This window comes from Leucopleurus acutus, assembly GCF_964270905.1.
Source record: "Leucopleurus acutus genome assembly, chromosome: 3".
Lineage (NCBI taxonomy): Eukaryota > Metazoa > Chordata > Mammalia > Artiodactyla > Delphinidae > Leucopleurus > Leucopleurus acutus.
In genome coordinates this window covers 98533933-98606021 of record NC_139145.1, presented here as the reverse complement: position 1 = coordinate 98606021, position 72089 = coordinate 98533933, and the positions used below count along the sequence as shown (strand labels likewise).

The 72089-nt window shown below is 40.0% G+C and overlaps 1 protein-coding gene across 2 annotated transcripts; it reads right to left on the bottom strand.

Moving 5' to 3' along the window:
- Positions 1 to 25559: 25559 nt before the first annotated feature.
- On the bottom strand, positions 25560 to 65607 carry PCSK1 (proprotein convertase subtilisin/kexin type 1; the record flags this gene model as incomplete). Of its 2 annotated transcripts, none has more annotated exons than XM_082837357.1 (14): positions 25560 to 25931; positions 28038 to 28205; positions 29783 to 29916; positions 31306 to 31463; positions 34568 to 34801; positions 42962 to 43062; positions 45550 to 45762; positions 46780 to 46952; positions 49593 to 49681; positions 55287 to 55363; positions 56673 to 56819; positions 58765 to 58875; positions 62164 to 62268; positions 65428 to 65607. In XM_082837357.1, 14 exons carry the CDS (start codon positions 65605 to 65607, stop codon positions 25560 to 25562), a joined length of 2262 nt encoding a protein of 753 aa, XP_082693483.1. The 2 variants fall into 2 exon arrangements, with proteins under 2 accessions (XP_082693483.1, XP_082693482.1); XM_082837356.1 differs by having other exon boundaries at positions 25560 to 25937; positions 28044 to 28205.
- Positions 65608 to 72089: the final 6482 nt, after the last annotated feature.

The window sequence follows — 72089 nt, the reverse complement described above, 5'->3', positions numbered from 1 at the left end:
GAGAAATGTTATGGCAGTGACACACATATCCTTTCCTGGTGGAAGTTTAAGAACCGGTGCATTTTTGTAGTGCTGCCTTTCTCCTCTGCCTTGGCAACCGGCAGTTATAGCCAGTGGTTCCTTCTCTGGCTGGATCACTGGGTAAGGACAAAGTGATGTGGAGCAGAGCCCCCAGCTAGCATAGAAGGGAAATGTATTATGAGTAAGAAATAAACCTTTTTAACTTTAAGCCACTGAGATTTGGAGTTGTTTGTTACCACAACATAATCAACCTAACTTGACTGATAAAGAGTGTATATTTCTACTGCACACCTCTATTATATTATCTGGAGTCATTTTTATAAGAAAGAAACATTGGGGGGAAAAGGTAGTGTGGGTGTAACAAGAAAAAATTGGTAGAAAATAGTCTTTAAACTGTCACTACAAATTGGTGAAAATAACCTACTTGTTCTTTCATGTTTAACTATATACTGCTGTAAAAATGATCAAATATTTTGTTTTAAGTGCTTAGGGGTAGGGAAGGAGGTGGAGGAGTTGGGACTTCAAAATACTAAATGTACAAAGTAATGGAAAGTTCTCCAGATTTTCTAAAAGGATCAAAGAAAAGTGAACTAATAGAAATACCTCTAACTACAGAGACAAAAAAAAAAAACCCTGTTGGCTGGGTGTTTTTCTAACTCCTCATCTAGGATTAGCCTGTGGGTGTTACCCCACTCTGCTGATCACATTTTAGAGGATCAATCCAATGCTTGGAATATTGGAGAAATCTATCAGATCTGCCTACCACCCATGAGGTAGGCAAAGTATGACGGCCAAAAACTAGTTAGAACTAAAGAAAAGTCCCCAGAGAGCCTTTCTCCAAGTTGCTGAAGACTTTATCAGGTTGATATATGTTTTCTTGGTTAGAAAGGATTTCTTTATGTCTCTTAGAGTGTTCCTCAAATTGAAATGTGAATTGAAAAGTCTGATGAGATACATTTATGTATTGCAATATGATTACCACCATAGCGTTAGCTAACACCTCTATTATATCACATAATTATTTCTTTTTTTGTGGTGAGAATTAAGATCTAATCTCTTAGTAACTCTGAAGTTTATAGTATGGTATTATTGACTACAATCATATATGAATGTATCAAATCAAAATGTTGTACGTGTCAGTTATATCCCCCCAAAAAGTTTGATGAGATGATAAAATCAGGGCCTGACTTTAGTGTTCTTTGAAGAAAGTAAGCACGAGTTGCTTCATCTGACTTGAATGTATCGACAGTTATCTTTAATTGCTTTGCAGGGTATGTATGTGTGTGGAGGGAGCTCCAAGAAATTAGACATGATGTAATTGACCAGTCAGCTGTTTTCAAGGGTTTCCAGCGGTTACTTGAGAAATGTGGCATCAGTGCAATAAGGAGACCAGGTTTTAGATTCTTCTCCAAGCAGGACATATCTGCTTCCACAAACAGGGTTTATAGCATCCCTTTAAACACAATACCTGGAATAGAATGAATTCTGCCTAAAAGAACCAAAGTGTAAGTAAAAAATGCTTAGGTTTACTGGACATGTATGCAGTCTTACTTGGCCATGATATACATTTGCTGACAATGCTATAGAGAAGGAAACACTTGCAAATATCAATTGATTAAAAAAAAACAACTTCTCTTTGAGTAAGTGCATAAACAAAACCTACGGCTTAGTTTACTGCTATCTATAAAAGCAAGCACAAAATTTCCATACTGTTTAAAGCGGGGAGGTAGGAAAATGAAGAAACAAACCCAAATTTTATCTTCAGTGTATCTAGAACAGAGCTACAGAGCTCCAGATTTATGTAGTCTGCCTGCTAGCCACGTCCACTTAAGTGTCTAACAGGCATCCAAACTTCTGTGTCTCGGCTGCACTCTTGATATCTCCCTCCTTTAACCTGCTTTCCCTGCAATCTTTCCCATCTCAGGAAATTGAAACTTCATTTCTCCAGCTGCTCAGGCCAAAAACTTTGGAGTTACGTTTGACTCTCCTCTTTCCTTCACACTGAATGCATCGGTAGATTTGGTCTGCTTAATTTTAAATATATATCCTGAATCTGACTACTTATCACCATCTCCCTTGTTCTCAATCTAGTCCAAACCATCACCAGTTACCTTCTGGACTAAGCAAGAGCCCCTACTCATCTCCTTGTTCCCAGTCTTGTCCTCTCAGAGACACTTCTCACCAAAGCAGCCAACAGGAATTTTTTTAACATTTATTTTTTAAAATAACGTATACATATACATAATTTAAAGAGTCAAATAATTTCAAAAGTTTGTTACTTAAACAGCAGTCCCTTACCTCCACCCTCCCCCCTTTTACTGCTTCCCAGAGGCAACCACTTTGAACTCCTTTATCTGATTCTTTTGATATTGACCACATTTCATTCAGTCACAAGTGCCTGTGATTATATGATGCTACAAAAGCTGCCAGTTACACCACGGTATGCCATGGGTTGAGACATATCCTGATTATGGGCATGCTGAAATGTGAAAAAATGTCTCAGAATTGAAGAAATATGGTACTTTCATTTCTTTGAATAATATGGTTTTATATATGTGTATATATATATTCTTGATTCTTGGGTTTAGCCATTAAACATTGACCTCCCACTACGGAAGATGAAGCTCCATTATGCTTTTATATCCTCTCCCCTACTGTCATACCCCTCATCCACATATAATGCAATATGATTGTATTAATATCCAACATCTTCGCAGTATGACTATATAAACATAGTCACAGCTGGACCATATAATCTTTAATTATCTTGTCTCTTTCTTTCCCATTCCTTTCTGTTTTCCCCTGGAATTATTGTCTTTTAAAAAGTTTGCTTACATTTCTATACAATTATTCTCAAATTCACTCTCCTGTGTATAAATCTCAGAAACTTTCAGTTCTTTGTCCCAGAGTCTTCTGAGCCCTCTAGCCAGGAGTGTGACGGCAGAGCCTGCTGCAGGGCTGTGAGCTCGGCATTTCTTTTCACCAATCACCCTGGGATTCTTGTTCCCTCTCTCAACAAACCCTTGTTCCTTGGATCCCGCATAGTCTTTCTTGGTTTGCTCCTTTGTATAGAGTGTCTATCATATTACTTTCCTGAGAAAGTTTCAAAGTAATGTTTTGAAACCTTGCATGTCTAAAAATAATTTTATTCTACCCCTGCATTTAATTGCCTGGGTATGAAATTTCAAGCTGGAAAGAATTTCCCCCAGTATTTAGAAGGTGTTGCTCCATTTTTTTCCCTGTAATCCAGTATTGCTGTTATGTGAAACCTGTCTTCTCCCCTTTTTTGAAAGTGCTCCTTTCTTTGTGACCAGGGTTCTGAAACTTCACAGTGGTTTGTCAGTAACTCCTTGAATCATGAGGGGATTCAAGGATATTCAAGGGGATGATTTCATCCCCTCCTCCCCAATATTCTCTTCTCTGTATTTTAAAACTTTCATTATTTGGATATTGACCTTGTGGATCATTGTCTTTTTACCTATATATTTTTTTCTATTTTTGATTTTTCATCTTTGTTTACATTCCTCTATTTTCTATATTTTTTAGTTATTTTCTGGGCGGTTTTCATTCAATCCTCTCACTGTTTTTTCCTTTATTTCCAGTATATATTTTTTGTTTCTTAGAATTATTTTATTCTCCAGATTTGTCTTTAAACATTTAAGAATCCATTTCCTCTCTTCTCAGTCTGAACACATCAACATTTTTTGAACTTTTCTTCTTATGAAGATTTTGTTTCTTCTAAGTTATTATTTTTGTATGTTGGCTTTGTCTTCTGACCTTAAGATGAGTAGCTATCCTCAAACATCTGTCAGTCCTGGATGCCTGTTCAAATTTAAGTATTAGACACCAAAAAGCTCTTTTGGAAGCTGTGTGGCTGGGTTTCACTCCAACATTGGTGAAATGTTGAGCCATTTTGTTAACAAGCACCCAATATTAGTATCTTCGGATATTTTCTTTTGGGATAATCATATTCCTCAGAGAACAGTCTCCCTTAATCGCCTTTCTGATGTCTAATCACCTCCCTGCCAGAGAACTGGAACCAAGTAAGGGAAGACAGCTGAGAGTCTCAACATTCAGTAGGTAAACTTCACTCAATCTCCCTCTTTTCAATATGTACGCCTGCTCTCAAGTGATTCTCTGTCTCTTTATCCTGCTCTATTTTCCTTCTTAGTGCCCTTCACTGCATGATCCATTATATATTCATCTGTTTGTTTATTCTTTGTCTTCTCCAATTAGAATGTAAGGTCAGTGAAAACAGGGCTTTATCTCTTTTTTGTTCACTGCTGTATCCCCAATATCTGACAACAACGTGTTGCACATAGGATGTGCTTAATAAAAATTTATGTAATGGGATAAGTTAAATCGTATGAAATTTCTGCTATTCAACTATATGCAAATTCATATAGTTCAAGCTAAATAAAAGAGCATCCTAGTGGCTAAGGATTAATAGCTTTTTCTTAGTGATAGGGAAGTGATTATAGGAGGTATTGAATATCTTTTATAGTTTATTGTATGAAAGTAATCTAATAAATAGTGAGTGAGGAAACTCAAGCCCAGAGAAGTTAAATGACTTGCTCAGGGTAAGACTATGTTAGGCAGTAGTAGAACCAGGACCAAAATCTTATATGTACCAGGCACTATTAGAGGCTCTGGGGATGAACCAGTAACTGAAGTAGACATGGCCTCTGCTGGGGATTTCTGGAAGTGAGAGAGAGAAAAGCCAAGCAAACAAGTATAATAGGGCATTGAATGGAATTGTTCTTATTATCTTGCAAATTCAGCCAAAGGCCCCAAACATAGGCAATATGAACCCTCATAAACTAAAGAGAGCAATGTGGAGCTGTCAAATACCCCTCCAGGGCCAGACTGGTCCTTCAAATCTCACCCCAACAACTGTACCCAGCCTGTTCACTCAGAATATGGAAGTTCATAGAGAAAGGGGCACTGATTCACAGTAAAGGGTAGTCTTAGGAATTGAGAGCACTGTGGCTTTATCTGCGCTGCCTCTGTATTCAGACTGGGGATATGGTAAAGAGACTGGATTGTAAGTGCCCAGCCTGAATGCTTCTACTACTTGGTGCAACTATGATTCCAGAGAGATTTAATGTGAAATTATGAGAGTATGTAAATATTAAATGTTCAAGCAAAATGACAAAAGAAAGCACATATCATTCCTGTTTCTCCCAGAGAAGATCAACGAGAAAGCTTGAGGCGCTGAGTTACAGATTCCCCTGTTCATGATGTAAATCAAATTGGAGGGCTCTCTAACCACGTAGGCCTAAAAGAAGCAAAGTTGATATCCATCATACACTCACTCACACTTCCAGTTCTTGGTATCCATCTTCATGTTGAAAGGAAATGAGAAACACTCATTGAGCAGATGGTAGTCTACATCAGGGCCCATGAAGTACACCTGTGTCTCGCAGGCCACAGCTACAGTGCAAACAGCTGTTGACCTGGACGCATGTGTTAGTTTTCCATTAGCTCACTGTGTTCACCAGGCCATCTGTAGTTCAGAGCTAAGTAAATGGAGTCATTTTTTCATGGTTGGCTCATTTCCATAGGTTGTTATGTAGAAAAACTGATAAAACATGATTGCTTCAAAGGGGGACCCCCCCCCCCTCAGAGTTTCTGGCAAAGTTTCCAGGAAGGTCATCATTAACAAGGCTATTCAATAAACTCTTACCCCCAGGTCATCATTAACAAGGCTATTCAATAAACTCTTACTGCCTGTAGGTACTTTACTAATTCTATGGCAGCCTGTGGACGGGAAGTCTACTTGGATTGCTGTCAAATGTAGTGTGGGGCAGAGGCTTAGCATATCCACATTTATGTTATTTTTCAATGGCACATTTCCTCCTCTCTCTCCCTTTCTTTTCCCTTCCTTCTTTCAGGAACATTTTTGCCAGTGATATTGCGATGAAGTGTTTTATAAGGTGAATGAGCTCTCAAGGTGTGAAATAGCACTTTTCTTCATTTATATTACAGCAGGAATCTCTGTTTCTTTCACCTGTTGAAATACACTTTCCAGGAAGGAAGGAACCATTCTGAGTATTGGGTCCTCATTACCTACCATAGCATCTAGCACATATTAGGTGCTCAATAATACCCATTGGCTGCAAGTATGAATAAATTGTATACATATACTGGGAGGAATTTTGGTCATGAGCCTAGATGGTCAATCTGTATTAGTCTTTAAATAGCACACTAGAGATATAGGCTGAAAATAGAATAAAAAATGAAGACAAGCAGGAAAACCCCCTAAACACAGCAGTATTTATAATTAATATAGAGGTAAATGGCACTTTATAATCTAATACTGAGGCAGTATACCTGGCTGCCTTTATTATCACTGATAGAAGTTCCCTAGCTCACTTTCTGATTTTTTCTTCTAATAAATTGCCCTTGATTAAAATTTTCTTTAATAAATAAAAAATTCACATTTATTAATTATAGATACTGTGCAGAGATGTTTTATTGATGTTTTCACCTGCAAATTACAGGAAGCAGAGACCATCACTATTTTGGAGATGAAGAAATTGAAGGCTCTGAGAGTTTAATTTTCCCACAAGTAGTAAATAGAATGGCTAAGACTTGAACACAGGTTTACTTGACTGCTACATCACACTGTCTGTTAAACATCAGATGGCTCCTTCAGTGCTCCCTGGATATACCTCATCCCCTTGAACTCTATTTAGATTAGAATTTCCTGAGAGCTTTGTTCTTCAATGCTTCAGTTTTTTCTTTTGCCCATAAATTTGATGACACTGAAGTTGCACCCATGACCTTTAGAACACGACTAGACCTGGGGCAGCGTCCGCTCTTATAGCCAATGAACACTGTGGTAGCTGCCCTCAGAAGCCATGAGAACCTGCAGGAGGAGGACTTGGGGAGGATGAACCCCACTTGCTCAAGAACACAGCTGAATACCCCCAGAGAGACCAGAACTTACCAGGGAGTGCAACATTGGCCACAGATGTGGATATCATGGACTTGGATAGAAGATGAACAAGTCAGATGCCAAGGTGAAGGGTAACTGGGAGGTCCTATTTCCGGATTTAAATGTCCTTGTCCCTACTAAAGCAACAAACCCTGCTGGGGCTTCCTTCACACCTTCTGGGCTGAAATCTTCCAGATTTCTGCCTTTCCTCAGGATACACCTTGGGAACCACTCTCTTATTTCCTTTATCTTCTGTGATCTTTCTTCCTTGTTTTTGTATAGCCTCAGCCTGAGACCCCATCAGTGCACTCTGAAGAGAGCACCTTCATCATCATCTTAGAAAATTAGCTTGTAGTTGCCTTTTTCATCAATTTATACTCAACCCGATGAAGCAGGTTCCCTGACTTCCTGACAATCTGTGTCTCTGTCCAGCGTTTGGAACAGGAGTGCAGCCACTCCCGACACTTCCCGTAAGCTCACAATTACTGTCTGTTCCTTATATCACTGAAACCTCACTTTCAGCCCATCCTTCTCTTTATTCTTCATGGTCAGGCCCCCAAGCTGAACTGCAGCAGTTCTTTTCTCAGTGGCTTTGGCGTTTCATTTGGAATTTATTTAGTGCAGTGTCCAGGCACATCTAGGAAAGGAAATTGTTTGCTAATTAGGACGTACAACCCTCTCTCTTTTGATCTGATCCTCCATTTTCTTTGCTTTCTTCCTTATGAGAGAATCTTTAGCATCTGCTTGAATGCAGGCACGCATATCTTTCCGCTGTAATCCTTTCTCTCCATTTGACAGGCAGGCTTGTCTTACAAGGAAAAGCTGAACACTCTGACAGCTGATTACGTTACATGCCTTTTAAAATTTTGCTCCTTAAAGAGCATTGGATGACAGTGATGATGACCTATGAAAAGCAGTTAAGGCTTCAGGATCATTTCTACCTGTGAGCTGGGAATGAGATGGCAGGGAGCACCAAGGGACTCTTTATGATGGATAATAGCTTCTTTGGGTAAGGCACAAGGTAGGACATGAAATACTGTATCTTAGCTTCTGTAACAATGAGTTGTTTTTTTCTACTAAAATAGGTAAACAAATGCAATAGAATTCTCGAATGCTGGTAGATCAACTTAATCGTCTCTGTTTTTGCCAAAATATTCCACAGAGAGTGTAGCCATTTTTCTTTTTCAGGAACACCAGGCTTTCCTCTCTCACTAAGGTGTAGGGCTTTCAGAAAATTGCTTAATATCCTAGAAGATTTGCAGCCCTGTAGAAATTTTCATAGGGAATGAAAGCGGCTACTCCCTTGAAGCCGGTCTCGTGAATAACTTCACATCTAAGGGTGAAATTGTAATGCTCAGAGGCGCAGGATGAGCAGTTTTATTATCGGTGAGGCTCATTTTGCTGGGTATGGAGCATGTAATTTCCTGTTGATAGAATCTGAGTTGTTGGAGCAATGGAAAGTCTTGTTGTTCTTTGAGTCACCGGCAGAAGCACCTTGACAGAGTATTGTCCTATTGGATTGGTAGGAAGAAGCCTGATTGAGAAATCTCAGTCTACCAGGATTCTAAAAATCTTTGGCCTTGCATGCTATCTTCTTAAACTGGCTGTTTTTGCTGAAGAGAGTTGATATTTTGCCTCTTCTGAGTGTGGGCAGTAGCATTTGCTGTTCCATTTAGCATATGAAGTTTATATAAAATGTGTAAAAACATTAAGATGGGGCACTTTATGTAGAGAACCTCTTCTGTGCCACTCAAAACTGGATAATTGCCAGCTATTCAAATATACTTGGTGGAGAAAATATGAGTTTCCATGGCACCAAAGCAATGTCTGCCTGAACCATATGTTTTCCAATCCAAATACAAGGGTTTTTTTAAAAAACTCAGAATGTTCTCCCTCTTTATCAGATTTTTGCTATCATGACAAGCAAGAAAACAGCAGGAAATACTTAGGACCTTATAACACAGATCCATTTCCAGAAAACAAGCCAGTCCTTTAGAAAAGGACATTCCAGAAAAAATCGCTTACATGTCCATGTTAAGTATTTAATCTATTCTGAAACTTTTGACATAGAAAAGGTGTAATAGAAAGCATTGTGGACTGAAATAATTTGATTTCCATTCTCTAGGCTCGGGATGAGGGAGGAGGGAATGCTACACAACGAGAACACCATCCCAAGCCTTCTTTGTGGCTCAGCAAAGTATCAACTTCAATCTGAATCATGCATGTGCCCGTGGGTACAGTAAGCACCTATGGCTGCTTAACATCTTTTGAAAACACTCTCTTATGTCTTGATCATGTCCCCATTTTGAGTCCTGCCTGGTTGAGATATGATGCAAAAGACTGCCCCAGAATCCCTCGCTGCTTAAGGTACAAAAGCACACAACCTAGATTCTCCCATTTGGATGCACCTGTGCAAGAGATGGATGAGGACGTGAACAATGCTAGGATGTGGTCCCACACAGACCTGGCCAGCGTGGTGGCAGAGGGCTTCTTGTTCTTCTGGGTTTGCAGTGGTGGCACATCTGACACCCAGTCCCAGGTACTCTCAGTGCCAAGCAGTGGCAGTGGCAGCTGTGGTGTTTCCCCACAGGTGGTTAGGTGTTGTTCTTGGGCACTTTATTATTCACTAGTCAGCAGTGCAAGTCTAATTCTCTGACTCTGCTTGAGATTCTGGAAACAAAACATGGCAACAGAGAAGTAGTTTCACTTCAGCAGAAATAGGTAAGAAGGGCTTTGGAAATGGAAGATTCAGAGTGTCCACAGAATAAAAGAATCTGATAGATTTTGAAGGCCCTCAAATTGAATGTTCTTTTTTTTGATTAAATATGAGATTTTTCCCTTTAACTTTCCCCATAGCTGTACAAGGAACGACACTAGGGAAAAGTTCTTGAGTATATTCAAGGGCTTGTAAAATAGAATGAAGGAAATAAAAATTGTCCCAAATCATCATTTGGGATAAGTTATTATTAGCTTTTTTCACTCCAGGTTTATTGAGATATAATTAACATACGACATTGTGTAAGTTTAAGGTATACAATGTGATGATTTGATATGTGTATGAATTGTGAAATGATTCCCACAATAAGGTTAGTTAACACATCCATCACTTCACATAATTATTTTTGTGTGTGTGTGTGTTTATGTACAGTGAGAACTTTTAAGATCTACTGTCTTAGCAACTTTCAAGTATAAAAATACAGTATTGCTAACTGTAGTCACCATGTTGTACATTAGATCCTCAGAACTTATTCATCTTATAACTGGAAGTTTGTACCTTTTGACCACTTTTACCCACCCCCCCCCCGCCAGCCCCCTGCCTCTATCTAACTTATTTCACTTAGCATAGTGCCCTCAAAGTTCATTCATATTGTCACAAATGGCAGGATTTCCTTCTTTCTATGGGTGAATAATATGCCATTGTTTATCCATCTATCTCACCTTTTCTCTATTTGCCAAGGGACACTTAGGTTATTCCTATGCCTTGGTTATTGTAAATAATGCTGCAGTGAACGTGAGGGTACATATATCTCTTTGAGATAGTGTTTTCATTTCCTTCACATATATACCCAGCAGTAGACTTACCAGATTATATGATAGCTCTATTTTTATTTTTTTTTAGGAACCTCCATACTGTTTTCCATAGTGGCTTCATCAATTCACATTCCCACCAACAATGCACAAGGGTTTTCTTTTCTCCACATCCTCACCAGCACTTGTTATTGCTTATCTTTCTGATAATAGCCCTTGCCGTTCTAATAGGAACGAGGTGATATCTAACAGTGGCATTGACTTGCATTTCCCTGATGATTAGTGATGTCCAGCACCTTATCATGGACCTGTTGGCAATTTGTATATCTTCTTTGGAAAAATATCTATTCAGTTCATTTGTCCAATCCTTAACTGGATTATTTGGTTGGTTTTTTCTTTTGTTTTTGCTACTGAGTTGTGTGAATTTCTTATATATTGGGTTGGCCAAAACGTTCGTTTGGGTTTTTCCATAAACATTTTACTGAAAAAACCCGAGCGAACTTTTTGGCCAATCCAATATTTTGGATGTGAACCTCTTGTCAGATATAGGATTTGTAAATATTTTCTCCCTTTCCATAGGTTGCCTTTTCATTCTGTTGGTCACTCTTTTGCTGCGCAGAAGCTTTTAGTTTGACATAGTCCCACTGGAGTTTTTCTCCTGTTGCTCATGCTTTTGGTGTCATATCGAAAAATTCATTGGCAAGACCAATGTCAAGGAGATTTTTCCCTATGTTTCCTTGGGAGTTTCAAGTCTTACATTTAAGTCTTTAATCCATTTTGATTTAATTTTTGTGAGTGGTGTAATATAGGAGACCAGTTTCATTCTGTTGCATGTGAACATTCCTTTTCCAGCATCATTTATTGAAGACACAACCTTTTCCCCATAGAGTATTCTTGGTCCCCTTGTCAAATATTAGTTGACTGTATATGTGTGGGTTTATTTCTGAGCTCTCGATTCTGTTCTGTTGGTCTATGTAAATGATTTGATGCCAGTACCATTACTGTTTTGATAGATCTTTCTATCTATTAATGTAATGTTTCATATTTATTGATTTGCAATGTTTAACCACCTCAATAATATTGAGTGTAAACTGGACTTGATTCCCCCCCCAAAAATTATTTATTTATTTATTTACTTATTTATGACTGTGTTGGGTCTTCGTTTCTGTGCGAGGGCTTTCTCTAGTTGCGGCAAGCGGGGGCCACTCTTCATCGCGGCGTGTGGGCCTCTCACTATCGCGGCCTCTCTTGTTGAGAGCACAGGCTCCAGACACGCAGGCTCAGTAGTTGTGGCTCGGGGGCCTAGTTGCTCTGTGGCATGTGGGATCTTCCCAGACCATGGCTCAAACCCATGTCCCCTGCATTGGCAGGCAGATTCTCAACCACTGCGCCACCAGGGAAGCCCCCTCAAAAAAATTTTAAATGCTACCCTAATAAATTAGTTTTGAGGAATTTTGCATTTCAATATCATGAGGCTATACCAAGCAAGTTAATATATTCAGCAATAGATTAGGATGACCTCCCAATGTGAATGTAAAAGTGGGAATAATGATCAATAACAGTCACAGAGAAGTCAGAAAGAAAAGCAGTTTAAAAAGCCTCTTTGACACTTTGTTCACATGCACCGAAGACTACTGAACTTGGTTACTGGCACAAGATGGTGAACGCAGCTCTTGGTCTCCTAGGGAAGCTGTTTGCTTTGCCATGTCACATACACACTTTTTTGATCTCAGATACTATTCTTCTGTCTGGTTTCCTTGTGTTTAATACTTCTGACATTTGGCTTGTTTCTCTACCTTTTATTATGTCGTTTCATTGGGGGTACTTTGAAATCAGTATAAGGAATAATCAGCAGACTACAATTCTGTCTTAAGTACATTTCCTTATCAAAATACATAGAATTATATGGCATTCTTAGGATTTAGTGCTTTTACTGATGACATATAATGTAGAGCTGAGTAAAACTATACAGCCTGAGATAGTTATTACCTGATATAGAACATAAAAACGGAAGAGGGAAAGCAGCTGGATGAAAACAGCCAGAGAAAGAAAAGAAAGATGTTTTCCTGCTGTCAGTATTTCTTTCTGAGCTTTGAATTTATCTCATTTCCTCTCTCCTTGGGACTCTGTATTTTCAGCTAGTTTGATATAACTTAAGCGTACTGTCAGTACAGTGAAGTCACCTGTGCTCAAATGCATCTTCACCACTTATTAGCTATGTGACCTTGATCAAGTGACTTCAGCTGTCTGTGCTCTAATTCCCTTTCTATGTAATGGGTATAATAATAAGTGAACCTACATCATTGAATGAAGATTAAGTGAAACAATTCATGTACCATGTTCAGCATCCTGCCTGCCACCAAGTGAGTCCTCCATGGATATCAGCCATGACTATTCCGCCCTACTTTTACTCATTGGCACTTTTATCTCAACTGTACTTTAAATGAGTAGGAAAAATAAAGAACTATATTAGATACTTCAGCAAGTACATATTAAACTATTATATACCAGACATTGTGCTAGAGTTGGGGATACAAAATGAATACAAACAGTGTCTAGAAGGACAGATGCTTTGTCCATGTAGCACATTCCTCTATTTCTAGCCTCTATCAAAGTGTCTGACATATAGTAGATGTTTTAGAAATATGTGCTGAAAAGCAAATAATCAACCTATGAGGTAAGCATAATTACTCTCACCGTTTTACGGATGAAGAAACTAAAACTTAGGAAGATCCATTTATTCTGTGTCCATTCAGATCCATTTATTCATTTATTCAATAACTCAACTTCGTTTCTTTTTATGGCTGAGTAATATTCCATTGTATATATGTGCCACATCTTCTTTATCAACTCATCTGTCAATGGACACTTAGGTTGCTTCCATGTCCCAGCTATTGTAAATAGAGCTGCAGTGAACATTTTGGTACATGACTCTTTTTGAATTATGGTTTTCTCAGGGTATATGCCCAGTAGTGGGATTGCTGGGTCATACTGTAGTTCTATTTGTAGATTTCTAAGGACCTCCATACTGTTCTCCACAGTGGCTGTATCAATTTACATTCCCACCAACAGTGCAAGCGGGTTCCCTTTCTGCACACCCTCTGCAGCATTTATTGTTTCTAGATTTTTTGATGATGGCCATTCTGACTGGTGTGAGATGATATCTCATTGTAGTTTTGATTTGCATTTCTCTAATGATTAGTGATGTTGAGTATTCTTTCATGTGTTTGTTGGCAGTCTGTATATCTTCTTTGGAGAAATGTCTATTTAGAGCTTCTGCCCATTTTTGCATTGGGTTGTTTGTTTTTTTGATATTGAGTTGCATGAGCTGTTTGTAAATTTCGCAGGTGAATCCTTTGTCAGTTGCTTCATTTGCAAATATTTTCTCCCATTCTGAGGGTTGTCTTTTCATCTTGTTTATGGTTTCCTTTGCTGTGCAAAAGCTTTGAAGTTTCATTAGGTCCCATTTGTTTATTTTTGTTTTTATTTCCATTTCTCTAGGAGGTGGGTCAAAAAGGATCTTGCTGTGATTTATGTCATAGAGTGTTCTGCCTATGTTTTCCTCTAAGAGTTGGATAGTATCTGGCCTTACATTTAGGTCTTTAATCCATTTTGAGCTTATTTTTGTGTATGGTGTTAGGGAGTGATCTAATCTCATACTTTTACATGTACCTGTCCAGTTTTCTTCAATAAGCACCACTTATTGAAGAGACTGTCCTTTCTCCACTGTACATTCCTGCCTCCTTTATCAAAGATAAGGTGACCATATGTGTGTGGGTTTATCTCTGGGCTTTCTATCCTGTTCCATTGATCTATCTTTCTGTTTTTGTGCCAGTACCATACTGTCTTGATTACTGTAGCTTTGTAGTATAGTCTGAAGTCAGGGAGCCTGATTCCTCCAGCTCCTTTTTTCGTTCTCAAGATTGCTTTGGCTATTCGGGGTCTTTTGTGTTCCCATACAAATTGTGAAATTCTTTGTTCTAGTTCTGTGAAAAATGCCAGTGGTAGTTTGATAGGAATTGCATTGAATCTGTAGATTGCTTTGGGTTGTAGAGTCATTTTCACAATGTTGATTCTTCCACTCCAAGAACATGGTATATCTCTCCATCTATTTGTATCATCTTTAATTTCTTTCATCAGTGTCTTATAATTTTCTGCATACAGGTCTTTTGTCTCCTTAGGTAGGTTTATTCCTAGATATTTTATTCTTTTTGTTGCAATTGTAAATGGGAGTGTTTTCTTAATTTCACTTTCAGATTTTTCATCATTAATGTATAGGAATGACAGAGATGTCTGTGCATTAATTTTGTATCCTGCTACTTTTCCAAATTCATTGATTAGCTCTAGTAGTTTTCTGGTAGCACCTTTAGGATTCTCTATGTATAGTATCATGTCATCTGCAAACAGTGACAGCTTTACTTCTTCTTTTCTGATTTGGATTCCTTTTATTTCCATTTCTTCTCTGATTGCTGTGGCTAAAACTTCCAAAACTATGTTGAATAAGAGTGGTGAGAGTGGGCAACCTTGTCTTGCTTCCTGATCTTAGTGGAAATGCTTTCAGTTTTTCACCATTGAGGATGATGTTGGCTGTGTGTTTGTCATATATGGCTTTTATTATGTTGAGGTAAGTTCCCTCTATGCCTACTTTCTGGAGGGTTTTTATCATAAATGGGTGTTGAATTTTGTCAAAAGCTTTCTCTGCATCTATTGAGATGATCATATGGTTTTTCTCCTTCAATTTGTTAATATGGTGTATCACGTTGATTGATTTACGTATATTGAAGAATTCTTCAATTCCTGGGATAAACCCCACTTGATCATGGTGTATGATCCTTTTAATGTGCTGTTGGATTCTGTTTGCTAGTATTTTGTTGCAGTTTTTGCATCTATGTTCATCAGTGATATTGGCCTGTAGTTTTCTTTCTTTGTGACATCCTTGTCTGGTTTTGGTATCAGGGTGATGGTGGCCTCGTAGAATGAGTTTGGGAGTTTTCCTCCCTCTGCTATATTTTGGAAGAGTTTGAGAAGGATAGGTGTTAGCTCTTCTCTAAATGTTTGATAGAATTCGCCTGTGATACCATCTGGTCCTCGGCTTTTGCTAGTTTGAAGATTTTTAATCACAGTTTCAATTTCAGTGCTTGTGATTGGTCTGTGCATATTTTCTATTTCTTCCTGATCCAGTCTTGGCAAGTTGTGCATTTCTAAGAATTTGTCCATTTCTTCCAGGTTGTCCATTTTATTGGCATAGAGTTGCTTGTAGTAATCTCTCATGATCTTTTGTATTTCTGCAGTGTCAGTTGTTACTTCTCCTTTTTCATTTCTACTTCTATTGATTTGAGTCTTCTCCCTTTTTTTCTTGATGAGTTTGGTTAATGGTTTATCAATTTTGTTTATCTTCCAAAGAACCAGCTTTTAGATTTATTGATCTTTGCTATCATTGCCTTCATTTCTTTTTCATTTATTTCTGATCTGACCTTTATGATTTCTTTCCTTCTGCTAACTTTGGGGGTTTTTTGTTCTTCTTTCTCTAATTGCTTTAGGCACAAGCTTAGGTTTCTTAAGGTAGGATTTTATTGCTATAAACTTCCCTCTTAGAACTGCCTTTGCTGCATCCCATAGGTTTTGGGTCATCGTGTCTCCACTGTCATTTGTTTCTAGGTACTTTTTGATTTCCTCTTTGATTTCTCCAGTGATCACTTCGTTATTAGGTAGTGTATTGTTCAGCCTCCATGTGTTTGTATTTGTTACAGATCTTTTCCTGTAATTGATATCTAGTCTCATAGTATTGTGGTTGGAAAAGATACTTGTTACAATTTCAATTTTCTTAAATTTTACCAAGGCTTGATTTGTGAGCCAAGATATGATCTATCCTGGAAAATGTTCCATGAGCACTTGAGAAAAATGTGTATTCTGTTGTTGTTGGATGGAATGTCCTATAAATATCAATAAAGTCCATCTTGTTTAATAGATCATTTAAAGCTTGTGTTTCCTTATTTATTTTCATTTTGGATGATCTGACCATTGGTGAAAGTGGGGTGTTAAAGTTCCCTACTATGAATGTGTTACTGTCAATTTCCCCTTTTATGGCTGCTTGTATTTGCCTTATGTATTGAGGTGCTCCTATGTTGGGTGCATAGAAATTTACAATTGTTATATCTTCTTCTTGGATCGATCCCTTGATCATTATGTAGTGTCCTTGTCTCTTGTAATACTCTTTATTTTCGTCTATGCTGTCTTATATGAGAATTGCTACTCCAGCTTTCTTTTGGTTTCCATTTGCATGGAATATCTTTTCCATCCCCTCACTTTCCGTCTGTATGTGTCCCTAGGTCTGAAGTGGGTCTCTTGTAGACAGCATATATATGGGCCTTGTTTTTGTATCCATTCAGCCAGTCTGTGTCTTTTTGTGGGAGCATTGAATCCATTTACATTTAAGGTAATTATCGATTTGTATGTTACTATTCCCATTTTCTTAATTGTTTTGGGTTCGTTATTGTAGGTCTTTTCCTTCTCTTGTGTTTCTTGCCTAGAGAAGTTCCTTTAGCATTTGTTGTAACACTGGTTTGGTGGTGCTGAACTCTCTCAGCTTTTGCTTGTCTGTAAAGGTTTTAATTTCTCCATCAAATCTGAATGAGATCCTTGCTGGGTAGAGTAATCTTGGTTTTAGTTGTTTCTCCTTCATCACTTTAAATATGTCGTGCCAATCCCTTCTGGTTTGCAGAGTTTCTGCTGCAGGATCAGCTGCTAACCTTATGGGGATTCCCTTGTGTGTTATTTGTTGTCTTTCCCTTGCTGCTTTTAATATGTTTTCTTTGTATTTAATTTTTGACAGTTTGATTAACATGTGTCTTGGCATGTTTCTCCTTGGATTTATCCTGTATGGGACTCTCTGTGCTTCCTGGACTTGATTAACTATTTCCTTTCCCATATTAGGGAAGTTTTTAACTATAATCTCTTCAAATAGTTTCTCAGTCTCTTTCTTTTTCTCTTCCCCTTCTGGGACCACTATAATTCGAATGTCGGTGTGTTTAATGTTGTCCCAGAGGTCTCTGAGACTGTCCTCAGTTCTTTTCATTCTTTTGTCTTTATTCTGCTCTGCAGTAGTTATTTCCACTGTTTTATCTTCCAGGTCACTTACCCGTTCTTCTGCCTCAGTTATTCTGCTATTGATCCCTTCTAGAGTATTTTTAATTTCATTTATTGTGTTGTTCATCGTTGCTTGTTTCCTCTTTAGTTCTTCTAGGTCCTTGTTAAATGTTTCTTGCATTTTGTCTATTCTATTTCCAAGATTTTGGATCATCTTTACTATCATTATTCTGAATTCTTTTTCAGGTAGACTGCCTATTTCCTCTTCATTTGTTAGGTCTGGTGGGTTTTTAGTCTTGCTCCTTCATCTGCTGTGTGTTTTTCTGTCTTCTCATTTTGCTTATCTTACTGTGTTTGGGGTCTCATTTTTTTAGGCTGCAGGTTCGTAGTTCCCATTGTTTTTGGTGTCTATCCCCAGTGGCTAAAGCTGGTTCAGTAGGTTGTGTAGGCTTCCTGGTGGAGGGGACCAGTGCCTGTGTTCTGGTGGATGAGGCTGGATCTTGTGTTTCTGGTGGGCAGGTCCACGTCTGGTGGTGTGTTTGGCATGTCTGTGGACTTATTATGATTTTAGGCAACCTCTCTGCTAATGGGTAGTGTTGTGTTCCTGTCTTGCTAGTTGTTTGGCATAGGGTGTCCAGCACTGTAGCTTACTGGTCATTGAGTGGAGCTGGGTGTTCATGTTGAGATGTAGGTCTCTGGGATATTTTTGCCGTTTGATATTTCATAGAGCTGGGAGGTCTCTTGTGGACCAGTGTCCTGAAGTTGGCTCTCCCACGTCAGAGGCACAGCACTGACTCCTGGCTGCAGTACCAAGAGCCTTTCATCCACATGGCTCAGAATAAAAGGGAGAAAAAGTAGAAAGAAAAAAGAAAGAGGATAAAATAAAATAAAGTAAGATAAAATAAAAGTTATTAAAATAATTTTTAAGAAAAAAATTTTTTTTAAGTAAATAAAAAAATCGGACGGACAGAACCCTAGGACAAATGGTGAAAGCAAAGCTATACAGACAAAATCTCACACAGAAGCATATACATACATACTCAAAAAGAGGAAAAGGGGAAAAAGTCATAAATCTTGCTCTCAAAGTCCACCTCCTCAATTTGGGATGATTCATTGTCTATTCAGGTATTCCACAGGTTCAGGGTACATCAAGTTGATTGTGGAGCTTTAATCCCTGCTTCTGAGGTTGCTGGGAGAGATTGCCCTTTCCCTTCTTTGTTCTCACAGCTCCCTGAGTTCAGCTTTGGATTTGGACCCGCCTCTGCATGTAGGTCGCCTGAGGGCGTCTGTTCTTCGCTCTGACAGGACGGGGTTAAAGGAGCAGCTGATTAGGGGACTCTGGCTCACTGAGGCTGAGGGGAGGGAGGGGTGCGGATGCGGGGCGGGCCTGCAGAGGCAGAGGCCAGCGTGACGTTGCACCAGCCTGAGGCGTGCCGTGCGTTCTCCCGGGGAAGTTGTCCCTGGATCCCGAGACCCTGGCAGCGGCGGGCTGCACAGGCTCCCGGGAGGGGAGGTGTGTATAGTGACCTGTGCTTGCACACAGGCTTCTTGGTGGCGGCAGCAGCAGCCTTAGCGTCTCACGCCCGTCTCTGGGGTCTGCCCTGTTAGCCGCGGCTCCTGCCCATCTCAGGAGCTCCTTTAAGCAGGGCTCTTAATCCCCTCTCCTCGCGCACCAGGAAACAAAGAGGGAAGAAAAAGTCTCTTGCCTCTTCGGCAGGTCCAGACTTTTCCCCGGACTCCCTCCTGGCTAGCCGTGGTGCACTAACCCCCTGCAGGCTGTGTTCACGCCACCAACCCCAGTCCTCTCCCAGCGCTCTGACCGAAGCCTGAGACTCAGCTCCCAGCCCCACCTGCCCGGCGAGTGAGCAGACAAGCCTCTCGGGCTGGTGAGTGCTGGTCGGCATCGATCCTCTGTGCGGGAATCTCCCCGCTTTGCCCTCTGCATCCCTGTTGCTGCGCTCTCCTCTGTGACTCCGAAGCTTTCTCCCTCCGCCACCCGTAGTCTCTGCCCGCGATGGGGCTTCTTAGTGTGTGGAAACCTTTCCTCCTTCACAGTTCCCTCCCACTGGTGCAGGTCCCGTCCCTATCCTTTCGTCTCTATTTATTCTTTTTTCTTTTGCCCTACCCAGGTAGGTTGGGGGGGGTGGTTCTTGCCTTTTGGGAGGTCTGATGTCTTCTGCCAGCATCAGTGGGTGTTCTGTAGGAGTTGTTCCACGTGTAGATGTATTTCTGATGTATCTGTGGGGAGGAAGGTGATCTCTGCGTCTTACTCTTCCGCCATCTTCCCCCTCTAGCCCATCTTCTTGATTGATTGTAATTTTTTCTCCTTTCTTGAATTTGTAGGTAAGAGCTGCATATTGAAATCTATTTGGCTTTAATGTCCATTTTGTTTTCACAGCACCATAGTAATAATAAGAGTAACAGTCTCACTAATTATAAAAACTAAAATTTATTGAATATTTATTAGGTCAAGAACCATACTGAATTATTTATCTCCATTATCTTATTTAATTCTAACAGTGAACCTATGAGCAGTAGACTTCATTGTCATACATGAAGAAACAAGACCCAGAGAGGTGAAGTAACCTTCTCAAGGGCACACAGCTGGGACATTGTAGAGCCAGAATTCAAATTCACTTGTGGCTGACTCAAGAACCTATACCTTTAGCTGTTGCTGTTGCATTTTCAGACTTTTCTTGCCCTTTAATAATGATGATGCCAGTAGTAACTCTAAAGGATTTAAGGCAGAACCAGATATAGAGGCTACTCTCCTCACATCAAAGCAGCATCTAGAGTTATAAACCATCTGCTGTTAGGGCTACTAGGGCCAGGGATAAAGGAACTGACGATGGAAGGGAATAGTCATGACAGCCCTGCAGGAGCAGACCTGAGAATGTTTCCCCCTACCTTCTCCTATGAAGAAGACCCTTTTTGAGACTGTGGCCCCTTCCCCAGGTAAATATTCAGTGAAAATACCTACAATATGGGCTTCTATGGAGGTGGAGGGTATGTGGGTGTGGACGAAAGTGAATGTCCTTTATGGAGTTCCAGACAAGTTGTCTGGAAGGAGCACATATGATAGAGGTCCCATATAGAAAGTGATTTTTGCCTCCCTTGCACATGCCCTGAGAACGGTGGACACATAATGACCATAGTCACCTCTTTGCCCATACACTGATGATAGATTAGTGCTTACCTAATATCTATATGTAGCAATATACAGGCAACACAAATTGTACAGATGTACAAATTGCAAGCCAAAACCCAAGTGAGCAAAAGTTACTTCATTTTTTTTTTTGTAACAGAACTTTGTTTATGTTGAAAGTTGCGTTTCTAATAAGTGGTGTCAACTTGATCTCAGCCAATCAAGTTTTCTTCCCTTATTCTGGGGTTGCTTCTGAGAGCGGCTGGTGGACCATGAAGGCATTGAATGGGGTAGGGATGGGGGAGAGAGTGGAGCATAGGTGTCTGCTCTGAGCTACCTTCTACCAATGCCACTGTCAGCTGAAACGTCCATTCTAGTCTTTGGGAAGTCTTGTGCTGATCAATGTTACTCCATGCTCCTTGAGAGTTATGTGAGAGTCATTTTTGCTCTTGGCTATTACCTCCTAAATGACTACCTGTATGCAGTTGTTTATTATCTGAGGCTCTGCTTCCAGGTGGAACTAAGCTTGGGCAGGGTTTTTGTTTATTGGATCAGCATTAAGAGGTGCATGGTTTAATACTGGTTCTTTTTTTGTACTCTAGGCTCAAGAAGGCACAATTTGAAAGGGATGGTATTGGTAGTGGAGTGAACAAATGGAACTTTTATTAGTTTTGTTGATATAGTAAGGCTGTGTAATCAACTACCTGAAGACTCAGTTGCTTACAACAAGCATTTATTCTCAATTCAACTTGCCAAGGTGATGAGTTCAGTTTATTTAGGCTGCACTCATCTGGACAGCTCTGGTTCATGCTGTGAGATGGCTGGGGTTTGTTCCAGAATGTGGATCTGCTCCATATATATCTGTTCCGGAAACAGGCTGAAGGGGCAATAGCTCCCAGGAACATACTCTTCTCATAGCACAGAACCACCGAAAAGTAAGCGCCAAGCCAAACTGCGAGCAGATTTAGGGCCCTTATTTGCACCACGTTCACTAATATTTCGTTGACCAAAGCAGATCAAGCTTAGCATCCGTAGGCCAGGAAAGTACACTCTGTCCACTGGGGCAGAAGGAGTAGAGTGAATAATCATCATCATCGTGTGTATTAGTGCTACATAGCCTTGTAAAATTATGAGGCAGTTAGGAAAACATTGCTCTTCCTGCTTATGGGCTTAAATTTATATTTAAGAATTAATGTCTGTCCTTGAGTCATGTGTGTGTATTTGTGTTTGTACTCACAACCTGTACATGGTTAGTCCAATAGTTACCAAATGGGCATTCAAAAGAAAACAGAGATATATCTTCAACCCTCCTGGTGGGAAGACTTTGAAGGTGGCTGGATAGGGAGGACAAAAGCCAGTTGAACAATCCTCTGGAATTCTTGAAAAATTATTTTAATTTTACTGAGTATTTATAACTTAGGGGGAAGGAATGGGGTCTGGGGGAAAACCAACACTGCCCCTCCCACCCCCCAGCAGGAAGAGGTCAGATTCTGAAATGGTGGGTGGAAATTCCTGGAATGAAGGTTTGAAGCAGGAGAGAAAAATGGGCCTGAGAATAGGAGATCAGAGTTAGGAATTGGGGGCTTCTAATGAGGGGCCCTCTGGGAGGGAGTTAATGCTTAGTTGCTGTAATCTGGCCTATAAACAATGTCATGATTAGTGAACTGTTGCAAATGACTTCTCTCACATGCAGTCCCTGTAGTTCGGGTTTTTTGTTTTCTGTTTTTCCCTCAACACTTTAGTTAACGCTCAATCATACAACTCACACAGTGAAAGACAGGGCTATAAAGGAAAATGAAATATACCTATTTAAGCAGATTCTTAAATTACCTTCAAGAAAGCCCATTTAGGGACTTCCCTGGTGGTCTAGTGGTTGAGACTCTATGCTTCCACTGCAGGGGGCTTGGGTTCAATCCCTGGTCGGGGAACTAAGATCCCACATGCCCTGTGGTGAAGCCAAAAAATAAAGAAGAATAATTAATAAAAAAGGAAAGAAAGCCCATTTAACTTCTTAATGTAAACCTTCACCTTTTCCTTTTTACGGTTCATTTGGGAAATATTATAAGTAAGAGAAGGAGGTCCTGTTTTTGTTGGAAACATAAGCTTTTTTTTTTTGACTTTGTGAGAAACCATTTATTCTTTTGATTTATAAGCATATTGTACATATTCTAGTTAATACATCAAGTATATAATGTGGGAGTTCCTTCAAAAATGCTAAGACCATACATGTTAAACTCAGCTACACATTGTATTAGGCTACTAGACAAATGTCATTTTTAATACCACAACACATATATATTACACTTTTTTTTTTCACTGACAGAGGAACATGCCTTTCAAAAATATTTTATTGGATGAAACTCTCTTATTCTCAGGAAAATTTTGGTTTTTGATATAATTTATTATGCCTTTTAAAATTCTGTTTGATAAAAGCATTTGGTAAAGCATTATAAATACCTGTAAAGAAAATATAGTTTAAAATTCTGAGGGAAATATTATATAAGTTTCCTTTTCTACATTTTCACAAAAATCCACACAGGCACTAAGAAAGACTGACAAAAATATTTTATGTCTGAACAGTATGTTCCAGGTTGGAAACATTCAAACATGACTTTATTTAAACATTAAAGCTTCTCTTGATTGAACCTTTGGCTACAATCCAATGGTTGGTTGGGGTTTTAACCAGGAAAAGATACTGTCAGAAGAATGAAAAAGAAAGCTTCATACAATTAGCACTAGGTTAGGAATGGGGATAGGATGAGTTTTCATTTTTTACTGTTTATTGGCCTCTCTGGGCCTTAGCTTTATTTTTTTAGTTGAAAATTGATCTAACAACTCTCTGGTACTTTTCAGCTTTATTTAATACTTTTTGTTGTGCAGAAATTTTCAAAATTCTATCTAACACTATGTATCAAACACGTGATACTTCCAAGGACAGAGTGATACTGCAATTCTTTCAGGAGAACATCCTAGATGCATCATGGGTATTGCTCTGGAAATACCCTCATTCTGCACAAATTCAAATGGTAGAATTGGGGGTGAAAGTTTGTCTTACCAAACACACTTTAAAGCAAGTGACAGACTCTAGGGTTCTTTTCCTGATCTAGTTCAATGTAGTTCTCTTCCTGGTCCAGTGCATGTGTGGCCTTACGAAGTTCAGACTTCATAGAAGAATTGCAAATAGCAAACTCAGTGGGAGAATGCCAGTATTGTAGGCGACTGGAACCTTTGTGAGCATATAGGGAGTGGGAAGTGAGGGGATTGGCAGTTAATGAGTTAGTATAAATGAGCATCTGGGTAAGGTGAGATTAAACACATAAGTCAAACAGGATTTCAGAGCTACTTTCAGGGGTCTCAAATACCATTTTTTTTTTTTGGCCTATAAATTAGATCATGACAGATTCTTATAATTATGGATTATCATACAGAAAGAAGTTGGGGATATTTCTTTCCTAATGCATTTACACTTTGTACATGTTCATTAGTGCAGGAAAGGGTAAAATCAAATGCCTATTGAATGCTGGCCTGTAAGGTGCCCGTGATAAGCAGCACGGAACAGGGTATCATGGGGGCATGTGTTCGAGTCTAGCTGGGCAGCTGCTACTCAGCTCCAGCCAACTGTTGAGATGAGGGAAGATGGGTCTGAGAATTAGGTTTTATGTGAAATCTCATATTTTCAATAATCACTCACATATTTAAAACATTTAACAGGCCAAACAAAATCTAGCCTTTGGGCTGCCAGCTTGTGTCCTCTGAGTTGAAGCTTGGAAACAGTTTGGTGAGAATTTGGATACTATCATCTATAAGACTGGAGAAGGGCCTTTAGTGTCAAGGAATAAACACTCAGTTTCAAAGATCCAGAAAAATCTGCTCTAATGAACATAATTTAAAAAGCAAATGAAACCTCCCACTGGCTCTCCTTATTATGAATATTTTCCTGTTATTGGTTTTCCATGTTATGAGTGGTTTCCTATTATGACTATTAAAAATATTATGATTAGGAATTTGCCAAGTCCCGAGTATAAGTTTGTTCTAAGAAAGTGGTATCAGTAGCTCTCTCAGTATTTAGTTTGTGGCTGAGAAAGGAGAAGGTAATGAGGAAGAGAGGAAGGCCAGAGCTCACAGCATGAGTCACAGTCACCTTTATATCCATGGAGGCCTCTCCATGGTACACCAAGCCAAGCAAAGAAAAATGCTCTAAAACTGCTCAAACCAGAAAATGCAGGGTTTGAGGCCTGTTTCTGGATCTAAATAACCCAGCCTTTCCCCAGGACGATCTAATGGCCACTTCCTGAATGAGCAGTACTTTGGAGTAGAAAGACCTAGTGTGAGTCTGGGTGTGAGTCTGATTGTGAACTCCTTCATTAGAGACTTTCCAAACCCTTCTTTGGCATCAAAATTTGAATCACCACATGGCAAAGACAGAGGACAAGCTGTTAAGAATAGTTTTCCTTCCTCTCATTTTTTGCAGATTACTTTTTCAAATTAACTGTTGCCCAGGTGATGCCTTTTCTTTTCAGACATGAAATGGGAGGCTTGAGGAGGCATTCTCATGTGGTATGAGGACCACGTCTGAACCGTGGCTCTAGAAAGAACAAAACATTTGACTTGTGCAGGCAGGGAAGATGTGTTTTGAAAGAGCTATAATCAATTCAGGAAGTTGGATTTACTGCTTGAGCTCATAGCTTTCAACTATCCAGGTTGGGGAGAAAAAGAAAAAGTACCGCAAAGGATATTACAAGCAGAAGAATCAATGACAAAACAACCACTTCAGACACAGGCAATATCTAACGGGAAGGAAAAAGCATGACTATTTCCAACTTAGGACCACCACTCATTTTAATTTTCCTTCCTCAGAATGTCCACCAGAGCTTGCAGCAGCCGGTCATCCCTGTGCTTATAAGGTTTCGTGTTATAGAAAACATCAACATAGTCATTATACAGACTATCCTCAGAGTCTTTAAGCTGGGAAGGTTTGTTCAGCCTTTCCAGGGCTTCATAGAAATTTTCGTAAGGGATGTTGAGCTTTGCACTTGGAGACTTCTTTGGTGATTGCTTTGGGGGTGAGTTTTTGCTGAAAGCGCTTTGTAGGAGTCGTAGCATGGCCTCAGAAGGGGCTCCCTCTGCCAGCTCATCCCTTCTGCCCCCCACACCGCTGCTGCTGGGGCTTTTGGATGCCAGAGGGTTCTCATTCAGGTTCTCTTGTGTGGGCTGCTCCTGAAACACAGAAAGCCACCGGCAAAGGGGAGAAGGCTCATTATTCAGGAGCAGGCAAGCCAGCTGCAGCACACGCCCACTGCCTGCCCCTCGAGAGGCAGTCTGGGGAGCAGAGAGAGCACAAGGCTTGGAATCACACTATCTCGGAGTTCAATCCTCATTTTCTCATTTACTGAGGCACCTTTGGCACCTTTTTAAACTCCGTGAACTTCTCCTGTAAGATGGCAATAAGAATCCCTCCATTTCTGGTGGTTTTGAAGACTGAACCAGATGATGTATGTAAGCGCTCATACCTATCGGTCTCCTTCACTTGTCAGCCTGCTGTAGTAGAATTCATGTTAGGGAATTTAACAATATTGAATTCATTAATTTTAATGTCTGAATTCTGGATGAAAAAATAAATTTTAAAAGATAGTAGGGGGCTTCCCTGGTGGCACAGTGGTTGAGAATCCGCCTGCCGATGCGGGGGACACGGGTTCGTGCCCCGGTCCGGGAAGATCCCACATGCCGCGGAGCGGCTGGGCCCGTGAGCCGTGGCCGCTGAGCCTGCGCGTCCGGAGCCTGTGCTCCACAACAGGAGAGACCACAACAGTGAGAGGCCCGCGTACCGCAAAAAAAAGATAGTAGGGTTTCATCCTATGGAAAAGAAGCAGTTTACCACTCCCACTCCCTTTCCTCCCACCCATGTTTTGGGAAGGAGCTGATAATAAAGTAGGTAATAACTCGTACAGAGGCGCCAACAGTGCTGTCATGTGGGAATAGCTTTCTAGAGGCCTCTTGCTCTGTCAGGAGCTGCACTTTCAGCCTCCGAGTTGTCAGAAGGGGCCTGGGAAGAGATTGGGGTGGTGGGCGGGGAAGGGGGGAACTGGAGAAATCAGAGAAGCGGCTCTTTGTCAACGTTGTGGAAGCATTTCAGTATTTTAACAGCCAAATGGTCCTGTTAATACCCCTTAAGGAATCTTGGAGGAAGAAATACCCACAAGGTCCACCTGCCTCCAGAATTGGGAAAAGGAGGCCTCCAAGGTGGAGTCCCAGAGGAAAGCTATTCTACAGAATGTAAATGGGGCCATAATATGAGCTGAGGCCTTCTCACAGCTAGTTTATAAATTTCTTGAATAAATAATGTCTTTGTACCTTCCAAAACACCTGTCACAGAGCCAGACCTATTCAGGAAAGGACATTCTGGGAATTCTGATAACCTACCTACTACATCTGAGGCACCGTGCTAGAGGCCTGGGGGATACAGAGATAAAGAAAATGTTTTCTGCCCACCATCTGATAAGGGAGAAGCCAGCAGCCTCAGTAGGCTGAGACCTAGGAATGTAACTGACTGACTTTAGCTTTCCTTGGCAACTTTCTGAGAGAAACTGTGATTCTATAGCTCCCCTTGGAGTTGCCAAGAAGTGTCAGTTAAGGAATTAGTAAAGAGAAGCCTGCATTATTTGATCAGTTGAGCCTTGGTCTTCTTTCTGTAAAATGGATATATTGAGGTCTGTCCTTTCTAGGTTACAAGGATTATACGTTAAATGAGACAATGTGAAAAATGCTTACAAACTAGGTGCAATACAAATGTTAGCTATACGTGATCATACAAAAAGACAGCTCTCTTTAAAATTTGATATTGTTATAAATGGAGAAAATTCATGTTAGAGAACTGAATAATTTTGAATTCATTAATTTTAATTTCTAACTTTCAGATAAAAGAATAAATGAATGAAACAATTTCCTATGGAAAATAAACAGTTTACTCCTACTCCCTTTCCTCCCAACCCATGTTTTTTTTTTTTTTTTTTTTTTTTTGCGGTGCGCGGGCCTCTCACTGCTGTGGCCTCTCCCGTTGCGGAGCACAGACTCCGGACGCGCAGGCTCAGCGGCCATGGCTCATGGGCCCAGCCGCTCCGCGGCATGTGGGATCTTCCCAGAGCGGGGCACGAACCCGTGTCCCCTGCATCGGCCGGCGGACTCTCAACCACTGCGCCACCAGGGAAGCCCTGCCAACCCATGTTTGATTCACTTCCTGCCTAAAAGTTAGGGGCAGCTTCACCCACTACACTGTCTACTACAGTTCACAAAAGAACATGCCAGTAAGAACAGAGCCACACAGACCTCCCCCGAATCCACCATCTTCTCCACCCCTCTTCGGTCATTCTGAACGGTGTTGTAGGACGTGTACACTCGGGGCTGTTTCATGTGTTCTGGTTGAGAAGAGGTCCCATGCAGAATTAGCTTCCAGTTCACGATTCTTCCTTCATTTTGCATTCTTCCAGACTAATGAGTAAGCATACATAATTTTAGTGTATGTTCTGAGCAGTATAAACTCCTTCAAAATAGCTAAATTTTATAGTTTAATTTTAAAATTCTGTGCATTTCATGTGTAGAGCTCTGGGTACAAAGACAAAAATCACTGGCCTCACTCTTCCTATGAAAATAGTTAGTTGACAGGTTCAAAGATTTAAAAACTGATTAATTGCCTTCAATTAAAAAAGGAGAACTCTCTACGTGAACCTTCTTTTCTATACTGGGTGTGTCCTTGAAAAGTTGACTGTATCTTATATAATGAGAATTATATTTATCAATTATCAACTTGTAGAAACATTCCATTGGGGAAAAAAAAAGTCTGCAGAGTAATATAAATAGCCCTCAGCATTAAGCAGTCCTTAAGAGCTGTATATTTATGGGAAGAGTAATAATTTTCACAGGCTCAACAATTATGTTAAAAATAATGCTGAAATCTAAAATATCTTTTAAAAAAATCTAAAATATCTTTTTAAAAAATCTAAAATATCTTTTAAAATAATCTAAAATTATAGAATCAGATTTTGCAGACTTGGTATAAAATAGTCCCATCTTGGTAAACAGATTTTCTTAGTTTCCTTATGGTGAAACTGAGTTAAAGAATGGAAGCCAAGGTCAGGAACAGGACCATAAACTAAGAATGTTTTCTTGTTCTCCCTATGAGAGCAGAAATTTTTACAACTTCCATTGCTAAATCACAATTTTAGCAGTCTTTAGATGAAAGCTATTCTCAGAGAAAAAAAAGTAACAATGACTGTAGAATTTTTATTAACTTAAGTAACATCTCCAGGAATTTAAAATCATTTATTTTAAAAAAGTTATCTAGACATTGAATCTGGTGCTACTGGTACTTATAACACTGCTATCTCAGAATAAGTTGGACCTGAAAAACCATTCATTTATATGCTCACCTATAGAAAATGCTGGAGAAATGATATAAAAATAAATAATTCAAATGTATTTGGCTTTTTGCTCAGACACTTTATTTTTGGGACTGTGTGTTACAATTATAGAAGAAAATCAGTGTTAGCAAACAGAAAGAAAACTGAGAAATGCTTTTGTTTCACAACTGAAACAAAACCAAAAAAGTCATATTAAATAAGATATGTTATCTAACAAGTAAGCTACTTTTAAATAGCCACTGCAGTAAATATTGGTAAGAGTTCTGTCATATGACCCCAGCAGAGTGTCATAGCAAAGTTGGTGTAGCATTTAACTATGGTTGTAAATACAGCTGATTCTGGTGGCTGAGTAGGTCATGTGGCTGGCTGTGTTTTGACATGACATGGGTATACTTGGATTTGCCCCACAGTCTGTCACATTGTGTATCAAAATATCTTTTCTTCCTTCTTATATGGCTGGTGCCTAATTTTTTTAAATTTATTTTCTATATAGCCAAGTGGGGAGAGCTTGAAACACTAAACTTTCTCCTTACCTCTATAAGGAGTGATCAAATTTCCTTTGGGCCCTTTCTTATGCACTAACTTTAAAAGAGCTTCAGAGTGTTTAAAAGTGAGCATGTGGTTCTGTATCCTTTCATTCATACTTACAATGTCTGTAATTCCCAAAGTCCAAGTGCCTATGGGATTCTCTCCCCATGTGTGAACAGACATGAAGTCCCAATTCTTAAAGCCATTAGGAGATGTATCCCGCTCTCTTTCAGCCAACAGTACGGTGCTGGTTCCTGTTTTCATGCAAGCATCACAAATTAACAAGTGTGCTAACAGATCTGATAGTAGGGCACACTTTAGCATTTGATAACTGAAAATGGAAGCCAGGTAAAACTAGCCCTCTTAATTTTCCCTTTGAGTATAATACTAGGATGGAGACATTCTCAGGAAATAAAAAAGTTTTTATTCACAGTACTTAGTGCATTGCCTGACATATAATAAGCTGTCAGTAAATATTGTAGAAAAATAAATAATGGATGAATATATTGAGTAAGGTTTATCTGAATAAGGAGAATTCAGAGAACTATGTTTATGAACTACATTAAAGAAGAGCATCAAAGACCTAACATACATATTAATGGAACTATCATTTTGAAATTTAAGAGGAAGTTTTGAAAATTTAATAGGTGCCTGAGTCTATAATGTAGCATAGACATAATAAAATAAAGCCATATATAATTTAATCTCTTGTCATATAAAAGCTACTAGTAAAAGTAGTTTACTAGTAAGAGTAGTTACTCTAAATTTTCAAATCCAAGTTCTCTATAGATCAATAAATAATATTTTTAAGAGAAAGTGTCAAATGAACTATAGGGCCATTAATGAAAAAGCATTCTGCCAATATTTCAGGCCAATTCCAAGGTATTAAGGAAGCATAATTCCAGAATTAACAGAACTTACTCCAAACCTCTAGGAAGTTCATATCCTGGAAGGGCATTATAGAGATAGTTCATCTTTCTCATACATCACTTATGGGAATTAAATTTAGTCAGTTGAACCCTACTAAAACATGAAAAAGGATTAGGACAGCTTCTCCTGGTTGGATCGTGGTTTATGTTTCACAAGCTCTTTACCATCTATGATCTTGTCTGACTTAGTAACCTTTCAGGAAAGGACAAATTGTCCGTATATCGTATCATATGCCTTAATCATATAATTGTGGAAAATTTGTTAGTCTCCTCAACTCTCTTTCATGGATCAGAATTCTCAGTTTTTCCACTTAATTCCTTGGATGAGACTGATATATCTGTCAGCTTAATTATTAGAGTAATTTTCACTAATGTGTTACCTGAGAGAAATGAATGATAGATCAGTGACCTGGGATAATAAGCACAGTTTGAAAATGCATAACTCAGAAGGGTTTATTAATTGGTATTATTTGAATAGGCCTCATTCTTTGCTTATCTAAGGATCAGTTTGAATGAGCAGAGCAGGGTTCTGATGCAAAAAAACCCCAAACAAACCTATTTTTTAAGACCTGAAAGTGTCTATGGGAAGACTTAGGTCTATATATAAACAAAAATCAATCATTGATTTGAAATCATTTAATTTATACTGAAAAATTTAAACACATAATTTAGAAGAAATTGAATTTTGTTTTGTTTTGTTTTGTTGAAATTTACCAGCAGCAGAAGTGAGGGTGACATGAAGGTCTCCTCTGCGGGAATATTCAATTGTTGCTTCAAATTGCACATGTTCCAGTGACTTGATAGCATTTTCTTGTCCTTCACAAGCTCTTGTTGGAATTTCTATGATAACTTCTCCATTAGCTTTCAGGGCTCTAAATACATTAAAGAATCATCACTGAACAAAGTGTATCTCTTCTTCCTTGCATTTTATGGAAATACGTACACAACACTCTTAAGGAGATACTCAGCTAGGCTTGTTGTCTGTCTCTATTATGAGTAGAAACCAATTCAGGATTAGGTATAAAGTAATTTTAATGCACAAGAAAATGATAAGGTTTTTCTGGAAATAGAAAAAACAATTCTACAATTTATATGGAACCACAAAAGACTATAAATAGCCAAATCAACCCCAAGAAAGAAGATCAAAGCTGGAGGAATCACACTTCCTAATTTCAAAATATAATACAAAGCTACAGCAATCAAAACAGTATGGTACTGAAGGAAAAAAAGCACTAATTCGAAAGGATACATGCACCCCAGTATTCATAGCACCATTATTTATAATTGCCAAGATATGGAAGCAGCTTAAGTGTCTATCAACAGATAAATGGATAAAGGCGATGTGATACACACACACACACATACGATGGAATACTAACCAGCCATAAAAAAAAATGAAATTTTGCCATTTGCAACAACATGGCTGGACTTGGTGAGTACTATGCTAAGTGAAATAAGTCAGAGAAAGACAAATGGCTGTATGATATCACTTATATGTGGAATCTAAAATACACAACAAACTAGTAAATATAACAAAAAAGAAACAGACTCACAGATATAGAGAACAAACTAGTGGTTACCAGTGTGGAGAGGGAAGTGGAGGGGCAATACAGGGGTAGGGGATTAAGAGGTATAAACTCTTAGGTATAAAATAAGCTATAAGGTATATTGTACAACACAGGGAATATAACCAATATTTTATAATAATTATAAATGGAGTATAAACTTTAAAAATTGTAAATCACTATATTTTACATCTGCAACTTATATAATATTGTACATCAACTATACTTCAAAAGAAAAAAAGTATAGTACTGGCATAAAGACAGAAATACAAGCCAACAGAACAGAATAGAGATCCCAGAAATAAACCCACCCATTAGACCTGAAACTGTAAAACTCCTAGAAGAAAACAGGGAAAAAGCTTCATGACATTGGTCTTGGCACTGATTTAATGGATATGACATTAAAAGCACGGGCAGCACACACACACAAAATAAACGAGTAGGACTACATCAAACTAAAAAGCCTCTGCACAGCAAAGGAAACAATCAAACTGAAATGGCAACCTGCAGAATGGTAGACAATATCTGATAAAGGGTTAATCTCTAAAATATATAAGAACTCCTACAACTCAATAGCAAAAAAACCAACAACCTGATTCAAAAATGAACTAAGGACCTAAATCAACATTTCTCCAAAGAGGACATACAAATGACCAATAGGTATGTGAAAAAAAAATGTTTACCATCATTAATCATCAGGGAAATGCAAAGCAAAACCCACATCAAAACACCTGTCAAGGGGCTTCCCTGGTGGCGCAGTGGTTGAGATTCCGCCTGCTGATGCAGGGGACATGGGTTCCATGCCCCGGTCTGGGAAGATCCCACATGCCGCGGAGCGGCTGGGCCCGTGAGCCATGGCCGCTGAGCCTGCGCGTCCGGAGTCTGTGCTCCGCAACGGGAGAGGCCACAGCAGTGAGAGGCCCGCGCACCGCAAAAAAAAAAAAAAAACACCTGTTAAGAGTCAGATGACTATTACTAAAAAAAAAGAAAAAAGACAAGTGTTGATGAGCATGTGGAGAAATTGGAGCCCTTGCACAATTGGTGGGAGTGCAAAATGGTACAGCCGCTATGGAAAACAGTATGAAGTTTCCTAAAAAAAAATAAAACTGCCGTATGATACAGCAGTCTCACTACTGGATATTTATCACAAGAATTGAAACCAGGATCTCAAAGAGATATTAGCACTCCCATGTTCATTGCAGTATTAGTCACAGTAGCCAAGATGTGGAAACAACCTAGATATTCATCAACAGATGAATGGATAAAGAATATGTAATATTCCATACACACAATGGAATATTAGCTTTATAAAAGAAGGAAATTCTGCTTTGTGTGACAATATGGATACAACTTGAAGACATTGTGCTGAGTGAATAAACCAGTCACAGGTAGATAAATATTGCATGATTCTACTTATATGAGGTATCTAAAATACTCATAGAATCAAAGAGTGGAATGTTGGTTGCCTGAGGCTTGTGGGGGGAACGGAGAGTTCCTAATCACTGGGCATAAACTTTAAGCAAGATAAATAAGTTCTAGAGATCAGTTGTACATTGTACCTATAGTTAACAATTATGTATTGTACACTTAAAATTTAAGAGGGTAGATCTCATGTTAAGACTTCTTAACACAATAAAATAAAAAGGGAAAAAAGGAAAAAGAATGTTAAGGAAGACACAGATACTTAAATACAATGCTATTTGCCATGGCATTGAATTCAAGCAGATTTGCCTTATAGCCATCAAAAAGTGGTCCAATACTGAAATATACCCTCTTAAGAAATGATTTTTCTCTCCTTAATGCAGGCCCTCCAAGCCTCCCACCCTTGGGTATTTTGTGTGAGTGGGTCTTCAGTATAATTGCAGTTGCCTTGATACGAGATTCTGCTTCCGTAGCTAGATGTAGTGGGAGAGGTGTAGTCTAATTGAAAGCCATATGATAAAAGGTCCTTCACGGAAGGAAAGTCATGAATCACAAAGCACTGTGGCATGAAGCGAGGTTCTTTTGGAAGTAGGTTTGGGGTAACACTGGTTGGCAAGTACTGCATTTCATCATTTCTAAGATGCATTAAAAAAAACTTTAACATCTTTGAATTTGGAATGAATATTAAAGAACTGATGGTTGGTAATAGTTTAATTGGCAATGATTTTTCTTAGTGATATATAAAACAATTGTGCACATTAACTTACTGCTATCTGGTTGGTAGGCTATGAGAGGAAAATACAAATATGTTAACATGATTTGCAAATCTTTGATCTCTGTGATTCCTCATGGACACACAGGGAACACTGACAAATGCCATCTCCATCTACTTCAGAAGGGTAGGTGAGAAAAATTAGGCAGAGTGACAAATGTCATACTCAAATAGTGCCATGGGCACACATTTGTTTAAAATTCCTGGAGACACTTACCTGGGCTCAAAGTCATTGTCCTTTACAACACATTCCTTCTTCTCAGGCACACTGCTCCAGGTCCTGGGATCAGCTAAATCCACCAGAGCTTTGGCATTTAGCAACCCGAATCCAAATCGACTATTCACCATCAAGCCTGCTCCATTCTTTTTCCATCCAGGGTTATTGGCCAGTGGGTCATACTCAGAGGTCCAGACAACCAAGTGCTGCATATCTCGCCAGGTGAGATTTGGACTGGAGAGGAAGTGACCCAAAGTATCTTTAAGGGACAAAAAGAAGTTTCCTTGCAAAAGCAAGTGCTAAAAACAATCATCTCCATTCAGAGATGATGAGGTATCTTTTGCAACTGTGCTTATGTAAATTATGTGTGTATCACTATTGTTATGTCTTTCATTCATAATTTAAAATACAGTCTTGAAAACGTCTCCTCATACCACATAAGTTACAATCTTAGCATGAGTAAAATTGGTTTTCAGCATTGTAGAAAAGTAGAACTTGGCCCCTGATTCCTATGTACTTACATTTAACTGGAGCAAAAATTTAAAATGACAGCACTTCCTTTGTGCCCTCCAATCTTCTGCGGTTCATTAACAGCCTTAGTATTTTCAGCATTATGAACCCACAGTTGAGCTTTTCACTTCCTTCTTAGGAAGACTCAGATTTAGACATGGGCTGGCTACCTACTCTTAAATATATATATATATATATATATTTTTTTTTTTTTTTTTAATTTTTCTTTATTTGCGGTACGCAGGCCTCTCACTGTCGTGGCCTCTCCCGATGCGGAGCACAGGCTCCGGACGTGCAGGCTCGGCGGCCATGGCTCACGGGCCCAGCCGCTCCGCGGCATGTGGGATCCTCCTGGACCAGAGCACGGACCTGTGTCCCCTGCATCGGCAGGCGGACTCTCAACCACTGCACCACCAGGGAAGCCCAACTCTTAAATATTTTTTATCTCTTTTCTTTATATAGCAAAAGTGTCAAGAAGCTCTTAGCTACTTGAGATCATTCTTACAAGACACCATGCTGAATAGTGTGGGGATATTCAAGGAGGTACTTCATGTTTTTAAGAAGTGTACAATCAAGTAAATGAACTAAGTCTTTCAATAACTATAATATATCTGTTGAATCCTGTATTCATAGCATAATGTATTGTAGAACTTTGAAGAGAAAGAATTCTTTTGGGATGGAAAGATCTAGGATGGCTTTTCTAGGAGGAAATATTTGAGTTGATTTTTAAAGGGTGGGTAGAATGTCAAAAAGTTGAAAGAGAGAGAACAGGGGATGAGGCAATGGGTCAAAATCTCTGACAGGGGAAGGATAGGATGTGGCCAGAGTACAGTGAATAGTCTAGTTTACTGAAGCAAGGAAGAGGTGAGCTGGAGTACTGAGCCGGATGGTGAGGGCCTTGAATGCCAGGAAAAGGAGCTTATACTTTATCGTTTGGGTAAAAGGGAGCCGTTGAGGATTTTTAAGCAAGGGAATGGTATAATGAGGAGTCTTGGCAAAATTAATTTAGCAGCAATATAAAGATAAATCAGAGATGCATGGGATTGTCAGGTCTGTTATAATGAATATGAAACCTTCCCTGATCACCCTATTTAAGACTTCAATTCTCCCCAAATACTCCTGAGCTCTCTTACCTTGCTATACTTTTTTTTTCTTTCATAGTGCTTATCATCTTCTAACATACTGAGCAACTCATTTGTTTTGTGTATTATTAATGTCTGTCTCCCCTGCTAGAATCAGCTGGGAGAAGGGCTGAGATTTTTATCCATCTTGTTCTCTGATGTGTACCAAGTACTCAGAAGAATGCCAGGCGCAGGGTATATATGCTGGGTAAATATCGGTTGGTTGGATGATTGAGTGTGTGCAAGTGTTTAACTAGCCTTAAATACAATTTTAAAACTTACTGCTATTAGTCATTAGAGTCTTTCATGATCTCAAGCTTTTCCTTAGCTTTGAGACTTGCATTGTTTCTATCAAGCCAATCAAGCATTATTTATTAAATAATAAATGCCTAAGTGTTGAGTCTTCAAGGTTTCTATCTTACCACTAGGTTGTGAAACAACCATCAGGGGAATCTGTCTCAACTTGCTATTTTCTCCCCAGAGCCCATCATGGACTGGTTTAACAATCCCCTGGTGACAAGCAAGAGGCAATACACATTCCTAAACACTGAGGAGTCTGTTGCTGGCTAAGATCTAAGTCCTCATCATGAGCGCTGCAAAGGCTCTATCTGGTGGGCCTCATGGGGAAGCTGTCCTCTCCACCCCAGTTTGAGTGCACAGCCCGTGCATCACCATCTCTGAAGGGAGCTGCAGTCAAGGACTCAGGCCTTCCTCCCCCATCAAGCTCTTCCCATATTTACATTCCTAGGCCCTGCGCCTTCGTTCCTAGGTCTTCTTATCTGAGGCCTTGGGCAAAGCTCTTCTTCAGGCCCTCAGCCAAGGCCTCCTAATGGGGGGAGGAGAAGGAACCTTGAAGATACTTCTCCCCACTCTGACTCAGTACCCAGCACTTCTCCACTCCGAGCCTTCCCCCTCACCCCGCCCCACCCCAGAGTCCATAAAACTACCAGAGCCTTCTGTTGGGGCTTCCTCAACAGTGAGACAACCCCCATGTCCATGCTTTCACCTGACCATCAGCTGGTGCACCTTTCCATGGGAGAAAATGGAATAGGGAGAGTCAGTGTTTTCTCTGGTTTTAGACTCTGGCCTTTACCATAACAGTAAGTGATGAAAGGCTTAACTCTTTCATTTTTGGTCTGTTGCTTTAAAGCTACCCTGACCCCTGGCAGCTCGATATGCTTTCTCTCTGCTCAGCTGAGCTCCTGACAAACAGCACAGAGAGTGACTGATAAAGGCCTGAACCTACTGAATCAAAATATCTGAGGGCAGGGCATGATTTTCTATGTATATTGGAAAAAAACTGTCTAGGCAGTTTTATGTTATACCTAAAATAATAGGAGCTGGAAGAAAGAATACAAGCATATAACTAATTAAGACAATTAGGGGTCAGAATAGGGAGTAATAGAAGGCACATTAAATTATATTCTACTGCCAAAGACCTGTGTGATCTTAAGCAAAGCACTTCATCTCCCTGGGCCTGAGTGGACTCATCTATAAGATGAGTGGTTGAGTATGACAATCTTGAAAATTCCATATTATTCAGAGCTCCAATCTGCCCAATACCATACATACTTCATTGTAGATCTTGTTTCCACATTGGCCATCCCACATGGAGGAATAATTAACTAGCTGAGCAGAAGTGGCTTATTTTCTGAATGTGGAAACTAGTTCTGGCCTATATGGCACTTTATTGAAATTCTTGCTTCCAGTCTTTTAAAGGGAGTTTTAGGTAAAAGCCTCTTATCAAGGGGGTCTCTGGGCAACACACCAATTTCCCACTTGGACTCTCAGTGCGGGCAGGGGTGTGTGTGTGTGTGTGTGTGTGTGTGTGTGTGTGTGTGTGTGTGTGTGTGTGTGTGTGTGTGTGTGTGTGTGTGTGTGTGTGTGTGTGTAGGTTGGGATGAGGATATGTAGTAAGGAGGCATGGTCTTGATAATCATGATAATCAAACACAAAGCAGATTTTCTACATTTCTACAGTTAGAGAATTGTTTTTTATTTAGTTGCAGATTTTGTTTTTTAATTTTCTTTTACCTATTGCAAAATATTCAAAGAGGCTTCATTGTCATGCAATTAGGAAAATTAAGCCTATTTTTCATTTGAGTGAGTGCATTTGGTAAATGAAAAGGAGCTTCTAACAATAGTGCATCTCATTCCTGACAGTCTTCCTCTGTTAATTAGCAGCTCACTCCTCAGTGGCATCCAGAATAATTAAATTTTTTAAAAATTACATTGGGTTGCTAATCAAGGCTGTGTTTATAGAAAATAAGGGCTTTGGAATTAAACACTGAAATTAAGCATTGCTTCTAATTAGAAGAGTGTAGGTAAAGTAATCTGGAGACAAAACTCTAAGGGGAAAAATCTTAAAGGCTACGTGGGTTAGCCTCTAATCACAATTAGATAAGCCTAGATGTTGAAGATTTTCTAACCTAGAGACTTTCCAACATTTCACAATCCACTGAGTCAAGGATTTCTTTGATGTGATTTATCCAAAGGTTTCACGCAACTTTGAAAGTCCTTTTCCCATCCTCTAACCTTTAATGAAAACAGAAGATTGGTTCATCTGTTTGTTTAATACCTCCAAATATGTGAAGGGATTCAATGTTTCACTTTTTGTTCTTTATTAAAAATTATTCTGATTCTTTGCTCTCCCCTCAAAAGACAGGTTACTGTCTGCCATCTTTCTTAAGTATAATAGTACCACAGGCATTTATCCAAGGAATTCCTGTCTCTCTTAGTGTGTGTGTGTGTGTGTGTGTGTGTGTGCGCGTGTGTGTATTATTTATAATATATATATATATATTTCCAGGATATGCCTATTAAGTATCCTAATGGGCATCTTCACAGTCACAGCCCAGTGAGATTGTAGGAAAATACAGTTGTAAGGTAACCCTTCATAACAGCTGTTTCTCAAATTTTGGCTAAGGTAACTACCAGCATAAACATTGCCTGGAATATCAGAAACTTCTGAATCTGAGTCACTGGCCGCTGGACCCGGGAATCTGCAAACTAAATAAACACCCAAGGTGATGACTGTATGCTGGTGTTTGAGAAACACTCTTCTAGGGAAGGAAAGTATTCCTCTATACATTTGACCCAGAAACTATTCTTTGAGCCAGAAATCATTCTTTCTCCTTCCCTCTCCTCTTCCCTTTCCCCAGAGTCCCATATTTAATGCAGCATAGTAAGTAATATGCATGACAGGAGCCTTTTATTCAGAACTCATAAATATGAGTTAAGATGTTTCTTTATCAGTCTCAATCTTCTTAACTCCTCTTTCTTTGAGGGGATGAACTTTCCCCTCCCTCACAGGACTATAAGAGGCAGTGTCCTGTAGCTGCTGGTAGTACAGGCTTTGGGGTCAGACAGACCTAAGTTTGAATCTTTTGTGGGAACTTGGTTACATTTCTCAACCTCTCTAAGTCTCAGTTTCTTCCTTAGTAAAATGCAATTAATAATTTCTGTGTCACAAGACTGTTGTAAGGATTAGAGTTGGTCTTGTATATAAAGAGGTTAGCACACTGTCTGGCCATGGTAAGAGGCTGATAAATACTGAATGTTATTATCCTTGATAAATTTAGCCCAGAGTTGTTCTTCAGTCTCCATAGTTGTTCCTTGAGGAGAAGCACATGGTTAAATGATTCTTCCAATCTTGATTGTCTAGGGACTCTTCTAGAAATTCTGGCATTCAGATTTTCTGAAATAGTCATTTGGGTATAGACAATTGAATGGAGCTAAGAAAACTGCCCAGTTGAGAACAGACATCCCAATAATCTGTATGTACTTTGGCAGGAAGTTTATAAATGTTAACATAGATTATGGCCATCTTACTGATGATTGAATCAAAACGAAAAGAATTAAATTCTTATTACATGCACCAGGGAGATCATAGACTCTTAATGTCTCTTAAATCATGAGCAGTGTGAGAATCTGATGGAACCTACAAACCATTCCCCCCAAAATGCCAGACACGCACTCCCAAACATTTCTGCATCTAGTTTCAAAGAAGTTCATGGACCCCACGTATTTCATAACAATCCATGGAGCCCCTGCTTTATACATAGTCCATTAGGAATTAACTGAGATTAATAAGGCTAGATCATTCTTAATCACTTTCTCCTTATACAGAAATAGAAGGTTTGAAATTTTAGATGTCAGAGATTACACTTTTAAAATTTCAGTTCTTGGTCAAAATAACGTTACATCTGTTCAGCTAGATGGGTGTTTCTACTATTCTGGTCACTAGACAAGGATGGGCTAGGTCTGGCTAGTTACATTTGCATGCATCTGATAGGTGTTGGGTGGGGAAGACAAGATTTTAAGGATGGTTTTCTTTTAAAAGCTCCCTGGAGCTAAAAGCTTGTATCCTAAAATCATAAATATCATGATCTTGTTTCACTACGTGTGTATAACTACTTGCCTTTATAGGACCTTATTTCTTTCACTCTGGACCTCTTACCACCAACCTCAGCAATTCATGTTAGATGATCTATATATGCTGATACCTTCAGTTTCAAGCTGGAGGATTTTGTAAAGGGAAAAGGTTCGAAAATAAATGATCTGATCTGACCCTTCCATTCTATAGATGATAAACTGAGCCCTCTTAATTTGCCTAAGGTCACATAGCTAGTGATACGCCTAGAACTTGAAGCCAGGTGTTCCTTGCACTTTTCACTGCTTAGATTATCTTTCCTCAAATTTGGTTTGGGTCTGCTGATGCCAGTCAAAGCTTGTGTCTTTAGACTTTGCCCTCTGTCCATCCCCTTCCTGTTACAACTGGACTCAGATTCTGAACATAGCTTTTCTGTTGCATTCAAGAGCTTCAGATTTCCCTGTTTCTGATCAGGCATCTGGATTTGCTCTTCCTTTATCAGTATCTTTCCAGCCCCTCCAAGTAGGTAGACTCTTGATACAAGCCTTACTAGGCCTATCTTTCTTAGCCGCTGTGGCCGTTTCATAACTGAGATACCAGGGACTAAACCGCAACTCCACAGGTGGCTCCAGGGCTCCTGGAACAGTGCTGGACTCTCCTCAGCAGCTGCAGGGCTTTTCCAGCTATGGCCCGGGCCAAGGAGTTCTGTTCTTCTACTACTGTGAACCTCACCTCATCTACTGAACCTGACATGAAGGAACTGCTTTGTCCTCTCTGTAGAGAATATGGATGTTCTTCTAAGATAACTTCCTTATTAGGAAGGATAATAGTAATTTACAAGTTTTAACACGTCCTCTATCATGCAACCCTAGCACCTGACTTAACATTTAAAGATTTCTCACCACACAACATCGGAACATTTTTTCCTCTGTATTAAGTATTAGACAATTGAATAACTATTATGAAGGGAAAAATGCTGCTAAATCTCTTTTTGGTAACATACACTAAAATAAATTCCAGGGGGATTTAGAACATAAATATGGTAAAAGAACCATAATAAAAGACATATAAATAAATGTGTATATAATTTGGAGTTGTAAAGATTTTTCTGAGCATAAAAAGGAAAAAAAGCTTAAAGAGACTAACAAAGATAACCGTATACATATTAACTTCATTACATTAAAAATTACATGTAAGTAAAATTAAAAGGTAAATGTCAAACTAACCAAGCATTAGTAGCTTTTCTAACTAAGGCCATAAAACAAAATCAAGGTCATAAACAGTCACAGATGATAAATGGCAAAAGAATATAAAATATTGAGCTTCATTAGTAATGAAATAAAAGCATATAGAGATGAGATGCCATTTTCACCTAACAAAGTAGCAGACATTTTAAAAGATAATAAAAGTAGGTTTGATCAGGGTTTAGGAAACTGGTACTCTCACACATATACTGCTGGTGGGAATACAAAATGGTACCATCTTTATCAACAGTAACTTGTCAATATGTATCAAAATCATTAAAACATGCATGCCCTTTGACCCCAAAATTCCAATCGTGAGTGTTTATCTTAAGGAAATTATCAGAAATGATAACTGATATCTATGGACAAGGGTGTTTGAGCATGAAATGGCCTTAATAAAATTTGCATTTATATAATGGTATACTGCAAAAAGATAAAAGTCCTGTTTTTAATTCTCATGTCCCCTGATGTGTTATATCAGCTCTAGGGTGGGGCTTATATAATCTAAAAAAAAAGGATGTTTTTTAAACTTATTATTCCTAACACTACCCACAGGAAATTATCTGGACAAAGTCTTTCTTGGTGGGAATAAACAGAAGTGAGAAGGCCTTATAGCTGAGTAGTAGGAGGACTGGAGAGGACTGAGTGGGAGGAGAGCATGAGTTTTTTTAAAGTCAAGGAAGATTGATTTAGATATGAGAAAGTGCTCTTAATATAGGTGGATTAAAAAATTTACAAAATAGGGCTTCCCTGGTGGCGCAGTGGTTGAGAGTCTGCCTGCCAATGCAGGGGATACGGGTTCGTGCCCCAGTCCGGGAGGATCCCACATGCCGCGGAGCGGCTGGGCCCGTGAGCCATGGCCGTTGAGCCTGTGCTCCGCAACGGGAGAGGGCACGACAGTGAGAGGCCCGCGTACCGCAAAAAAAAAACAAAAAAAAAATTACAAAGCCGTGTGTGAATTAAGATTCCAATGTTGCAAGATAAGTGTGTGTATTTAATCTACATTAAGATGTTGACAGGAAGAGAGCTTATTTTTTATTATTTTTTGTAGTTTTCCACTGTAACCATATATTCAGAAAAAAAAAATGCTATGAAAAAGAAGGAGAAACAGCTTTTTACAGGTGATTAGACGCTTTGCTGGGCCTTACTTTGCTTCCAGGGCCAGAGCGAAGATGCCAGCAGCCAGGGGTGCTGAGGCAGAGGTGCCTGTGTGGGTCTCTGTGCAGTCGTTGTGCAGGTCAGCACTCGTCTGAGGGGCACCAGGAAAGAAAGAAACATGGGAGAACATGTGAGGAGTGTGATCCTGTCCCCGGGGGTTAGCCCTACCGAGGGCTGCATCTGTTAGGATCAGGAAGCCCAGCTGATTCGATTCCCTACTTCCTCCTCTAAACTACAGGCGGATGTTTGCCATCTGCTGATGTTTTAGCTCACTCTCCTCTATATGCAACTTGTCTATAATTCTGGCATCAGAATGCCTTTTTCTGGGGATGAAGTCCTCCCACTATGAATTTTTTTTCTCTTCTGAGATTCCCAAATGAAGTGCTGTCTGTAAGAAAGGGAGTGTTTCAAAATCACTGTGAATCATGCTGGCCCATTAATCATCAGGTCCATTGTGTTTGGCCTGGCATATTTAGAAGTTTTGCCTCAGGCACAATTCCCTTTTGCCTTCAGATTGACATTTGACTGCCTCTTCAGCACGAGGAGGTAAAGCCATCCTGATCTGGGCCACTTGAACTATTTGCACAAAACGTGTCCAGTGTGTGGTTTGCACTCACTGTTGACATAATCTGATGGCCATGAGTTAGTGTCACATTTGTACTTTGATGAACATGTGAGTTTCTCAAATGAAAGTGTGCTGGACTTAGATCTGGGCTCAAATTCTAAACCTGCCACTCAGTAGATGTGTCCCATGGGCAAGCCACTTGGTTTCCCCATCTGTCAAATGAGGTTGATATTTCTTGACTCCTATTCTGAGGCTGAAATGAGATCCTGCCTGTGAAAGCATTTTCACACAATGTGATTGCACATAAGGAATTACCCAGGCTAATTTTAGCTTAGTGAAGAGGTTGCTGAGATGAAGGGAAGAAACCAGAGAGACTTCCAATTAGTCTGCCTGAGGACCACAGTGGTGTTGGTTGAACAAGTACTTGGGCCAAAGGATTACTAACAAGACACCCACCCAGGCTCTCACACTATGATTTTTGGCTAGAGATTTCAAGGTGTGGGAGGGAGGTGCAAAAAAACCAGTTTGTTCTATTATCACCTCCTTTGGCTTCCCACTTGGAGTCGCTGAATATCTCAAGTTCTGGTGGCCCTGTTCCTCTGGGGGCTGCGGAAGCAAGGTTGCCCTTTTTACCTGTTGACGCAAGTAAGCCCCAGAGATGACTGTGCTGAGGAAGAGGTTTGCGTAAGACAAAGGCTATGTTAGTGCAACTGTCTCAAATAGAATCCACCATCTGTCTCTTCTATGGCTCATTTACCTAAGGAGGGATCTTTACAAAGATGGAAATTCTTCCTCCTGCTTCACAGCAGAGTGGCTCAGATGAGGGACCGTCTATGAAATGGTGACTCTGAAATGGACCACAGGCCATTTTTTGAAAAGCCACTCTGAACACCCACAGGGTCATCAAGAGCCAGGGGCTGTGAATGCAAGTGGGGCACATGTCTGGTAGGCTCCTTTACAGCAGGGTATAAGATATACCTGCCGTAAAGAACCCCTAGGTAAAATGTTACTGTCTCTGAGTAATTGAAGATATGGGCATGAGAGGTAGGCCAGGGCTTCTAAGTTGAGACCATAGTTTCACTGTCTAAACTAGAGTAGGTTGCAGAAACAGGCAGTTCCGGAAGAGTGATCCTGCATGAAGATCGTAGTTCTGACAGTTTTGTTGAGATGCCATTAATATGAATTTTACACACATTCCAAAGGCTAATTATTAGGCAGGTTACCCACAATCTAATTGGATCATGACCTGGTTTTTTACTGAGATTAGGCTCTACATACTTTAGCTGGTTGGTTCTTTCTGTGTCCGGAGTTAAGTTTGAGGCTTTCAATTCTTAAATGAAAAGAAGTGCCTCTCTTTGTTCTCAGAGCCCCCGAATGGGCCTTCATCATCATGCCCTTGAAGGGAAATCCAGTAATTGCCCTCGGCAGTCTGACTCATGGAAAGGAAGGCACAGCCACGCGGGGGCTGGAGATGTTCTCTGAGCATATAACCTTCCTAAGCTCCTTATTTGGATGCCGAGAAGTTCACCTCAGGGGAAATTTAGACTGTTATTTTCCTGTAGGTCGTCCATCCTTAGGAGACATAGCCGGTGTATGCTGTGTATTTTTATCATCTGCTAAAGGGCAAGTCAGACATTTTCCCTGCTATTAAAGGATCCACAAGTACAAGGGTGATAAAGCTCCAACAACCCTAAAATCTCCTTAAGGCTGTTTTCAGGGAGGCATCACACAAGCTGAACAGACATTTGGAGTCTCGGCCATATGTAATGACAGATTGGTGGCTTCTCAGGGCTGAGTTTAAAAATGACTGAGAGGCGACATCATTTTGGCAGAAGCATCATCATCCCTGGGAGAGAAAACTTCCCAATATATACCCACCCTTCAAGTGAGCAAAGTGTGAGTCTCCCCAACTGAGACATGAAGCTTAAGCAAATCAGTTTGACCAAAGGATCCTTCTGAAGGCGAGCCGTGTTCTCCCACCTAAGCAGAGAGAGTTAGACAAAAGCAACCTACGATTCGCTGGTCGGTGTAATCCCCGCTGCTGTACGAGGTGGCCAGCGTAGAGGAGCACTTCTCAGCGTACCAGGGGGATAGGCCTTGCTGCGAGGCACTGCTGATGGAGATGGTGTAGATACTGTCCGTGTACCCATCACAGTCACAGTTATCTCCCTGACGCCCCCCATTCCCAGAAGCCCAGACGAAGATAGAGCCCTTTCCTTGTCTCCCCTAAAGGAAAAGCCAAAACATATCACGTCTGTTATCATCACTGGGGTCACTGTCACATCCCAATAAAATCCCCAACAAATATATAAATACATGCATGAAGTTCTCAGAAACAGTAATTTGGAGTCTGTTTCAACTCCAGGTCCTCCTGCATCGATATTGGAACTCTCGCGAGACTGTATGTTATAAGCCACTGAGCTCTGGTGCTGCCAGCCCTCCTCCATCTGGGCCCTCCCTGGGATGGTGCTGAGTGAGGACTTTTCTCTTTTTTCTTTATTATGTGGATTCATAATCTGGCCTTCAGCACTCACTCGAATTTCTTCACTGTTCCCTTGGCTTATGTCACTACGCTTGAATCTTTGAACTTCCTTTCTTTCTGCTTGAATCTTCTGGCTGACTGATAGAATGACAAAATCAGGCATTATTCAGATCTGCTTTGCAGCTGCATTAAAAGGGACTCTTCAATTGAATGGAACTCGTCAAGGCTACCCTTTCTATGAGTTTTCAATTCGTGCTCTCCAAAATTCCTACTTTTGTTTCATCCTGTGCAGAACGAGGCCTTACAATCCTGGCAAGAATGCACTCAACCCCAGTGACAGAGAAACACAACCAAGGCACAAGTATTCATCAGGCACGTGCAGAGAGGGAGGTGGCACATTGCTATATTTAAGGATGCATTTTCAGAGTTATTTGAAAGAAGTCTGGGTAGTAGTTTACCTCATGCAGAAGTCCAAAAGCAGCAGGAAAATGAGAAAGGACATATCCAGAGTATTTTTGAAAGTAAATATTCTAAGACTAATGAATATCTGTTGAATGTCAGACCCAGATGGGGAAAACTTTCTTAACCCTTAACTTCCATCCCTTTTAAGAACGAGTTGGCTCTCTAAATGCACTTCAAATCATAAACAATAACAAGAAGTTCACAACCATTTCTATGAATATAAACTAAGTGTCCTTCCCTTCTCCTCATATTCAAATGGTCAGGTTTCATTTCAAGTGGGTCTGTGTTAAGCATCTCACCTGTTTGACACCATATTCAAAAGCCTTCTGGGCTAGTCGGCCAGGCCCCTCCACAGTTTTCCCATCATCATTAGGGCCCCAGCTCGCACTGTAAATATCCACGTGTCCAGGATTAAATCCAATTGAGCTGGCTTCAATAGCATCCGTCACAATGCCATCGAGCATCCTTATCCCTGAACAGCAAAACAGACAAATACATATGCTGATGTCAGTGTGTACGTGTAGAATGGCACGATGCTCTTAATATTCATTTTTTTAAAGGACTCCCAAAAGAGTCAAAAATAGGTAACCAGTGTATGTCCCAAATGACTGTGACCCAGCTGCTAAAAGCACAGCAGGGAGATCAAGTCACCGCCTGCATAAGCTTCCTTATGTGCTGTGCTGTGCTGTGGCCATGGTTGTTGTCGCTTACAAAATGTCTCCCCTCCCTCTGCTGCCCTGATAACCTGAAAATGACAGGATAGCTTTCAGAAAGAGGCATCAAACAGCTGTCTCTCAACATGCCTGCTCATGACTATACCACGAATGGCTGTGGCCCGGTCAGTGCCTTACAGAGGACTCTGTACGGGAAACCGTGCAGCTTGAAAAGATCTACTTACAATAGGAAACTCACAAATAGGGAACAAACTCTTGTTTCTAAGCACTGATTAAAAATAACCCAGAGGCCATTCTTTTATGTGTTTGCTAAGAAACATTTTCAGGGAACATGCTTCCTTTTCTTCTAAATAATCTCAAGGATGAAATCATTGCCATGGATTTTACTCCTGAGGGGGAATCGGTTTTCATCAGGAGAAGGCAGATGCAGTGGCTCTATGCTTTCCAACAGGCTGTCACCCATCATCAGACTCATGTATTCAAGAGCCAGGAAGGCAAAAGCAATTTAGACGGATCCAGGCAGCTACCTGGTTATTCCTGGCTTCAGGCTAATGGTGCAATGGAGTGCACAGCTTTATATTTTCACACTGTTATTTACTATGGAGCTTGGGTAAAAGAACAGGTAGTTGACATGACTAGTAGAAGTTATATTTATTTTTAAAAAATTGTTTAAAATGCATTTAGGAGAAAAATCCCAGCTCTGCTATGTACTAGCTCTGTGTTCTTGGGCAAGCCACTTAACTTCTATGTGCCTCAGTTTCTTCAGCTGTAAAATGCGGATGATAACAGCTCGTGTGCATTGAGGATATACTATATGCGGCTACCATTGTACAGGCCTTAAACATATGAACTCATTTATCCTTATGACAACCATTTGAGGTGGGTGCTGTAATTCTCCCCGTTTTACAGGGAGAGAGACTGTGGCCAGAGAGGGACAGGGACTTGCCCAAGGCCACACAACTTGCAGCTGGGAAGCTGGGACTTGAATCCCAGAAATCTGGCACTCAAATCCACCCTGTTAACTTCCAGGATGTGGATAACGTCTTGGAAGGTAAATGATGGACATACAGTAGGTGTGTTTTGGTTTCCTGGAGAATCTTGCCTCTGATTCCTCCTCTATAAAATGAAGGGATGAGATGATTCTCTCACAGACTATAGCTACTTAGTTCATCATTACTTAAAAGCGCATTCTTTTTCTAGGTGATTATGTAATTTGTGCTCCTGCCTCCATTTTCTTTAAATTAACATGGCATTTTGACGATGCTGGTATAAAGGAATCAAGAATGACCCTTAAAATCTAGGAGTGTGCTGTAATAGTGAGAGATGCATTCTGTATGCTAGGATGTATATTTAATTGATTTCTGAAACGGAATACAAAGCCAGATTCAAGGTATACTCAGGTAGAGCTTAAAGGAGTTTTACTGTCATTGCCATGTTCTACAATGAATCGTTTTGTTGTGGTTTTGGAAAACAAACTAAATGCAAAATTCATAGTATAACCATGAAAGCCTGAGGCAGGGCTAGTGTGAAGAGGAGAGACAAGTGTTTTATTCTCTGTGAGCCCCTGCAGATCCACTCTGCACCCTTCTTCACGGGAACGTGGATGGCAGCAGTGGGTTCTTTTGTCTTCCCATTGGTTTCAGCCAACTGAAACAGCAGCAGGAGGTTTGGGGGTGAGGGGAGAGTGAGGTACTCATTCCTGGATCCCCCCTGCTTAGAAGCAACTCCATTGTACTCATGGCCACAGCTCCTGTCCAGTGGCTGTCTCATGTGGTCACAGCTTTCTCTCTCCAGTTTCCATGACTACTCCCTCCCCTTGTTCCATTAAGTCTAAAGGTGGTAACATCTGCTTACATCAGTTAGTCTCTTGTTGGTTTCTTTTAGCTCTTGTAAATAGTTCCTTTGTTAAATTACCCTGATGGAACTTACCATATGCTTACCTATAAAGACACTGACTGAAACAGCCAGAGATTCTAAATTTTTGCTACCACAGATAACCTTTGGCTCCTTACTATAAGAAGTATGTATTCTTTTTATTGTTTTTAACTGTTCTTTGTTATGAACTAAAGGACTACAGAATTGAGAGGCAGGGAAAATCTTCGCCTAAATTTACCTCCTCCTTCTGTTCTCTTAGCAAGCACTCAATAACAAACTCTTCTAAATCAGAACACAGAGAAAATTAGATTTGCTTCAAAAGCTATTCAACATTTCCTTTTCCCACCCAACAAAGACGTATGGGCTATATTCAGCTATCATTTTCTAAGAATCCGGGTCAATTGATTTGCTTGCAAATCACATTCAAGTCGTGTAGCAAATTTTGCATGGAGTTCATTTCTTCCTCTGGTTGTTGAAAAGTCCCCCCACACCACCCCATTTACACCAGGTAATGCAAGACTCAAATTAAGGTGCAAAACTACAGGAACAACCCTTTGCTTTACCTCCAACTTTGGAATTGTATGCAACTCCGACCCCACACTTGTGATTATTTGCTTGCATGGCAATTTCTCCTGCACATCTGGTCCCATGTCTGAGGATTAGAAAATAGGATTTATAAAACGTAAATGAGGACAAACATTGGTGTTGCATATGAATCCATGGTACATGGATATGTTAACTTTTTGTCAGGCTTGTTGCTGGTTTTCTTCCCATCGGTATCAGATGAAGTGTAGGTATCAGATGAAGGGAACACGTACTGGAGCCCAAGTATATGAGTTCAAGTTCTAGCTTCCGCCACAAACTAGTGATGTGACCTTGGGTAAGTTACTCGTCCTCAAAGAATTGTGGCATCCCATAAAATATTGTATGCAGAACACTTAGGAAAGTGGCTGGTATATAGTAAGAACCCAGGAAGTGTTAGCTATTGATACCATCTCAAAGAAATGGTTTCTGTACCAGAATTTTGGTGTTAAAGTGACTCCTCACTTCCCCTCACTAGTGACTTCCTTGGATTAGTTTAACCTGTACAAGTCCTAGTAGGATGTGTAAAACAGAGCCCCCTCTCAAGCCCTCCTCTCCTCCTCTAACCATATACCAGACTAAAACATCTGAAGGTTTCCTGGTACCAAGAGGATTTTGAAATTTTAACAAGACACTACAGGCTATTTGGGAAACCAGGGTGCTCCTGCAACTCTGACTGGGACCAGAAACCTGAACAAGACTAGTTTTGCAACTAGGGACAATGAGGGTAATTTATGATTTCAGAGTGTTTGGGGGAAAAAAAAAAAATCCGTCTCTAAAACAGACCAAAGTCCACCATTAAGGTATCAATTCTGAAATTCTGGGGATAGTGATTATCTTTTCCCATCACTTCCCTGACCTCAGGAGGGTCAATAAGTTGAGAGAAACTTTAATGTGAATTTGTTTACTTCATGACTTTATTCCATTGTGGAAGCTCCTGGGAGCAGCATGAAGGCTGTTAGTGCCTTGGAGGAGCCACTGACCAGATATGCTGACACAGAGGAAAAAAGAGGAAGGGTTAGCTCTGAGCAACTCTGTCAGCCAGCTCCCTTTGAACACTACTGTACTAGACATCAATTAATTTAGCCCAGCAAGAAATACAAAAATCCTAAATTGACTGGGTCATTTAAAATAAGCCTGTTTCAATCCCTGGTCTGGGAAGATCCCACATGCCACAGAGCAACTAAGCCCGTGCACCATGACTACTGAGCCTGCACTCTAGAGCCCGTGAGCCACAACTACTGAGTCTGCATGCCTAGAGCCTGTGCTCTGCAACACGAGAAACCACTGCAATGAGGAGCCTGCACCTCGCAACGAAGAGTAGCCCCCGCTCGCTGCAACTTGAGAAAGCCCGCGCGTAGCGACAAAGATCCAATGCAGCCAAAAATCAATACATTAATTAATTAATTTTTAAAAATTGCCATCTCTCAAACCACTAAAAAAAGTTTAAAAAATTCTAAATATTGATACTTGATTTATTTAATACTTGTATTATGAATTAAAGAAAGAATAATTCCTAAGGAAAAAAATAAAATAAGCCTGTTTCACTTATCTTTTTTTCCTAAAATACCAAAGATGATTTCCTGTTCTCCTTCCACTAAATGATGTTCCTCCTTTATGTTACTACTGGATAGGAGTCCTAAGTCAGAACAATGTAATTATCTTTAATTCACAGTCTTCCCTAATGTAGCAGGCTCCCACTTCTTTTTGGTCTTCTAGCATTTCCCCCTTTTGGGAAGTGGCCCTCGCTCACTTCTTGTGATTCTCTATCATGAGGCTTGTCCTCCCAGAGAGCATTTCAAGAATTGATGCAGATTCTGGGGGAAAGAATTATATTCTTTCTCAAGAATCTTCAGCTTTAAGTTCCACGTGAGCCATGTGGATCTTGCTACCAGGCAGTGTTCTATTGAGAATGAAGCTAAGTGGAGGTGAGCAGCACTAGGAGATGGATACAGAGTAATTGGTGTCTTGAGTTTCTGGATCTTGCAATGCTTGAAGCTGAACATCTCTTGGGGAAAAATATTTTCATATCTCCATTTTACTTAATCTTTGTGTTAGGATTCTCTCACTTGCAACTGAAGCTCTCCTGACCAACACACCCATTCTCTGAGAAATGCATGCATATTGAACACATAGAAGGCACCTTATGCCTGTGGATTAGCCTTCGTTCCTTTTGTGGAAGGGAAAATTCATTTGCCATCATCGGGAAAATATGCTACCAGAAGTCACTACCACCTGTATTTCCATTTACACGAGATGGAAGACAGCGCCCAAGATAGCAGAGTCTCCAGGTAGAGCCTACAGAATCAACCTGTTGGCAAACATCTCCAGCATTGTACCTCTGTCCTAAAAATGATGCAGTATGACACTACCTATTATTTATCTCTCTTTATATAGTGTTTATCTCTCTTTACATAGTACTATTTTCTTAAAATGTGCAGGATCTTGGTACAAATCGGGGTTGATATCTTTGCCTCCTCTTATCCTCACTTCTCACCTGCACACCTTGAGAAAAAAAGACTTTATTAAAGTGGTTCTATATCATTCTTCCTAGACCTGCAGTTTTCTTTCCTTAAGTCAGGCTCTGAGATAAAAGAACACTATATCATCTTAGAACAATGGTTATAACTGGCATTTAAACAAATTGATTTTTAAAAAATTATTCCAGAAGATAATTTAAAGACTACTATTGTACTAGTTAAAATATCTTTGCCACACATGTTATAAAATAGAAGAATAATCTGTAATTGGTGTTGAAATACTGATCACAAATTCATGCCAGATTAGTAGTAAGAGTTACCTGCACTTTTAAGATTTTGTTATTTAGTGATTCCTCATTTGATTTGCAGAGGAGAATTCAAATGTAGCTTTTATTAACCTCATTTACATAGTAATAAAGAACAGCAGCAACACAGATAGTTTGGAGAGATAATGCCCTTGGAACTGGGAGATAATAGGTCTCTAACTGCTATAAAGGCCAAGACAAAATGGGGCCATTCATTTTCTAAACCTAAGGGATTTATTTCTGACAATATGCTAGAAGGGTAACTCTACTTTTATTATACATTTTGATAAATGATGGGGATGCTAGCTTTTTGGTTGATAGTCAAGAGGACCGTGAGAGATAGCTGCTTATTGTGTAATTTTCAAATAGCAGATTCTGAATTGGCTTAGAAAATTGTCTCTGCTTCTGCTCTTATCAGATGATACTATTCTTGTCATGCTTTTTTTCTCAGTGAAAGGAGGTCTACCTTAGTTGCTAAATGAAAAACCTTGATCATTATCATCATCATAGCACACATTTAACTTTTTCTATATACAAGGCACTATCCAAGCCAATTACATATATAAACTTATTTAATCCCCCTAAGAACCCAATGAAGTAGGTACTATTATTACCTCTTGAGTAGATGATAAAACTAGTCACAAAGAAGTTAAATAATTTGCTCAAGGTCACTCACCTATTAAGTGGAAGATCTAAGATTTGATCCAAATCTAGCTGCAAAGTCTGTGCTCTCTTGTTTGGCCATGCTACACTAACTCTATGCTATGTGCAAGGTCCATGGTCTGCTATGCTCTGGAAGCTCAGAGTTTTCAGGCACAAAATACATACAATTATGGGTTGCTTCCTTGGGGCCTTTGGAACTCTGTGAATTGGGGGAAATGTGGCTATTATCAGTACCATAAGTTGAGAGTCCCTTTTTTTGGGGGGAAGGGAAGAGGGACATCTGAATTCCCCTTCTCATGAGTACAAAACTCTAGAGAATGTCATTTCACCAGGTATTCACCTATAATGCATCTACCACACAAGTTATCACCCACTTTGGATCCTGGGCCAGACCCAGTACACACTGCCTAAGAAGGAGGCTGACACCTTCAGCTAACAGTCTCCTCAGCTGTGCCCATGTGGTCGGGAGCAGATTTCCCTCTTAGTCTTGATCAAGGGGATGGATTGAGAGTTGTCATTTTTACTTCATTCTAGGAAGAGTGTCCTTTTCTTCCAAGCACTTACTGCCCATTTCCTTAGGAAGCTTCTTTTAGGAGGGCAGGGAACAGATACCTTGTCACCATTTTAGGAGACGAAATAAAAAATAAAGGCAGAGTGAGATGAGTGATTTCCTCAAGGTCATCCTCCCTCCTGGTAATTGGCAAAGCCATCACTACCAGGCAGGCTAACATTACAAGGTCATGCTCTAAAAGAACATGTGTTCCTCCTGGTCTTGCACTGCCCTCACTCAGAAATATGGCTGAACGTTTGTCTTGGGGGGGTCCTGCTCTAAGTTCCTGAGATATCCCACTTTCCTCCAAGGGTGCCCTCTCATGGTTCCTTTTGTATTGTTACTGGAATGTTCTAACCTCAAGGGCTGTTTGCTGTTAACCCCTTTAAGAGATAAACCCTAAAAGAAGTAAATGGTACTGAAAGAACCCTCCCCAAGCCTCCCCTTCCCCTCAAGGAAGAAATATACACTCGGAAGTTGAGGCCAAGTCCTGGAGCCCCAGCCTCCCTTCCTGGGGTTTGTTGGCCTTCTGGAGGACAATCCAAAGTAACAACTTTAGGTCAACATTACTACACCAGCCACAAGGGAATTCTGAGAAAATAAGGGAGAAGGGGAGAGGGAAACTGAGAGCAAGAGAGAGAGAACTCTATTGACCCTAATTGGTTAATAATCTGAGAGAGGAAGAAAGAAAAGGGAAGCACTTTATGTGGCATCCACGAAGAGCTTTTCCCTACTTGCTCTTTCCATCCCCACTTGTAGCAGCACTCATTTTGCCTTGGCTTTCACCTGCTTTGGTGCAAGTTTCTTTTGGGTGGAGCAAATGAAGAGGAAAGTGTGAATGTCTCCTTGAAGTCTGTGAGAGACATCATTATGCACAAAGATGAGTTTTCACATGGGCGTGGACACTTGAGGCTGTGTGCCTAGAGGGTGAAGTTCCCTTGGAGCTAAGAAAAGAAAGGTTAAAATGTCTCTTGCCTTTGGGTCCTTATTTGGCCTCTTGCTTCGGTGGGTCTGGCTCTTGGCCTCACTCGTCACCTTGGGGCTGCTATGGAAAGTTAATTTAGGGATCAGAAGATATCCTTTTTCTCTTCCCTTTAGCTTTAGAATACCCAGCAGAAATTCTGGAACAGGCTACTAATTAGCCCAATGCCCCGGAGACTGTGTTGGATTTGAGGGCCAAGCCCACGGTATATTTCTCGTCTGGTGCCTTGTCATATTCTTCTGAGGGAACTAGTGAGCATGGTTGTGGCCGACATAGGAGGTCGTGGGGATTTGTTACCTTGGTCATCTATATTTCTCTTCATGACTGACATCAAGCACGTTGCTAGTAATAAACGATTCATAGAGGAATTGGGGGCGGGGGGGGTGGACTCAGATTTTTATTCTTTATGTCTCAAACAATTTTTTTTAAGCCATAACTATTCAGTAACATTTGAGGGGAACATTTCATAATGTAAGAAGAAAGTTTAATTGAAATATGGTTCTATAAGCCCAAAGGAATATATAAATAGAAACTTTTGTTTCTGTTTTAAAAGCAACAAAATATTGTGGTATGGATGGTGTACATGAACATTTTCTGAGAGCTCAAATGTGGATTATATTTATAGTGTAATTTTCTCAAGTAAGATAAAAGCATTTGAAAGCACTTACCCCCACCCCAAATCCACATTTACTCACTTGTTCTCATTTGTGGGATCATATCGGGGAAATGGATCATGGTCATTATCGTTAAAATCATAGCTAGCCTCTGGATCCTAAAGAGAAAACAAAAAAACACTGTAGCATCATAAAAAAAGCAGTACTTTCCGAGTCTTCTATCCCTATCCTATTCCCATCCTGGCTGATAGCTCGAAAGTCTGCATTTTAGAGTTTCTGGCCCAGTTTCTGATCATTTATCATCCCCATAAACCAGGCAGAGGTGATATACACAGAAAAGTGAGTCATCATCCAATTCTCAGTGAATGTTTCCAAACCTCTAGCTCATACTCTCATAGGATATTAGAACAGAAGGAGTCAAAGTTTACTTAGTTCAACCACCTCATTTTCCAAATGAGAAAATTGAGGCCCAGAGAATTTGAAGGGCTTAATTAAGCTAGAGCCCTAGTTAGTGACACTTTGATGCTCATCTTTCTTAAGAATATCGGTGCAAAGAGCTGGCTGTGGGCTGGGGCTCAGGTCTGCAGTGATCTCCTTCAGCCTCCTCAGTTAAAATAAACATGTAATTTAATTAAAGAGGCTGTGCTTGAAATTCAAGACAAGCTTCCAGGTCCCACCCCCCTTTGCAATCAGATTGCTACACTTAAACATCTTCCACGTAGGAATTGTATCACTACTACTGCTACTTCTCTATGTTTTCCATATCTTTTAATAATTCCTAATCTTTTTCATCTCTTCTTTTCCTTCCTGTTTCCTTTGCTCTTTAGCTGGGGAATGTTGGTTGAGTAGAAGGGATGAGAGAAAGACAAGGGGCAATATTCAGGATGAAACACTGATTTAAAGACCTAAAACATTATGGAGAACTTCATAACCAATTAAGTAAATAACTTTCATTTACTTATTTCCCATTTTTAGTAAACTTTTCTCAGCTTGTCATTTTTGTATTGTGTAGAGCACGCTTTGATTTGCATGGAAGGAATCACATTCACATAACTTCACAATGTGAGAGATATTGACCCATAAGGGATGTCAGCAGGAAGACTGTGAAAATGGTCTCAGGCATCAGGCTTGATTTGATTGCTTTCATGTCCCCAAATACTGAGTGGCATAGAGTTTGAATGGCTTTTAATAATTTAGCTGATGTTAAGTGCCTCCCCCTACCCCAACACACATGCTTTTGTACAATCCTTGGCTCCAGCAAATTCTTTCGATGCCCAGTGATACAAAAAAAAAAAAAAAAAAAAAATTATGTGCACTGGCAGAAGGGTGAGGGAAGTGGCAAAACCGTGGCCCGTCATTACCAGGGCTGACATCAGAGTAGCCTCCTGCTTGAGGGAAGCAAAGTCCTAACTGTGTGTCAGTGTAGACAACTCCCTAAGTTGCAGCAATGGGAGGGCTTAGACTCACATAGTTGTCATAGATGTCTGTGTGATTCCACTCCAAGCCATCATCCAGTACAGTGATAACAACTCCTTTGCCTGTGATGCCTTTTTGCCAGACAGGTATCACATGGAGGTCCAGCTTGGGCAGGGCTGCAGTCATCCTAGTATCTTGCTGATAAAGAAAAACCAAGAAGCATTGGTAAAACCATGACTTGTTTGCTGCAAAATAAGAACTGAAGCTCCAGTCTGGAGACCCATCTTTCTTCTTCCTGGGGTCACTCTATTCGTTAGAAGCGGGCAATTAGGTGAAATAAAAAAACAAAGTTAAGGGTGAGACCAAGTGAATCATCAGAGTGCTGCTCTTTTTCCAGTTGTTCCAATGGAAAATCACTCAAAAGGATGAATCACCCTGTGCCCCTTGTCTTTGAGCTGCGTGGCTTTGAAGAAGTTCATCCCTAAGTTGCTTTCATTTATAATTACGTGCTCAAGCTTTTCATCTACCAAAGCTTTATTTGATGTCCCATGTTTCCATCTCCCCCCAAATCCTGAGCCTCACTGCCACACTGAATGTACTTTATATTGTCTGGTTCACAGCTCTTCATGGATGTTTTTATAAATTTTCTAAAAGAAAAGACAGAACCTGGAATGCCCAGGAGGCTGTGGTCTTACCAAGACTTGCAATCTAACTGCATATGTCCAAGTATTAGTGATTTAGGGAGTAAGTGCCTGTGAGAGAAGATTTGGGATTTGTTTTCAGATAATTTTTCTGTTAGTTACTGTATGTGGGACTGTAAGGAAGAAGAGCTAGACAGCAAGAAAACAGATATGAGCACATCCCCAAGCATTCAAGAGAGTTGCACTAGAAGAATGCCTGCTTTTTAGTGAAGAGGTCAACAAGATATTTATAAATAACAACAATCAAAAGTATCAGTGAATGCATTGGCACCTGGCTGATGCTCCTCAGAAAGAGGTGGGGGCAAAACAAGAATTTACTAGGCCAGCATGAAGCTGAATCACAGGAGGCTGGAACTACACACAGATTGTTGGCCAACGCCAGAGAAGAAGGACTCTCTGTCAGTCAGAAGAACAATCATAGAGTGTGGTTGTTAAGAATATGGCCTCTGGAGCCATGAATTATGCCCCCTCCACTATAATTACGTGATTTTGGCAAGTTATTCAACTTGCCAATGTCTCTGTCTCTTCATCTGTTAAATGGGGATACTTACTATACCTACAACAAAATGTTGTGTGAGAACTAGATGAGGTAACTCATGTCAAACATTTAGAATAGTATTTGACACATAGCAAATGCACCAGTGTTAGCTAATGAGTCTCTTCTGCTGCAAGGAGTAGGTATTGCCTAGGTTAAGAGAGTTTCAAGAGGAATTGATCTCCTTTCCCATCCATTATGCAACAAGGATGTCTAAGCGTTAGCTTATGGTTGTCATGAAAATTCATCTTTTATAATATTCTCAACAATAAACACTTCTATTAACATGTATTACTACGATAGAGGCTTAACATTAAAACAGAGGAGAGCACTCCGTAGGCAAGCAGGAACACTTACAGTTTCTCCACTAGGTGCCTACATTCCAACAAGGATTTGATAACTATCTTAAAGGTAGAACTGGTTCGCAAGTCTGGACCTCTGCAGATAGATGCCTTTTGTCTTTCCTTGTGTTCCTTCCTTTAGCCTAGTTCAGAAATTCTCACCTGTAAGCATGTGCAAATTGCCTCTCAGGGCTATATATACTGAATCATGTTCACTGTACTCTTTGGGTGATTTAAAGGGTTCTCAAGAGTAACTTTGATCAAATATGTTTTTTTGCCATGAGTACTGTTTTGGAACCCCTAACTTGCAAGACATGATCCTTCTGTACTTATTCCAGATAAACTTAAGAAGACAAAAGGCAACAACCCTTCCTCTCATAGTAGCTAAAGATCTGTGTTTCAGACATCCTCACATAGTAAAGCAGAAAATCCAGATCATGGAAGGTCCCGTCAACCCTAATCTCTAGGTAACACAACCCTCTGCTGAATTATCTATCATTAAAAAATCTGTTGTGCAGATATAACAAATAACCCAGGTCCTACACAGTCCTTCTGTAGGTACTTACCAAGTACCACTGCTGATTCCACATCGGATCATTGAAGAGATCTAGTGCTGAGTCTCTTAGAACTGAACGTTTACTTCTCTCTTTTTCATACTGTTGTTCAGCCCATAGCACCTACAAGGAGTTTTAGAGCAAAAAAATCAACAAATAGCCACCTCTGGTGTAATCATCTTCCCTCTAACTAGCTCTAGTACTCTCTCCATCAGAGTTCAGGCAGCTCCACAGTGTTTTCGTTTGACTATAGATCAAACTGGCAGCTCAGTGAGAAGAAGGGATTGCCCACTGGTGAGATGAACATTTCCTCTATTACAGTAAAATGTACCTTTAGGGGGAGGAGAAGCAGTCAGTGAAGTGATGATTCCCTCAAATTATTTACACTGTGATTACAGTGGAAGTAAAAGTTCAGCCTGCTTTCATCAGCAAATGGACCATATTACTCACTTTTATATTGAGGTTCCAGGGTTCTGTGGCAGAAAATTTGTGCATTTTCGTGGAATGAGTCAACAAGCTAAGAGATCCTAGAACTGCTGTTATGTTGCTCTTACAGCTTAATTTCTCTTTATATACAAAAATAGAAATTGCAAATGTGACAAAAGAAAAGAAAGGCGCTATGTCTTGGCAGATTCGAAATTCTGCCTCCTCTATTCTTCAGCCTTCTGTTTAAGTGTATTTAATATGAGAAACAGATCCAGGGTGATGAATGAGCACTACTGACCATGCACACTTACCATTGATTTAGTTTCATGTATTATGCAAGGACACCTGACAATACAAAAATTACCTTCCCCACATTTATAGCATAATCCTATTATACTTGAGGCCCTGAGAGGGTGAGGGGCTGCCTTGTGGTTATATTCATTATGAGATAACACCATGCTCTAATTTGGCTGAGCAACATGACTCTTTCCTACCCAAAACATATCCTCTCTTCTGTACACATGATGATAGTCCATGGTGTGATAGGATATTTTTAATGTGAGAATACTAATGAGTCAGATCCAAAAATAAAAACTGAAAAATAATTTGCAGCTAAAGGATAAAACCCTCCACTAAGACTGTCCTGAATTTCCAATTAGAAAATGTACTGCAAACCTATTATAAACATTGGGAGGGACTTGAGAGTTGGAAATCAGTCACTATAATTTATTTTTAAAGTGGCTGTGTTTTCAAGCGTAAGTGTTTTGGCTTAAAATACCTCAATGCTTGGAATATACTGCCTGTCTTCTGAGTTGGTCTTTGGGAACTGGCTGCTAGGGAACAAGTACTAATCTTTGAGGGGGAGAGTCACTTACAGTTGGAGATTTCATTAACAGACTTATAAAGATAGCTTATTGCTGCATTTCAGAGTGCTAATCTGAAAGAATATCATCCCTATCAAAAAAAAAAGGAGCAATAAAATGAAAATCAAAAGCAATTTTTAAAAAATGGAACATAAGAGGAGACACTGTCATCTGATCAGATAAACATCCAATTGTTGGAAACAGTGTTATGATTAATGTCATTCACTCCAAATGCCATATTAATCTCTGTAAGAGCAGACCAAGTGGAACAGAGCAAATTAATGGTGTCCTTCTATTATGTATATAATAAGTATCATGTGCTTAGTTGTAAACAATCCTTTTGATTTGAAAAGGGAATTAAAAATCATCTAGTCTAACCTCCTACTGCAAGCTTCAGTGTGTTCTAGGGTTTTTCCTGAACTAAAGTTATTCTGGGTATAACTTTTCATAGGATTCTATAGACTCCTTTTTTATGAAGTTATGCTGAAGAGTAAATTCTTAGCTCTTCTTCCTTATGCTTTGAGATTTCTCCCCCAAATCAATTATTAAGGAAATATCTAAAGAATAGAACTGGGCCATCTGTTCATTTTAGTGAGATACTGAGTAATAGTAACAGTTAGGTCTGCTCCACTCTATCCAATTTCCTCCTATTAAGATGAGAAGGAAGGTCAGTTTTACTTTCTTGTGCATTAATGTCAGGCATGTATTTAGGCAGACAAGGAAATCTCTCTTGTTTTGCCCAAGGGCTAAGCCTAGCCAGAGTGCTAGAAGTTGCCCTACTTTCAAAGCCCACATACAATTAGCCATCTGCCTTGGGACCGCGAAGAGAAGATTTCGCTGGACAAGAAACGTTTAAAGTAATGTTCAGGGCCTCTGATTAGGTCTCTCACTTCTAGCCATTAACTTGGGTAAAAGCCAGCAATGGTTGTTTGTGAGCTGTGGTGTTGCTGTCTGTGGTCCTGATACAGCATTCTTGGTCTGGGTTTGGTTGCTTCTTTCATGTTCGAACACTGGTAACCCAGGCCCAGTCATTTCCTACTCTCTTAATCTGTCTTCCTTTTCTTCTTTTTTTAAAAATTCTATCAGTTGCATAACAAATAAAATAGCAAATTATTTTACAGGGTTCACGAATTCCTGTACTTTAAACAGTTCTAGCACCTTTCTGTCACTTATACTTTTCTTTATGGGAAGTTGAAAGTATGTGTTGTATCTCTCACAAAGCTTCCAGAGTTCTTTAGAATGTCCTAGACAACAGAAATCATGTACACAGATATCAGGCCAGCCAGGATAAGTGTTCACCAGTATGGCAAATTCTTGTGAGACGGCAATGTTGTGTATGCAGATTCCAATACTTCAAATTTCTATTTCATTTCAACATTCTATTGGTGTGTTTGCTGACCCTGAAAACAGACTTCAAAATCAAAAGGTACATTAGATATACATGAAATTGGCTCCACACTTTACCTATATCCATTCTAGACATTTCCTGCTGTTGCCTAATCATTGAATATGTATACAGACCAGGATAAAAAGAGATCAAATGCTTTGGATCCGACTATACAATACTTATAGAAACATTTGCCTCATGAAGACATGGATTTAAAGCTCCTTCAAAAGCACTAGTTCCCTACATAACCAAACCAGACAGAATGGCAGAATGTTTTTTCAGTTACACTGAAATGTTATTAAGAACAGGGTTTATGTATTATATTTCTTTGGCATCATCACATCGGATATCAAAGTGCTTGGTACATAATAGGCATATAGTAAAAGTTTGTTGATCGATTGTATTGTCAAACAGTTCATCAGTGCTGCCACTTGATTCTCATATTCATTTTCATGCTCTTAGACTGGATTTGTGAGCTAGTGTTTATAGTGTGTGTGTGTGTGTGTGTGTGTGTATATATATATATATATATATATATGTATAAAATTTAGTCAACCAATTCAATCTGATCCAGTTATTATTATGTGCAATTATAACACTATGGAGATAATAAGAAACACTACAGATTTTGTGAACACAATAAAAAAAATCATATTTGCTTTTGCTCTTGTTAGCAATCACAAAGAAGGCAGATAAGTCAGGTTACTGGTTTGAAGACAAATGCACAACACTTACACGATCATCATCAGATAATCTCTTAGTGATATGAAGGGCACTCCTTCGAGACCTCCGAGGATGGTTTTTATGTTTGAATAAGTAGTGATTTTCAAGTGACCCAATCTATAAAAGAAAAAATTAAAATAAAAATCCTCTTTCCAAAGTAAGTATCTATAGGTTAGGTTGAAACACAGCTAACTTGGAGACAGGCAGCTTTTGTTAAATCCATTTCTTGTATTGAGGTTAACTTTTTTCTTCATGAGGAAGACACTGATAGAAGCCTTCCCTCTCAGTGTGTTGAGTGAGACGAGCTTCATGACATTATCACTTGGGCTCACAGCATACTTGGGAGCCGTTGATGCTTCGGTTCCATGTATTTCAGAGGAACCACATTTGCTTTTCTAGGTGATGTTATTGTGCAGATAGACGTTTCTTAAAAAATATTCATTTTGTCAAATTTATTCTGTCAGAGAACAATAATTTGTGGAAGGCAGGCAAACCCTTTGGCACGATATATAGGCAGTGCCACATTCAGCTAGAATAATTTGTTACGAAATATAGCCATTGAATCCATAGTGATAATTATTATAAGCTACTAGTAGTGACCATCTGACTTTCCAATAGTTCAAGGCTTTGAGGAAGAAACCAGCATGCCACATTTAGGACAGGTGTTCCACCTTGGAGTGTGTAAACTTCTCTGGGTGACTGTCAATACATTTGGTCCATTTAGAACTAAGTTCATTATTCTTTTAAGCTAGTTTCCCTTTATTCAAAATAGTACTTAATTTGAACCTACCAAATTCTCTAGATGCCCTGTATGTTTTTAAACTGAGACAAACAATTGACAATGCGTTATTTCAGAAGAACTACATTCTTTAAATTGGTGTTTCTTATCACCTAGCGAATTTTTTAATAGAGATGCTTAGGGCCTGCTCCAAGCCTGAACCTCAGGGGCTGAATCTGCTATAAGCTTTACGTGGAGTTGGGGAGAGAGAATATTAGCCATAAGAAAAGATCACCAGTGCTTAGCTCTGTTTCTGCTATCAACTGGTTTTGCTTCTTGTCACCCCTGCCCCCAATCCTAGCTTTTGAGGCCTTAAGGAGCTCAAGATAGTGATGCTAAGTTAAGTGTAAACAAAGGAAGAAACAAGCAGAGCCAGGAAAGCACTATCAGTCTTTTACAAAGAATTATTATTTTAAAAACATTTACTAGTAATGCCATTTAACTGGAAATATGCATATGCAAATCACATGCAAGTATAGATAGGTTTTCCCACTATTTTCTGAAGCCTCTTGTGACTATGCCACCCCTTCCTTGAAGATCCTACCAAGAGTACTGATTTATTGTTATTTATTTATTTATTGAGACTTGTGATTTTGAAAGACAGTCCGCATAATGAATGGTCCGGGTTTGGATGTATGTCTGGGGCTAATAAGATGAGAAAATGAAGAGGGAGTTATTTTTTGCTCTCTCCTCCAATCTCCTTTCACACAATTACCAATGCTATTTAGCTACCCAAAAGATTAAGTTCCCAGTTTTTTTTTTTTTCCCTCATAGAACACACAAGATTTCCATGATGCCCACAGTACCCACCCATACAGTTCTGCCCACTACTCACTCTCTTTTTAGATCCCAACAATGCCTTGTGGTTTCCAGAATTATAAGTAAGTCACTTTCTTTTTTATCTCCCTGGTTTCCCACAAGCTGTTTTCTATGCCTGGAGTGCCTTCTCCAATGTCCTCATGTTCTCCAGGGCAACCTTTGATTCTTCTTCCTAAACCTGTGCAAGTGTTTCCTCCTTGGGCTGTCTTCTTTCACCCCTCCCCAATTCCCTTCCATCCTCAATCCTTCAATCAACAAGTATTGAGACTCCAGGAACAGCTTCTTTTGCTATACCAATTGCTTGCAATTGCAGTCATTTGTTTCTAAACCAGTCTCTAGACTCTTGATTCCTTGAAAGTTTATTTTCCTCCTATTATTCCTCAGCCCCTAACACGGAGCCTAGCACAGAACAAGGACTGGACAAAAGCAGAAGTATGGGTCTGCTACTGGGACACGGAGAAGAGAATTCAATATGCGTATTGACTTCCCTGCTGGGGATTTCAGACAGTTTGGCTCATGAAGTTGGAGAATGAAGCCTCTGGGAAGGAAAGGCACATTCCCCAGTGGATCTGGATCTATGGAATTGCCAACGCCCACACCCCATTACTCATCCATGACTTCAGCTGCATCTCTACCACCACCTCTAGAAAAAACGCGCCAAAATGTTTTACAACTCCTTCCTCCCTCCCGCCACCCCCCCACGCCCCGTTTCCATGCACAGCAACTCACAAGGCAAGGAATGAGGGCTTGATTCTGAGCCAAGGGAAAGGAAAGCTCAGATTAGAACTCACACCCCCTGCGGTGCACAGCTAAGGAGCCCCCTACATAATGCCTTAACGGCCCCCCACCCCCCAGCTGTCTATTAAGCCAGGCCTTGCTTGGACGGGCAACAGCTTTTTTCACTGGATGAAACCCCTGGAAAGCAAATACGCATTTGGCTGGGGAACAAGAAAGATATCCTTTCCCCAGTCACTTCGGCAGCTTGACCCTTCAGGGGAACTGACCGAGCAAAGTTGTGAAGCTCGGACGTTGCAAGTTTGCATTGAGAATCCAGAGCTCGCGGTAGAGGCCCGGAGAGTTGGTCCCATGTCTTTCACCCACCTCATTCTGCCACTCCATAGCCCCCGAGCCCCCGGGTCGCGAGGCCCGGCCACTGACACTCTCCCATTGCCCTGGGCGTATCCTCGAAGGCTGCCGGCGAACATCTCCAAGCCTGCTTGGCCCCTTGAATCAGGACTTGGATCTGCTGCTGCCATATTGAAAAGAATGAAACAGCCAGCTCCTGACGCAGACCCGCGGAGTCTCAGGGGACAGAGCGCACTGCCTCTCCTCTGGGCACTGGTTAGTAAGAGCCTGCGTGCATCTCAAGTTCCGTGAACAAGCGTGGAGGGATTTTTCTTCCAAACCGCGCGGGAACGGATTTCAATTCCAGAGCGGACAGCAGCAAGACTAAGCTGTACCCAGCTGCAGCGGCTTGGTTCTGCCTGGCTGCGCCCAGCCCAAACAATAAATAAGGCAAGCCTTCTCCAAGCGCGCCAGGGCCGAGAGCTGGAGAAGCTCCCGCTCCTTGCCACTGTGCTCAGGAGAGTGCAACCTGGGACTCCCACATGGGAGATTACGCTCCAGTCCCGCCAGTCCCCTCGAGCCCCAGAAAGTTTTTTGAAAGTGCAAACTCTTACCTGACCCAAAAGGTCATAGCCCAGCTCCTCGGCTATCGCTGAGGCTGCCTCCGGTCCCCCGGGGATCTCCGCCGCCCATTCATTCACAAACTGCCTCTTCGCTTTTACATTATTCAATGCACACCAAGCGCAAAAGAGAGCGAAAGCAGTACACTGCAGAGTCCAGGCTCTTGGCTCCATGGCTCTCCCACTCGCTCGCACACGAGTGGGAAGGAGAGGGGGAATGAGAAGCAAGATAGAAAAGCCAGAAAGGATCGCCCCTTCCACCCTCCGGCTCTGGACCACTTCTCGCTCCCGGTTGTTCTGCGACAAGACAGAGACGCGCAGGAGAGGCTGGGCGGCGGCGAGCGCTCAGTGCAGCGCTTCGGTCTCCCGGTCTCCCGGCAGAGTGGAGCCCCAGCCCTTCCGAGTCGGAATGGAAATCAGTGTTTACACGTCAAATCTACGAAAGCCATCTCTTGACGTCAGATCTACCTGGACTAAGATCTGGATGGTATTCCCAGCGGGATGGAGAAGCGGCTAAAATAAGCAGCAGAGAAGGAAAGGAAGGAAACGTTTGCTCGTATCGGTTAAGTCTGCTCCCGTTCTGATTGTAAATTCTGTAGCCGTGAGGAACACCTTCACTTCTCAAAGAGAAGTGCCCCATTTGAATATAGCTACCACGAATCAAAGATCTGGTGTGCAGCACACTTTCCTTCCCTTCTGTCCGTTTTCTTTATCTTTACTTGATTATCTTGTGTAAGAGGAGAAGGGAGGGAGGAGGATTCTTATAACGGCCCTGTGGATATCGGCACCTGCTATGAAGAACAGGGCTTTTCAGTCTTTCAGATCGGACAGAGGCTGGGAGGGCAGAGAGAAGGGAAGCTTCTACTGCCCGGATTCTAACCTAAATCGCCTGGGATAAACGAGCACTTCTGGAAGACAATGCTAAAGCAATACTTTTAAAAACGTATTTTTAACCGTTCAAACCACCTTAGTTAACAAGTTTACATCCTTCTCTCCTCCGTTTCTCAACCTCAGTAAAACAATATCTAAAATTCTATTCCAGATATTGCAGGACCCACTACCACCCACTTTACAGTCCTTATCAGAAAAAAAATGATTAATCTCGTGATTTTAAAATTTTATTTATTTTTATTCACATGATTTTTAAAAACAGAAAATTATTTCCTTTATTTATAAACAAGGGAGTGTAGGGACCCAAGTGCTGTTGTGTTGACTCAGGGAGAGAAAGAGCAGGTTTCATTAACTCTGAACTTTCCATTCTTCCTTCAGTAGAGCTCTTCACTTTGGTGTTGAACTGAAGCTATGCCATTACTTTCCCATAAAATGCACAATTTCTTTTTGTGGAAGGGTGTTTTCCCGTGGAAAGAGAATAAGCAGACGTCTAAATGGTTCTCCCCGCCACCCACCCCTCCCCCCCCATCCCAGAACAGGGAAATGGGTACAGTGCACTGTGGCTGAACCTATTCTGATCCTGAGGGGTTGAACCTGGCGGGAAATGCCAGGATCTCCATTCAGCACCGAGGAATGGACAGCGCCACAAGCGCTGGTTGCTGGAGCTGCCCTTCTGAGCTCCAAAAACTGTCGTCCTCCCGCAACCGCCTAGAACCAAACTGTTTCTCTTTTGACTGGTGCCTTTCCTCCCTTTAAAATGGAAAAATAAGAAATTGACCTCAAGGGAGAAGGACGGTTAGGTAATGATCGTGACTACCTCCGTCGGAGTTCGCGGGAAAGCGACGGTCTCAGCCCAAAAGTAAAATTGCAGGGGATTCAAAGTCTTGCCTGCGAAAGGTCTTTTTCTTTTTTTAAGTTCACAGCCGCCGGGGGGCGCAGCCTATTCTAAAAGAAGAAAAGAGATAAGAGTGGAAGAAAGCATATGAGCTTGTGGAGAAAGGAAGCAAGAGATAACTTTTTACCGGAAGCAAGTGAGATGGAGGCTTGTTGGAGGATAAGGCTGAGAAATGCATTTGCCTCCATGTTTGCAGAAATGTGGAGTAGATCGATAATTTCTTTAAACATAAAGCTTCTTAACAAAAACAAATTCCAACGTTAATAAGCCATGTGATGCAGTTAAGTCTATTACTATAATGTAACTCTCACATGAGGTGCTGTAGAATGGGCTCAGATTGACAGTTCTTCTGTCAGCTCCGTAAATTCAAGTGTGTGAATGTTGATGGCTAGGTGAACTGTCTTCTTTTCTCTTCGTGCCTCAGCCTGAGTTGTGGCCTCAAGCTCTCTAGGGTGTTTCATTCTCACAACAGACAGATGCTAACTGTGTGCTAGCAAAGCAAAAGAAACTTGTGGCAAATATTTAATAATGGTGTTTCATTATTAAATATTTTTAAATATTTAATATTATTTATTTAATAAATATTTAATATTATTTAATAAATATTATTAAATATTTACTGTGAATTTGACAGTTCAAGTAAATCGTTAGCGAGGCCAGTGTCTCAGTAATGAAGAATTTGTCTTAAACGGAGCACCCTACACACCTGGAGTAAACATTTGGTTGATATATTTAATAGGGCAAACTAAATTCTCACAGTAAAACGATAATCTCCCCATCCAAACTATATACTATATATATATATATATATATATATATATATATCAGTAATTTATTTTGAAATTCTGTGAATCTTATCTGATGGACCTTATTTGCCACAGTTTCTGGGATGCAGAAGAAATGAATGTTTACCGAGGCTGGAGGGTGCAAATAGATGTAGAATTCATCTTAACTTTGTCATATCAAGGGCTAGTCTTATCCTGCTATGTGGATCATAGCAGGCCCATCACTGTCATATTTTATATCATGAATTAGAAGAGCCAATTATCACCCTTAAGTTGGTTTTAACAGCATTTGATTCATCTGATTAATTTATGTAGAAAACAGGATAATTCAGAAACTGAGGAGGACTGTGTTTCTATTATGAATTATTAAGTAAGTGTCATGCCTTTCATGACTGCTCCCAACTGCCCAGTGATACAGTTAATCATTTATTAGGTTTTCTTGGAAAGTAATAAGAGCAAGGCTATTATGAACAGGAAGTAAGAATATGTTCAGAGGTGACCGTATCTCTTTAGTCTTAGAAAACAAAATGTTTAAACCTTTTGTTACAGTGAAATAAACTGTGTACACTAAAGTGCACAAAGCCAGGTGCTCAATGATTTATCACAGCGTGAACGCTATATAACCATTCAGGTCAAGAAAAAGAGCATTGCTAGCCCTCCAGAATAATATTCCAGGTTTTTTTTCAAGAGGCATGGGAGAAGGAGTGAGGAAATAACTTAGGTTTAACATTTTCCAATTGTTATGTAGACTTACCTGTTTTCTTTGGGTAATAGTAGCTATATATTAAGACAAATATATAATTAATTAGTCCGTATACTAGGAGATATTTGGTAACAGAACATATTATAGAGGGAAATCTGCCTATAGCGGTGTTCCCCCAAATAGAAAATTAACAATATTTGTATGACACACTGGGGTAAAGCTGGAGGAAATTTGGGAATATCTGTATGGTACTTAGTAAAGGTATTCATTACATTTTTTTATATGATACAGTTTTGACAAGAAAATAAAATACAATATTTGGAGCAATATATTAAAATTGAATATAGATAACATTAAATTGAGAACTGTGAATATACTTCCATCAATATAACTTTTTATCTCAGGTTTTATGCTTGAAAGCCTATATACCATTTCTAATCAAAACAGTAAGTCTTTTTGAATTGTTGATGGTTGCTGTCAATGAAAAAAAAATTTTGTACAAGAGAATAAAAATTTTGAAACAAGTTTTACAACCATTAAACAATTTGCAACGTTTGATTTTAAATATAGCAACTCTTCCTTTTAGCTCCTTGTGAGATTTACCATTGGAATTTCATAAGAGGATGCTATAGATTTAGAATTTACCTAAACTTTATATGTCAAATATTACAGAATCATTTTTCTAAATTGAAAAATACACATACCTTTTAGAGATGTTACCACTCACCTACTTTGCCACAAATGGATAAAAGTATTTAATGTATGGGAAGACTGATATCGGGATCATCACCTAAAGATACACCTGCCAAAAACCTCTTTCTTTCTCATTGTCTATCCTCCCATGGCCAAATTTTGGTGGGCATGCTATGCTAGTGAAACACTTAAGACCTGAACTTCTCCAACAGATCCACAGAGCCTTCTCCTAAGATAAAAACGGGCATGCTTGCAGCAAGTTGCTGAAGTTGATATCAAGATGACAGACACTTGGCTTGGTTGAGCTCAATGTCTTGAGGCCAGACTAATGAGTGCTAGGTGTCACTCACTAATCGTGATTGACTAATTGCCAATCTGGTTGGGTCTTCTTCCCAGGAGCCCAGGATCAAGTTACTTGGCTGGCCTTCCCAAAGGATAAGAAGACCGAATATCTTGAGGGACATCTATAGTTCTACCAGCTGGAAAGCCCTAATCTATAGAAATGAAGGTAAGAGAATAATAAAGCAAAGTCAGTACGCTGAAAGGCTCTGAAGTGGATGGATAATTATAAAGGACTTCTGTTGAGTGAACTAGACAAACACTTAAAGTCTTGAATTTAATATAGATTTGGATTATTAAAATTGAAGAAATGAGTGCTATTAATTCTGATTACTGAACATGACTCGTCACTTCTAATGAAAGTGGATAATTAAATGTAGTCATATACAAGTATTTATTAACAATTTTTCTTACCTTAGAACAGGTTCCTTAAAAATATGCATTTACTGAGTAAGTTTTGTAGTATGGCTGCTTCTGTCTCCAGGCAATGCTCCTGCTTCCTCTGTGTGCTCAAACACTGCCATTTTCATATGGAAAACACAGTACATAACTGCTTTCTTTATTCCTGAAGTGTATTTTTTTTTAATGAAAATTATAGACTCTCAGTATCAAAAAGTAACCTTAACAAGTTATCTGGTTCCTTGCTTCTCAAAGTGTGGTCCATATACCACATGACAGGCATCACTTTGGAGCTTGTTAGAAATTTAGTCTCTCAGCCCCCACCCCAAAACTACTGAATCAGAATCAGTTTTTCTAATTAGTCCATGTCGATTCACATGCAATTAAAGTTTGAGAAGCATTGATCTAGTTAACACGTCCCTAAATACATAACACTCCTCAGGAATAGTCCTTTTCGCCATTGAGAATGATGTTAGCTGTGGGTTTGACATTTATGGCCTTTATTATGTTGAGGTAAGTTCCCTCTATTCCCACTTCTGGAGAGCTTTTATCATAAATGGGTGTTGAATTTTGTCAGCAGCTTTTTCTGCATCTATTGAGATGATCATATGGTATTTATTCTTCAGTTTGTTAATGTGGTGTATCACACTGATTGATTTGCATATATTGAAGAATCCTTGCATCCCTGGGATAAATCCCACTTGATCATGGTGTATGATCCTTTTAATGTATTTCTGGATTCGTTTTGCTAGTATTTCATTGAGTATTTTTGCATCTATATTCATCAGTGATATTGGCCTGTAATTTTTTTGTGTGTGTGGTATCTTTGTCTGGTTTTGGTGTCACAGTGATGGTGGCCTCATAGAATGAGCTTGAGAGTGTTCCTTCCTCTGCAATTTTTGGGAAGAGTTTCAGAAGGATAGGAGCTAACTCTTCTCTAAATGTTTGATAGAATTGGCCTGTGAAGCCATCTGGTCCTGGACTTTTGTTTGTTGTAAGTTTTTTAATCACTGTTTCAGTTTCAGTACTCGTGATTGGTCTGTTCATATTTTCTCTTTCTTCCTGGTTCAGTCTTGGAAGATGGTATCTTTCTAAGAATTTGTCCATTTCTTCTAGGTGGTCCTTTTTTGGGGCATATAGTTGCTTGTAGTAGTCTCTTATGATCCTTTGTATTTCTGTGGTGTGAGTCGTAACTTCTTTTTCATTTCTAATTTTATTGATTTGAGCGGATAAAGAAGATGTTGTACATATATATGATGAAATATTACTCAGCTATAAAAAGGAATGAAATAATGCCATTTGCAGCAACATGGATGGACCTAGAGATTATCATACTAAGTGAAGTAAGTCAGACACAGAAAGACAAATATCATATGATATCACTTATATGTGGAGTCTAATAAAAAAGTAAAGATCCAAATGAACTTATTTACAAAACAGAAATAGACTACAGATATTGAGAACAATCTTATAGTTACCAAAGTGGAAACGTCGAAGGGGGGAGGGATAAATCAAGAACTTTGGTGAACACACACACACTACTATGTATAAGATAGATAACCAACAAGGGCCTACTGTATAGCACAGGGAACTCTACTCAGTATTATGTGATAACCTATATGAGAAAAGAATCTAAAAAAGAATGAATATATGTATATGTATAACTGAATCACTTTGTTGTACACCTGAAACTAACACAACATTGTAAGTCAACTCTACTCCAATAAAATTGAAATTTTTAAAAAAAGGAATATTTCTATCAAGTGGTTAGGTAATTCAGGGTCTCCCAAAACAGCCCATTCTTTGGTTTGGGTTGGCTCAAATAGTTACAAAGCCCTTCCTTATAATGACATAAATCTTCCCTCATTACCTGCCTCTAGTCATGCTAACTTTGCCCTATAGTACCACACTGATAGGTCTCAAGCTCTTTTCTTTATGACAGCTCTTCTGA